The sequence below is a fragment of the Arachis hypogaea genome, chromosome 1 (assembly GCF_003086295.3).
Source record: "Arachis hypogaea cultivar Tifrunner chromosome 1, arahy.Tifrunner.gnm2.J5K5, whole genome shotgun sequence".
NCBI lineage: Eukaryota > Viridiplantae > Streptophyta > Magnoliopsida > Fabales > Fabaceae > Arachis > Arachis hypogaea.
Window position 1 is genome coordinate 106,437,175 of NC_092036.1, and position 72,089 is coordinate 106,509,263.

At 32.4% G+C, this 72,089-nt stretch overlaps 3 protein-coding genes across 6 annotated transcripts; 1 reads left to right on the forward strand and 2 right to left on the reverse strand.

Moving 5' to 3' along the window:
• Nucleotides 1–11,801: 11,801 nt before the first annotated feature.
• Nucleotides 11,802–12,176, reverse strand: LOC112768560 (uncharacterized). The gene has a single exon (XM_025813346.1). It carries the CDS (start codon nt 12,174–12,176, stop codon nt 11,802–11,804), a length of 375 nt encoding a protein of 124 aa, XP_025669131.1.
• Nucleotides 12,177–31,878: 19,702 nt separating this feature from the next.
• LOC112707561 (uncharacterized) lies at nt 31,879–35,442 on the reverse strand. Of its 3 annotated transcripts, XM_025759358.3 has the most exons (10): nt 34,769–35,252; nt 34,457–34,549; nt 34,084–34,188; nt 33,796–33,948; nt 33,624–33,722; nt 33,369–33,497; nt 33,073–33,252; nt 32,865–32,981; nt 32,622–32,753; nt 31,879–32,053 (listed from the first exon to the last, which is right to left on the reverse strand). In XM_025759358.3, the coding sequence occupies exons 1-10, from the start codon at nt 35,081–35,083 to the stop codon at nt 32,027–32,029; spliced, it is 1,350 nt and encodes a 449-aa protein (XP_025615143.1). In that variant the 5' UTR covers nt 35,084–35,252; the 3' UTR covers nt 31,879–32,026. The 3 variants fall into 3 exon arrangements, with proteins under 3 accessions (XP_025615143.1, XP_025615152.1, XP_025615134.1); XM_025759349.3 differs by lacking the exon at nt 31,879–32,053 and having other exon boundaries at nt 32,466–32,753; XM_025759367.3 differs by lacking the exons at nt 31,879–32,053; nt 33,624–33,722 and having other exon boundaries at nt 32,293–32,753; nt 34,769–35,442.
• Nucleotides 35,443–49,106: 13,664 nt separating this feature from the next.
• LOC112707578 (ethylene-responsive transcription factor WIN1) lies at nt 49,107–51,137 on the forward strand. 2 transcript variants are annotated; one of them, XM_025759378.3, is made up of 3 exons: nt 49,107–49,401; nt 49,604–49,739; nt 49,809–51,137. In XM_025759378.3, exons 2-3 carry the CDS (start codon nt 49,660–49,662, stop codon nt 50,452–50,454), a joined length of 726 nt encoding a protein of 241 aa, XP_025615163.1. In that variant the 5' UTR covers nt 49,107–49,401; nt 49,604–49,659; the 3' UTR covers nt 50,455–51,137. The 2 variants fall into 2 exon arrangements, with proteins under 2 accessions (XP_025615163.1, XP_072058225.1); XM_072202124.1 differs by lacking the exon at nt 49,107–49,401 and having other exon boundaries at nt 49,461–49,739; nt 49,809–50,638.
• The last annotated feature ends 20,952 nt before the right edge of the window (nt 51,138–72,089 follow it).

Genomic DNA, 72,089 nt, shown 5'->3' on the forward strand with positions numbered 1-72,089 from the left:
AGGGATTCATTTGCTGATCCAAAAATAATGTCATCAACATATATTTGGACTAAAATAAAAGAATCATTAGAATTCTTGATAAATAGAGTTGTATCAGTGGTGCCTCTTTGAAAACCATTTTTCAAAAGAAAGGAGCTAAGTCTCTCATACCAAGCTCTAGGAGCTTGTCTTAAACCATAGAGAGCTTTAGACAATTTAAAAACATGATTAGAATGCTCTTTATTTTCAAAACCGGGAGGCTGCTCCACATATACTTCTCTATCTATCACACCATTTAAAAATGCACATTTCACATCCATTTGGTATAATTTAAAACCACAAAATGCAGCATAGGCTAGGAGAAGTCTAATGGCTTCCATTCGGGCAACAGGGGCAAAGGATTCATCAAAGTCGATTCCTTCTTCTTGGTCATATCCTTGTGCCACAAGCCTTGCTTTGTTCCTTGCAATGCTACCATCTTCTCCCAACTTGTTTCGGAATATCCACTTGGTGCCGGTCACTTTCTTTCCACTTGGCCTTGGAACCAACGTCCACACTTGGTTCTTTTCAAACTCAAGAAGCTCATCCTCCATAGCCTTAATCCAAGATGGGTCACTAAGGGCTTCCTTGACGTTTTGAGGCTCCATTTGTGAAAGAAGGGCAATGTTTGAACCTTCATTTGCCTTTCTAGTGGAAGACCTAGTTTGCACTCCATGAGAGACGTCCCCAATGACAAATTCCTCAGGATAATTCTTTAAGAACCTCCATTCACGAGGTCTAGTGGACTTGGAGGCAGATTCGGTCACCAATGGAATCTGTATGCTGCTGTCTGCAGAATTTTCTTCAGGTTCATGAGACAAAATGGAATTGTCTCTTGACTTTTCAGCATTTGCTGTTTCTGGTTCAGCTTGTCCAGAATTTTCTTTTTCATAATTCTGAGCAGCTTCATCATCCTTTTGAGCTTGATTTCCTGCATCACCATCTTCCAAAATGCTTTGCACCAAGTTAGTATCACAAAATGTAACATGTATGGACTCTTCAATAATTCTAGCATCTTGATGATAAACCCTATATGCTTTACTAGTTGTGGAATATCCTACAAACAAGCACTCATAAGCCTTTGGATCAAATTTTCCCAAATTTTCTTTGTTATTTAAAACAAAACATTTGCATCCAAAAATGTGCAAGTAATCTAAGTTTGGTGGGTAGCCTTTCCAAAGTTCATAAGGGGTTTTCTTCAAAAGTTTCCTTATGATTGTTCTATTCAAAATGTGGCAAGCTGTGTTAACCGCTTCAGCCCAAAGGAATTTTGGAACATTACTCTCACAAAGCATGGCTCTTGTCATCTCTTGTATGCTTCTATTTCTTCTTTCCACAACACCATTTTGTTGTGGTGTTCTTGGACAAGAGAAGTTGTGAGATATTCCAAATTCCTCACAAAAGGATTCAAACAAATTGTTTTCAAATTCAATTCCATGATCGCTTCTTATAGAAGAGATTTTCAAATCCTTTTCATTTTGAATTTTCTTGCAAAAAGGTTCAAAGGCCGAAAAGGCTTCATTTTTGTGTGCAAGAAATAAAACCCAACCAAACCTAGTATAGTCATCCACAATTACTAAACCATAATGTTTACCACCTAGGCTTTGAGTTCTTGTTGGACCAAATAAATCAATGTGTAGCAACTCAAGTGGTCTTTTAGTAGAGATGTCTTCCTTTGGTTTAAAAGAACTTTTTGTTTGTTTTCCCATTTGGCAAGCATCACAAGTGATGTCTTTGTCAAACTTAATCAAAGGAAGACCTCTTACTAACTCTTTCTTTACAAGTTTGTTTATTTGAAACATACTTGCATGACCCAATCTCTTGTGCCACAACCACTTTTCAGATTCTTTAGAGTGAAGACAAGCTACATTTTGATCCTTTAGTTCATCAAGAGTAAGTCCATACATATTATTGAAACGCTTGGCAACAAACATGACTTCATTTGTTTTTTCACTAACAACACAGCATTCAAGTCTTTTGAAAACAACTAGATATCCTAAATCACACAGTTGGCTAATACTCAAAAGATTGTGCTTTAAACCACAAACTAGAAGCACATCATCAATGAAGGTAGATTGCTCATTACCTACTTTTCCAACAGCAATGATTTTACCTTTACCATCATCTCCAAAGGTCACAAAACCTCCATCATACTTATTTAGTTTGATGAAGTAGGTTGACCTTCCAGTCATATGCCTTGAACATCCACTATCCATGTACCACATGTCCTTTTTGTTCTTGGATGCTAGGCAAATCTGCATGATGAGTTTCAAGTAGCCTTAGGTATCCAAATTAATTTGGATCCTTTGAAGTTAATCCATCTTGGTTGCCCAAGTGCATTGAAATCACAAACAACATTGTAGACTTTGTTTCCTACAACTCTCTTCTCAATGAAGCATTGTACATATGAGTGACCAAATTTCTTGCAATTAACACAATGGTTTTCTTGAGTGCGTTGCTGAAACTGATGTGAGTTATATTGCTTGAAATGATTAAAGCTTTGAAATTTTCTGGTTTTTGGAGGAGATGCATTTCTTTTAACAAACTGATTTTTATTAAAGTTATTCCTCTTTGCAAAAGCATTTTCACCAGAATTTTTTTGAACATTATTACCTTTCGAATATGAGGTTTTGTTGTAAAATGGTGGTTTCTTGAAAACAACCTCATTTTTCGAAACATAGCCCAAACCTGGTCGGTTTGAACTCGGACCAGTTCTTGGTGAAATTTCAGTTTTATTTGTGTATTCTTCATTAGATTTTTCTTCACAAGTGGAAACATATCCGATACCTGATTTATTTGGTATGGATTTAGTATTTGATGAAGAGGCCACAAATTTTATAGAGGAAGTGTTGGAAACAGCATCTTCCTTGGCTATGTAGCCTAAACCAGATTTTTCAAACAATGGTCTTTGACTTGCAAGTAATTTGTCCAAGTTACTAGAACCTTGTGCAAATTTTGCCAAGTCACCATTCAGCCTTTTAATTTTGTCATTTAATCTTTCATTTTCAGCAATTAACTCATGTGAGGGATCCACAATGTGCTTTCCTTTTAATTTTTCAAGTTCAGATTTTAGAAATCTGTTTTCTTCAATGATGTCTAAAGCACATTCAGTTTCCTTCACTTTTTCTTTTAAAAACTCATTTTCAGCTCTTAACACATCTCTTTCAGATCTGCATTCATTGTATTTATCAAGCAGTTTTGAGGTGTTTGAGGTAAGATCATCAATAATAGCATGCAAGTCCTCAATGGTCAAATCATAATAGTTTACCTCATCGAGACTGTTGTTTCCAGCCATGAAACAATCCTTGTCATCTCCTTCAGATTCTTCTTCTTCATTTGAGTCATTCTCAAGATCCTCCCAAGCTGCCATGAGTACTCTCTTCCTTTCCTTCTTTCCTTTGTCCTCCTTTTTGAGCTTTGGACAGTTTGACTTTAAATGTCCAGCCTCCTTGCAATGATGACATGTCACCTTGCTCAAGTCTATCTTGTGCTCCTTTGAACTTGAGCCCTTGTATTTGCCTTTGCTCTTCAACATCCTTCTAAATCTCCTAGCAAAAAACAAAAGCTCGTCATCTGAAATACCATCACTTAACTCACTCTCTTTCGGTTCTATTTGTGACTTAAGGGCTATTCCTTTTTTCTTTGAGTCTGTGTTTGTGTGTGTGGCTTCATAGGCAAGGAGTTTTCCTCTCAGCTCATCATAGGTTATTGGACTTATGTTGTTACTTTCGGTTAGGACAGTGGCAGTGTTTTCCCACTCTTTTGTGAGGCTTCTAAGGAGTTTTCTCACTAAGGTTTGTTCTGCATAGTTTGTACCCATAGCATCAAGGTTGTTGATTATGATTGAGAATCTCTCAAATGCTTCATCAATGCTTTCTCCATCCTTCATGCTAAACATCTCGTACTCTTTTCGCAGCATATCAATCCTCGTTTCTTTGACTTGTTTGGTGCCTTCATGTGTAACCTGGAGTTTTTCCCAGATTTCTTTGGCTGTCTTGCATCTAGACACCTTCCGGTACTCTTCAAAGCTGATAGCACAGTGAAGAAGGTTGATTGCTTTCGCGTTCAGCTCTATCTTCTTCTTATCATCTTCATTCCATTCAGCTTCTTCTTTTGGAGTCACCACTCCATCAGCACTTGTTTTTGTTGGGATCTTTGGACCGCTCACAACGATCTTCCATAGGTTGTAGTCAATGGATTGGATGAAGATCCTTATCCTTCCAGTAGGAATAGTTCTTCCCGTTGAAGAAAGGTGGTCGGTTGTTTGACTGACCTTCAGTGAGGGTGTAGGCAACTGTGGTTGTGCCCAAGTTGTTCGCCATTGGATCTTTGCTCCAAGCGGTTAAGCTTGATTCTTGAGACCTTAGCTCTTGATACCAATTGAAGGTTGTAGTAGGCTTAGAGAAGGGGGGTTGAATATATGCCTACTTTTTTAGTTTCTGTTTTGACCTTTTTGAAGAAGTTACAAATTTGTTTCTGTTTGAACTCAGCAGCGGAAATTTATGAGACAATTTATTTTTGTCTCATGAATAACAGAAAACAGAACATGACAGAGAAGAAAAGGCTTACACCAGCATATATCCTGGTTCGGTTGCTTTGTGCTATGCAACCTACATCCAGTCTCCTCCACAAATATGGAAGAATTTCACTATAGTTAACAGTATTACATACACCAATTTCACACTCAAGTTCTAACCTAACTTGTCATTGGCTATGCTAACACCTAACTATTTACTCTTAGTGCTAACCCAACTAAGAAAGGGATACCAAACAGGAATAAGATACAAGACACTTAACCAACCTAAAGAAATCTAAAAATAACTCTAGGCTTTTCTCTCAAGTGTATCTCTCAGCCTTTTCACTCATGGCTTTTTCTTAAGCTTTCTCACTTTGCCTTTTCTCTCAAGAAATTACAGAAAGATAAGCTTAGAAAAGTACATTACAATCAGAAAAACATGAAGGAGATTGACTTCACCAACAGCCTCTGTGCTATGCGAAAAACCAGATTAGCAAGCCTCTGATTTAGTTCTTCATACTGGCGGAATGCACCTTTGATTAGGTTACACTGTCCAGTTAGTTGAACTTTTTCAAAGAGCTCTCTCAGAACAAACACCTCAAGTTTACTGGTTATCTCACCTTGTCTTGAATGAACAGCAAGCTCCTTTTTTATCTTTATGCACGTTCCTTGGTTCTTCATCCAAGGTCAACACCTTGAGCCTTGAGCTTCACCAACTCATAGATTCACTTTTTCATTTTTAACATCAAAGAGTAACCTTTGCTTCTGACTTTTCCAACTTGACCGAAAGTCATGAAGAAGTAACCGAACTTGTTTTCCAGTGGTCAACCAAATCTGAACCCTTGAATACCAACTTGGTCCCCAAGTCTTGATTAAGACCGTAGATACACAGCAGAATAGGGCAGAGAACAAATTTCCCTTCAAGGCCATTTTCGGATAGAGCAGAGAGTAGGAAAGAAAGGATGAAGATCTGATGCATGCAAGATGATATGATTCACCTTTCTTAAGCTTGATTTAGCTTGGGATTTCTGTTTTAGCTTCTGTGCTTCAAGCTTCAATTCTCTCTCTCTTGCTTCTTTGGTTATTAGTTTGGTGAAGAAGCTCTTTCTCTTTCTTACTTTTCTGAAGTCTTGATATGACTTGATTTGAGAGGAGAGGAACGTTGCCTTGGTTGGAGCAAGATGGGAGAAATTGAAAACAATTTCAAGCTTGGATCGGGTTCTTCTCTTTTTGGCCCGGTGTCTTGCTATGCTTCTTTGTTTGATATGAATGACTTGGGCTTGTCTTTATTCACACTTTCCATTCAGCCCATTAGCTTTGTTTTGTTATTCATTCAACTTGGGCTGCCAAAAATGAAGTGTGACCTGCAACATAGCATAAATAATTAGCAATGTGTACTTATTAATTTAACAACTCTAATTATTTATTTTGCCAAAAATAATGTTTGTCATCACTAATTATTTTGGTTAATTTCTTAACTCAACAATCTCCCCCTTGATGACAAACATGATTTAAGCAATAATCAAAAGGAAATAAGTTTGAGTTAGGTTTAGAAAACTCCCTTTGATTTTTGTCATTTGCTTTTATGTTGCTCCCCCTTTCTTTTTCAAGATTAGCTCCCCCTGGATTTATGCTTTCCTCTTTGTTCCTGTTTATGCATTGTACTTAAAGAAAGCACAATAAAGAGCTATACACATTTATCTTGTCTAAGAGATATCAAGTGAGCAACATCACATAATCAGCCCAACATTAATTAAATGTTAGCAGCAAAAGGATTCATCATGTGAGATCAATTTTTAGTGCAGCAATTAGACAAAAATTCGAGAGAACTACTAGTAGCTGCATCAACATCACAAATACCCATCATCAACATCACAAATACCCATCATTACTCCCCCTTTTGTCATCAAGGGTGGACAACTCAAAGGATCAACAAAAACATCAATGCAAATCCTGCAAGGAAATGTTAGATAGTAGTTCAAAAGTTCTAACTAAACCAACAAAAGTGCAGCAGTATTTAGAGTTATTACAGTCATCCAAAAAAAAGTTCAACAGATGCAGAATAAATAAAATTCATGAGACAAAACGAGAGCAGCAGTAGCAGTCTTCATGAGACAAATTTTAGGCATCAGAACCATCTTCCGAGGCATCACTCTCTTCAACATCAGTGGCAATGTCTTCATCATTGTTAAGGTTATCAATGAAGGTCATGAGCACAGCCACCCTATCCCTTGATTTCTTCAGAAAGTTCTCATGCTTGCTAGCTAGCTTCCTTTGTTCCTTGCTCATGGCAATCATGTGATTTGATTGAGATACAAACTCTTGAGCTACATCCTTGACCACATTCAGCAGAGTGGATTTCTTCCCAGTGGAAATGGAAGTACCCTCGGTGGAAGGAGCAGGAGAATCCTCAGGGACACAGTCCTCATCTTCATCATCTAGGACGACTCTTTCAGATCTAGTGGGTCCTTTGTTCTGTTTCACTGAACCACCCCCCTTTAGGTATGAATGTCTATTTTCATATTTCTCATTGGTCAAGTCAACACCAAAATGCTCAAATATGCAAGTTAGAAACATGCCATAAGGAAGTGCTTTATCTTTTGTACTTCGAACAGAATCAAACATGTATCTAGTCATCAAGTATGCAAAAGAGATTTCTGTTTTTGTAATAAGGGCATATAAAACAAGTGTGTCAGTGTAAGAAACCCTTTGATATGAACCACTTTGAGGAATCAAAATGTGGTTGACAATGCGGTGTAATTGAGCACGTTCATATCCTAGGGCTTTGTGAGTGGGTGTGATGCCATCAATTAAAGAAACATGTTCACAAATGTGAGCCAATGCATCAAGATAAGAAATTCCAACACCTTCATCCCACTTAACCGAAGTGTAAGCACAAGGCCCAACATCAGTATACTTCAATGCATCACTGACAGTTTCATTATTTAAATAGATGTCTCTGCCCTTAACATAAGAATGCACACTTCCTTCATGATAAGTCATGTTCGCATAAAATTCTTTGACCAACTGAGGATATACAGGTTTTTTGATGTCAAAAAGGTGATTCCAGTCTAAAAATTCCAAGTTTTCAACAAAAGGAAAACCTTTCTTTTTCAAATCAGGTAAATCAGCCAGAAAAGATGGACATAGAGTACGATACTTAATAACTCCCTCATAGAAATCGTGGTTCATGGCAGATTTGAAACGATGGGGGTTAAAGTCAGAGTGAGATGTCATATAGTGTGATTTGTGAGCAAAAGGATCAACTTCTGGTTCTCTAACAGATGAGAGAGGAACTCGAGCTTTACCTCTTTGAGAACGTGATGGAACAGACCTAGATTTTGGTTGTGTGGACTCAGGTGGATGTTCTGGTGCTGCAGGTCGCTTTCCTTTGGATGAACTCGGTTTCGATGAACCTGGCTTGGATGGTGTGACTTTCGGTGGTGGCGTTGGCTTGGCAGAGGCAGGGAACCTTGGAGTATTTTTGGTTCGAGCCATGGGGTCACAGCGAGGAGGAGAGGTAGGAGGAGAAGGAGAAGGGGTAAAGGTTCGGTCTTGAGAGCGAGTGGAAGGCTTTGTGGGTAGTTTGTAAATCTTCTCACGAGGAGCCCTTTTTGCAATGACTTTCTTTCTCATTTTGGTTAAAATGATGCTTTTGATGAAAGGGAGATAGTGGTGTGAGAGGGAAGAAACCGAAGGGTTGAGGAGAAGTTATGGAGGGAAGAGAGGGAGTGTTGGTAACCGTACCCAAAAGCAATTTTCCAAAACCATGCAACTGCATCATCATTTGAAAAGACTTGACAAGACATGACCTCATAAAAGAGAAGATCTTATTTGATTTTTAAAATTAAAACAGGAAATTAATTTTAAATTTTGAATGGCAATCAGAATTAAATTGAAATTCATTTTGGACCAAAGTCAAAAATTAAAACAAAACCTTTGTTCGGGCCATAAACAAACTTTTAATGAAAACTTTAACACACAAGTAAGAATGTAACATTCACATTGGGCCCAGATGTGGTTTGAATTAGTGAAACATATAGGACTACCCAGATCTGAATTGATGTTGGCCCAGATTGATTTTTCACTTGCTATGAGCCCAGAACACGCTATTTTGAAGGAAACATTCATCATCTGCCCAAAATTGTCTCATACCTGTTCATGAGACAAAATTCTCCAGCAAGCACATCAGCATTTTTCAAACAAAGAATTATAACTCAAAATTCCTAGACAAGTCCTAAGCATGCAGAATCTATCTTCAGCTAATGGTTTAGTAAAAATATCTGCTAATTGCTCTTCTGATTTAACAAATTGAATACAAATATCCCCTCTTTGGACATGTTCTCTTATTGAGTGAAATTTCACTTCAATATGCTTAGTCCTAGAGTGCAAAACTGGATTTTTAGAAATATTGATGGCACTCATATTATCACACATTAAAGGAATATTTTCAGCATTCAATTTGTAATCAGCAAGCTGTGTTTTTAACCATAAAAGCTGAGAACAGCACGAAGAAGCAGCTATATACTCAGCCTCTGCAGTGGATAAGGCCACTGTTGGTTGCTTCTTACTTGACCAAACATTTAAGGACTTTCCAAGGAAACAACATAAATCAGAAGTGCTCCTTCTATCAACTCTGTCACCAGCAAAATCTGCATCACAATAACCAACTGTAGAAAAATCATCAGTCTTAGGATACCAAAGACCAAAGTTGGATGTGCCATGAACATATCTAATGATCCTTTTAACCGCAGAAAGATGTGACTCCTTAGGTTTGGATTGGAACCTTGAACACAATCCAACACTTTGCACAATGTCGGGTCTAGAGGAGGTTAAGTACATAAGAGAACCGATCATCCCTCTATACCTAGTCTCATCAACATCTTTCTCATTTTCTCCCTTATCCAATTTAGAATTCGGGTGCATGGGAGTTCCCATGGTTTTGGCATTTTCAAGACCAAATTTCTTAACTAATTCCTTGGCATACTTTTCTTGATGAATGAAAATACCATTTTCAGTTTGTTTAATCTGTAGCCCAAGGAAAAAATTAAGTTCACCCATCATACTCATGTCAAATTCACTTGTCATGAGCTTTCCAAATTCAGTACAAAGGGATTCATTTGCTGATCCAAAAATAATGTCATCAACATATATTTGGACTAAAATAAAAGAATCATTAGAATTCTTGATAAATAGAGTTGTATCAGTGGTGCCTCTTTGAAAACCATTTTTCAAAAGAAAGGAGCTAAGTCTCTCATACCAAGCTCTAGGAGCTTGTCTTAAACCATAGAGAGCTTTAGACAATTTAAAAACATGATTAGAATGCTCTTTATTTTCAAAACCGGGAGGCTGCTCCACATATACTTCTCTATCTATCACACCATTTAAAAATGCACATTTCACATCCATTTGGTATAATTTAAAACCACAAAATGCAGCATAGGCTAGGAGAAGTCTAATGGCTTCCATTCGGGCAACAGGGGCAAAGGATTCATCAAAGTCGATTCCTTCTTCTTGGTCATATCCTTGTGCCACAAGCCTTGCTTTGTTCCTTGCAATGCTACCATCTTCTCCCAACTTGTTTCGGAATATCCACTTGGTGCCGGTCACTTTCTTTCCACTTGGCCTTGGAACCAACGTCCACACTTGGTTCTTTTCCAACTCAAGAAGCTCATCCTCCATAGCCTTAATCCAAGATGGGTCACTAAGGGCTTCCTTGACGTTTTGAGGCTCCATTTGTGAAAGAAGGGTAATGTTTGAACCTTCATTTGCCTTTCTAGTGGAAGACCTAGTTTGCACTCCATGAGAGACGTCCCCAATGACAAATTCCTCAGGATAATTCTTTAAGAACCTCCATTCACGAGGTCTAGTGGACTTGGAGGCAGATTCGGTCACCAATGGAATCTGTATGCTGCTGTCTGCAGAATTTTCTTCAGGTTCATGAGACAAAATGGAATTGTCTCTTGACTTTTCAGCATTTGCTGTTTCTGGTTCAGCTTGTCCAGAATTTTCTTTTTCATAATTCTGAGCAGCTTCATCATCCTTTTGAGCTTGATTTCCTGCATCACCATCTTCCAAAATGCTTTGCACCAAGTTAGTATCACAAAATGTAACATGTATGAACTCTTCAATAATTCTAGCATCTTGATGATAAACCCTATATGCTTTACTAGTTGTGGAATATCCTACAAACAAGCACTCATAAGCCTTTGGATCAAATTTTCCCAAATTTTCTTTGTTATTTAAAACAAAACATTTGCATCCAAAAATGTGCAAGTAATCTAAGTTTGGTGGGTAGCCTTTCCAAAGTTCATAAGGGGTTTTCTTCAAAAGTTTCCTTATGATTGTTCTATTCAAAATGTGGCAAGCTGTGTTAACCGCTTCAGCCCAAAGGAATTTTGGAACATTACTCTCACAAAGCATGGCTCTTGTCATCTCTTGTATGCTTCTATTTCTTCTTTCCACAACACCATTTTGTTGTGGTGTTCTTGGACAAGAGAAGTTGTGAGATATTCCAAATTCCTCACAAAAGGATTCAAACAAATTGTTTTCAAATTCAATTCCATGATCGCTTCTTATAGAAGAGATTTTCAAATCCTTTTCATTTTGAATTTTCTTGCAAAAAGGTTCAAAGGCCGAAAAGGCTTCATTTTTGTGTGCAAGAAATAAAACCCAACCAAACCTAGTATAGTCATCCACAATTACTAAACCATAATGTTTACCACCTAGGCTTTGAGTTCTTGTTGGACCAAATAAATCAATGTGTATGGCTTGATAGTTGGTGAGTCTTGGAGGTGGTGTTGGTGCATGAGGCTTGCTGATCTTGTTAGAATTAAGCTTTTGGTGTTTACGCATATTGGAAATTGGCCAAAGTATGGTTTCGGTCTCCTCTATGTAATATGTAATATCTCTGGATACTTAGACTAGTGGATCATAAGATAGGATTGAAATTGGATGTTGATGAATATGATGTATGATGACTTTGAGTATATGTAGCATGATGATGAATTATTGATGGTGTGCTGAGATAGGTGTTGGATGATTATTATGATGATGATTGGTGGTAAGTGATAGATCTATGTATGAGAAATTATTGATGTGTAATGTTGTTGTGAAATGTTTGGGAGCTTAATGATTTGATGATGAATGTTGAGAATTATTATAGTTGTTGAGAGTTGTTGGTATTATTGATGATTGATGATGAGTTGTGAAAATGTTATTGGGGAATGGGGAGAATTATGACTCTTTATGATGATTTTGGATGTTGTTAAAAATGATTATGATGTGTGATGATATATGTTGATGATGATTTTGGGATTTTGTCATTATCTGTGTTCTTTCCATTTTGTGCAATCGCCATTAACAGAGTATCTCCATACTTCCCATATAAATGAGTCCCATCGATAGAAATTAGTGGCTTGTAATACTTGAATGCCTTAACACACAGAGGAAACGTCCAAAATAATCGATGAAGGAAAACCTTCGTTCCATCTACCGTATTACCTGACCTCACTGGTGAAGTATGCAACACCACTATAGTGCCCGACATATACAACTGAACCCCGATGATCCACCTTGGTATCTGGTTGTAAGACTCCTCCCAGTCTCCATATATCTGAGCAATCGCCTTCTGCTTGGCCATCTACACCTTTCTATAGCTGGGCTTGAAACCAAACTTGGATGACACCTCATTCTGCAATACCTTTACAGAGACTGATGCATCCACCATGACCAATGACAAAATTGAAGCACATATGACATGATAATCAAGCTGCCTATGATCTATCAATATCTCTATTGCTAGACATGTGTGCGGAACATTGTACTTTCTAATTTCCAGTAGCTTTTTCTCTGTCGCATAGTCACACGTATCAGCCAGTTACATCTATTATCGAACTGCAAACACTTCCATGATACTTCAATTGGTCAAACTCAAACACTTTATACTCTACACACCCAACGAATATATTATAACTCTTGACTGTTAGTACAACTTCTTCTTTGGTTTTGAACCGTTGCCCGATTTTAAACTCGTCTGTGCCAATCATACTAGGCCTGTCTCTATGAATAGTAGGGTGTTGCTGATATAGAAATGCAGGTTGGTTCATTGCATCAAGGTCCAAAGTTGAAAAGTGTCGAGGGTACTGTTGTGTCTGACTACTTGCCTGGGTTTGTGCACCCCCGTCACGTGTGATGTCATCCTCGCCATCTCTTTCATCACCAATAATCGGTGGCTCCGAATCCGACCTATTATCGCCTATAGCCTCCGCAAATGGATCTCTCTCTCTTACCTCCATGAATGCTGATGCACCGTCTACTATAGGTGCTTCTCCCCATTGCAACTGTGAGCTCTCCAAAGGTACGCCGATCACCCAAGTCATATGCCTAAACGGGCAAATCAGCCGCAAATGATGGAGATGAAACAAACGGAGTCACTGGTTGCCCAGCTGGAATAGCGCTGGAACTCCCTTCTATGATGCCAGTTGGCGGATTCGGAGTGGATCTCCCAGATCTGCCCTTTACATCAACCATTCTGGCAAATAGCTCCATAGCGCCTAAATCAGGAAATCTTGCTTGGCTGTGAAATATAACTTGCATGTTGTCATCGCCAAATATCTCGTACTTTCCAAACTTAACATAACCTTGCCTAGGTGAGATAGGAATTCAAAAAAATAATTATTTCACATGTTTCTTTCCACACTTTCCCGCCTTCTATAATATACTATTCTATAATTCCATCAAAGTCATTGACAGACTTACAAATACACCAATATACTTTTTACTTGAAAACGTGACACCCTCATTTGTGTTTTCATCAATCTTTCTTCGGTGATGAACTAACAAAAATATAGTGTCACTCATCTCTCTCAAAACTCAATAAACTTCAAATGTGCTTCGTTTGACACTGCACTCGTATATTTATAGAGATTTTGTCATCATAAATCATTCTAGCCTTCTTAGAGTTACAAATTTGATAGTGAATCGTAACTGGGCTTTGAGGGTTACTAAATTGAGCATAAATCACTCTAGGGGGCTTATGGTTACGTTTTTCACGAAAATCATGCTACCCAGGAGTGTTTTAGGATGAAATCACGTGAAACCCACTAGGCTAGGATGATTTATAGTAATGTCTGCACCCTCTCTACCCTAGCACAATTTATGCCTTATTCCAATGGCCCATGGCCCATGCATGCATAAATCGTCCCTAGGTGGCATGATTAACATATTATATAACCCTCATGCCCCTAGGACGATTTATATAATAGTACGAAGAGGGTATTCACATTTCAAAATTTTATTTAAGAGAATCCAGTAAAATTGGCATAGGTTTGTTTTATTTATGTCAAAAACCTGTAGATTATGTTAATTAAATTTGTGTTTAATTGTGTTTCAATATATTAAATTTGGTTGAATTGTATTGGATTATATTATAATTTTAAATTATTTTTTTTTTAAATAAAAGTTAACATTTACGGATATTGTAGGTATCCACCTTTTCATGAAGAGAAATAAACAGGAACTTGCGATAAAGATAAAACAAAGATGGAAGATATTTTTCTTAAAAAAAAAAGATGAAGACGAGAAAGGAATACCCACCTTTAGAGATATCCATTACTATTTTTATTTGCAAGTCTAACACAGAGAGAATTTATTTTCAATAATCACATCCAAATAAAAAAATGAAAAAGAAGAAGTGGAAAAAGAGTTTAAACATTTTTTTCATATGTGAAAAATAGAGAAAGAGTTTAATTTACAAAAAATTAAATAAAGTACTCGTTGCTCCCGTTTTTATTTTTAAAATTAATAAAAAATTAAATAATTCAAAACCTAAAATAGTTAAATCACTTTTTTTAAAATTTAAATAAATAAAATTATTATTGATGATTTGTATATAATTTTTTATTTTAAATGTATGAAATTGTCATTCGTAATTTTTTTTTCATGTTATATATATATATTGTAATAGCAGGCACGCACACACATCATTTTTTCCTCTTATGAAACTTGATTATTTCATGTTTATTAAAATTTGATTTCATTATTTCCAACCATGTGTTTATAATAATTAATTAATGAGTGATTATACATATTTAAATATTTTTGACGATTAAATTCAATTAAATTGGTTTAAATCTAACAAAAATTAGTTTTATTGTTAGCGCATGTGAACACGTTATTTTTCTATATCCTGCGTTTTTTTTTGCGTTTTTTTTTTGTATTTTTCTTTTTCTTCGTGTTCTTTCTTCTTCTTTATATATTTTCTTGTTATCGTCGTTTTTTATTACTTTGATATTGCTGTAATTTTTTTTCTTTTCTTCTTCTTCTTTTTGGTGATTTTTGTAGCATTATATATGTCTCCTTCTTATTTGTTTATTTTTTTTCTTTTTTTCTTATTTTTATTCTTGTTACGAAGATAAAACAAAAGAATTATGAGAAATTGAAAAGAAAAGAAGAAGAAGAAGGGGAGGGAACGTTTTGAGTTATGCAGAATTTATCATAAAATAACATCAAAATATTTTACTGTGACACAATTTTTTTGAATTACAATTATTGAATTGAATTCTTGTCATAAACAAAAATAGCACTGAAATTTCATAATTTTAACATCGAAATTTTGTTACAAAATACATAAATTTCTTTTTTAATACTACATTTTTTCTTATTTTTCTTTCTTTTTTTTTGCTCTTACATCTTCTCTTTTAGAAGTATTGTTTCTCATATTAGACTTGAATGAACATGTATTTCAATCTTATTTTGTTAAATGAATGTAGATTCATACTTATTGGATTGATCTTGCTAGAAACAAAAATAACACCAAAATTTTGTTTAAAGTGACACTTTAATTTCGGTGTCAAAACTAAGATATCTATATGTTATTGTTTAGAAATTTTGATATTATTTTTTTGATAAATTTTACATAATTCAAAATTTTTTCTCTTCTTCTTCTTTATCTTTTGTTACTGTTTCTTCTTTTTCATCTTTTTCTTTTTTTTGTTTTTATTTTATTTTTTTATAATTATTTTTTTCACTCTCTAACGATAACGATAATAATGATAATAATGATGATGACGACGACGACGACGGAAGAGGAGAAAAGAAAAAAAAGAAAAAAAGAGGAGAAAAAATTCAAATAAAATGATGAGTTAATTATAATTTATTATTTTATTTAAAAAAATTATTTTTTTAAAAATAAATAAATTAAATTTTATAAGACTTTAAATTTAAAATTTATTAAGATTTTTAAATAATTTTTATTATGATCACCATCACCGAATCATAAAAATAAAAAGAAGAGAGGAAGGAAATAACGTGGCTTGGTATACATATATACATTGTTACACATGTTCCTTTAACCAATAACCATGACACCTAATCTCCCATCATATTAATCACCATCATCACTAATAATATTTTTTCCCCTCATGCTTCACCGAATTAAAACAGAATAGAGAAGTGACCGTGTGGGCGTGAGAGAAAGATTTCCATGGACCTCCAACCTTCGGCATTCGATTTTTTGCTATCCGTAATTTTAATAAAAAATGTAATTCGATAAAAAATGTCTGTATTTTTTTTATGTGTTAGTATTATTTTTGTTTGATGAAAATTGACAGTGACGTAATTCCTCTTTTCCTTAAGTTCAGTCAACTAAAATTTTAGGAGGTATAAACAATTTCTGATATTTTTTTCTTCAGCAGCCGATCAAAAAGCTTTTCTAAAATTTCTATTATTTTGATTTCGTATGGAAGTAGGATTTGACAACTATATAATAATTAAATATGAATTTGATAAGTGAGTGTTGATTTAGTTAATTATTGTTTGAGTTTGAACGAGTTTATGTTGAATAATTGTTGTTGCTTGTGATTTGTTGGTTTAGCTATAAAGAACAGCTTAATTGTGGTTGTTTTAATAGTTTTTGGACTGTTGTGATGTGATATTTTGAGGAAATTAAAGAGATTTGGTAGTAGAAAGATTAAATTAAAAATTGAGAAAAATCAGTAATCGAAGAACTCGAAAATGGATTAAAATATAAATAATAGTTTGAAAGCGAAGGAGTAAGAGTTTCGGTTTTGGTATAAGAGGACTATTAGTAATTAAATTTTATTTTTGAAGAGTAACATTGTATTTGTATATAAAAATCGAGGTACTATTTGTAATTATATAAGTTTTTAGGTATTTTGGGTAATAAATAAAATACAGGGAGTAAAAATGAGTATTTTATAAAAGTTTAAGGTTATTTTTATAAATATAAAAATAAGTGATGGTTAAAATATAATTTTATAAAATATTGAGGTTAAGAATAGAATATTAAAGAGTTTGTGATTTATAAAGTAATTAGTAAATATTTAAAAATAAGGTTTTGTAAAATGAATTTTAAAAAGAAAATTATAAATATTATTTTAAATACTTCTTTAAAATTACTCATTTATATTAAAATAAATCATTATTATAATTAGTATTTATCAAAAATATTATTTTGTAAGAATATTATAATGTGTAATATTAATGAGAAAACAAGTAAGCAGAGTAATTTTAAAAGTTTTAGAGAACGCAGACTTAATTAAAGAACTTTATAATTCTTTTTCATAAGACACTTAGGGAAAGGCGAGGGAATAATGCGAACACAATTTATATTGTAGAATGATAAAAACGAAAAGAAAAAAAAGAAAGAATGAAAAGAAAATAAAATAAGCACGGATATGGTGGTGAGTCCACTGAGCTTTCCAGAGATACATCGGCCAATCCAGGGGATGGTCGCACCTGTAAGATAGAGATTGCTTACAAAGGTTATATCTGCATACATCGGCTCAAGAGAGTCGCACTTATAAGATGGAGGTTGCTTACAGAGGTTATGCCACTGAAAGCCAAACTCAAACAAATGTTGCTGAGTTAACTGAAAATATAATTCAATAAAGAACAAAGAACGAAAGAATTAAAAGACCAAAAGATTTCAATGAACGTCAGCCGCAATAGAGCAGATAGAAAAGAAGGTATTAATTAATGGGAGCTCTACCGCAGTAGAGTAGAGAGCAAAGATTTAAAAGAAATTGAATGCTGTTTGGGCCTTAGTGCCAAGTGTCTAGTGGGGACGGCGATACGTAACGCTCACTTGATACTATAAGGACGGCTCAGTGAGGACGGCGAAACGTAACACTCACGGAAGACCAGAAGGAAGGTTCCCCCATGAGGACGGCGATGCGTAACGCTCATGGAGGGGACGTTGGCTGAGATAAGGACAGCGGTATGAAACGCTTATCTCAGGACTAGTGTCGGGAATCGGGCAACAAACCGACACATGAGCTCATGGCCTGTATAAGACTAAACATGCATCATACTTGTTTGCGCATATTTGTTGTGATTATGTTTTCATAATTGTGTGTGCTTGTGATTAGATTCTATGTTCTGTAATTACTCTTTGATTTATGTTTGTCTTGCATTATTTGTGCCTATGATTAATTCTGTTTTGTGATTGAGTTTTGATGGTGATTCGTGTTGAATTGGGCCAAAGGCCGAGTTGGTTTAATTTGGTCCAGAGTAGACCAAGTTGATTTGATTTGGGTCAAAGGCCGTGATTGAAAGGACCAGCGATAAGATTTGGTTAAAATGATTTCTTAATAAGCGGTGAAATATATGAAATGTCATTTTGCGTGAAATTTTTATAGGAAAAATATGAGTTTCAAATTTGGATAATGAACTTAACTTCTAACCCCGACCCTACTAAGAACTCTCTAATTCTTACCCCCTATTTCTATCCCTTTCAGCTACAGGTGCGAAGGTTTAGTGCAGAGTTTCAAGAGCATAGAAGATTATACTCACAAGTTAAGTTCTTAGATTTTATTTTCCCCTCGTCTTTTATTGTTTTTAGTTTTTAGAGGGGATAGGACTTGTATTTGAGAATCTTGAAATAAGTCTATGTATATAATGCTATGTGAATATATATATATATATATATATATATATATATATATATATATATATATATATATATATATATATATATATATATATATATATATATATATATCTTTGTGATTAAGTGACTAACAGTAAAACCTTTCCGTTTTCTTAATTAAACTTTCAGTTCATACTCGCGAAAGCTCAATATTAAATAAACATAGTATATAATTAAAGGAATAGAGGTAAGTAGCGCTCGGACTTTTAGTGCGATCATGAGATGCTAAAAGTTAGAGTGTTACATTATGGTATCAAAGCTGTCGTTCTTGTTAGAGCTTTGAGAATGGACTGACTATGCTTCACTGCATACTCTGAGTGTCTGTCATGCAATAGGACTTGTCTTAATGACAAGAGTTTGAGTTTCACATGCATGACTGTCGCTGTTAGTCGACCGTTGCATTTCTCATGGTATTAGGTCTGGCCAACTTAATACTAATGAATTGTGTATACGGGAATACTAATAGATTATCGTAGACGAGATAGAAATAATAGGTTATGTGAATCACAGGGTTTGAGAACGTTAGAAGTTGCATTTTAAGGATTCATTTCGACGTATTCTCTTTATTCGTGCTACACGAATTGGTGCCATCTCTTTTTTTATTATCTTCCTTAGAATTTTTACCTTGAATTTTCTCAGAATGTGATATGATTATTTTTCAACCAAATCTTATTGTTCCAATGTATCTTTGTTTGCTTGTAGACCTAATTGCCTATCTGACATCTTTCAAACATTATCTTTGTAATTTAGTGATTAACAGTAAAATCTTTCTGTTTCTTTAATTAAACTTTTAGTTTGTACTCGCGAAGGCTCAATATTAAATAAATATAATATATAATTAAAGGAATAGAAGTAAGTAGTACTCGGACTTTTAGTGTGATCATGAGGTACTTAAAATTAGGGTGTTACAACAGCAGCAGTAGTGGTGATAGTGACAACAACAACGATCACAAAAGAAAAAGATGAGAAAAAAAAAGAAAGAAGAAGCTGCGATGTACGAAATAAAAAAAAAAATGTACGTGAATATAGAAAACAATTCTACAACTTAGTTGGATTTAATTGGATAAGTTACTTTGTTGTAGAGTATTTTGTTAATAAATATTCATGTCATTATATTTTTTGACATCTAACATGATAATTTGTCATAATTATAACTAGATGGTGGGAAAATTAGGAAAAATACTACGACATGCATAACCTGAATTATTGTCATAATTTAATTGAATATAAATTTAATTTCGATGCATTTAATATATATATATATATATATATATATATATATATAAGAGTTTAATTTTAATATATTTATAGTATAAATACATATTTAAAAATGAATTACTTTTAATGATACAATAATACACAATTAAATATATATAATTTTTTAATATTATGAGTTCATCAAAATTAAATTTATATATATTATTGGTGTATTAAAAATTAAATTTAATTTTGACATATTGACAATATAAAATTTTTTTTACATAAATAATTAGTTGTGTATTATCAAATAAACACAAATGATTAATTTTTTTAAATTTATTTATTAAAAAATATTTAAATATATAAATTTAATTGAATAATTATATAAAACTTTTGATATATATATATATATATATATATATATATATATATATATATATAATCAATACATCTTGGGTTTGGAAACTATAACCCATGTTAAAATGATAAATAAATTGAAGATTCATCATGAAGCTTCTTTAAAAAAAATATATTACAAAAGCTAAGAGACGTAGTGAAGATTGAAGAAGAGAGGAATTTGGCAGACCCTACACCAGTAATGACCCACATCTCTTATTCTAGTTATTCCACATATAGTTTAATTAGAAGGATTAACACAATAATGGTGCACGAGCTCATCATCTTTTCAAACTTTTTACCCTTGGAAGATAAATAAAATATATGATAACTACTCTAGTAATAGGTTAATTAATAATAGGGAATTCTTCCAAGGTTCAGTGTAATTATATTCGATAAATTTATACTGATAAAACTTCTCTTAAATTTTAAGAATTTATACAATTAAAAAATTATCCATGATATAAACCTTTACTGTCGCAAGTTGGCAACTGTATGACCTGAAATGAAACGAAGCATGCTCATGTCGCTACATATTCTGAATCATTCACTTGAATGCACGTCTCCAATCAATGAGTCGTGTCATTGTAAAGTTAGTTCCAACTTTTCACCAAAGTGGACCCTATATCAAAGATGATAATGAGCATCCGTCAAAAACGCGAAAAAGAAGGACATAACTCGTGGTTCTGTGGTTCAAAATTAGGAGTGACAATGGTAGGATATGATAGATTTTGGAGTCCATTCTAATCTTATTCATGGATTATTGAGATTTTTATATAAATTTAACCCCATTCTAATTCTACTCGCTCTTAACCGGCGGATACTCAACCATATTCACGGATTAAAAAAAGATGTAATATTATTATATAACTTTATGATAATTTAAAATAGAATTGATTTTTTTATGTAAAAAAAATTATTAAATTATTAATTAATGATCTTTTTTAATAATTAAAGATCTTTTACATTTAGTGAAAGATCTTTGGTTCAACATCCACTTGAAATATATTTTTATATAAGTATATAACACATGCATATATAGGGTGCGGGTTAGTCGGTAGGGTTGAATCTCAACTCGCACCCTATCTGACTCGCACGAGAACCCTACTCGCACCCTACCCTACCTGCTGCGGATCGGGTTGATACCCCTACTCGATCGGGTGGGATCGAGTTGGATACCTGCGAATAGGTACATGTTGTCACCCCTATTCAAAAAAATAAAATAAAATAAAAAATAAAACATAAAAAGCTAATGGTGAGATTACGTGTAAATATTTACCCTGTATAAATGATTAAATTAATCTTTAAAAAATTATTATTTTTAAATATTTTAAGTTAGTAATGTTAGTATTTTTGTTATTTAATGATATTAGAATTTGTTGATGTGATTCGTTAAGAGACATTATAAATTACCATACATATTCAGTAGTCTTTATTGGTAACTAACATGATAAATTTATAAAATAATATCAAATATTTTTAAAATTAAGGGATTCTAATACTTTAAATCATCTTTAATAAAGTTTAAAGTTGATCTAATTTTATAAAGTTATCGTATTAATAACTAATTAAAATTTTTAAGTATGTATTGTAATATTATTTAACGTGTCACGTTAATAAACAATAAATTTTGACTCTGTCAACAAAAAATAACAAAAAGACTAGTGTTATTTAACAAACAGTAAATTTTGATTCTGTTAACAAAAAATAACGAAAAGACTAGTGTTATTAAGTTAAAATATTTGAAGAATAAATTTAATTAAAAAAATACCTTAAAAACTAATTAAAAAAATTATTAACTAAAAAAATGGATTTGACAATTTATTCTATTTAGTATTTATCCTTTCATTTTTATTCGTCTGTGACTTTAGTATCAGTAGTGTTAGTGTTAAGTTTGCTGTTGAGTGTATTCTTATCCTCTTGATTTTGTTTAGTGACTTATCTTGCTGATTTAGAAGTATTGGTAGTCATGTACGGTATGAAAATTTTTTTTTAATGGATATTATAAAGTATAATTTTATATTATACAAATTTTAGATGAGATTAAGAAAAGAATGTGTGAGAAAAATATTACATTTAGGGTGTTATTCCGATCTGTCATATACAACCCGGTGATATTCCCTCCCCCCAAAACTACAAATGCAATTGTGTGCCAAGAATCCTATGAGTATTGGGAATAGTATTAAAAATGGATAAAATAAAATAAAATTTAGATTCTATCTTAGTTTTATTTGTATTTTAATTTTAATTTTAACTTTAATTCTATTTACACTTTAAAATTTTACACATGACTCTATTTAATCTAATTTGCATCGATTTTTTTTCGTTCAAACACAATATTTATTTATTTTATAGTTTATAAATATACTAATTAATAGAAAATATAAAATTAAGTCTATATTAAATTTAAAACAACAAACTCATAATAAACTCTATATTAAAATTAAAAAAAGAGGATAAAAATTTGGTCTCCATTAATTTTATTATATATATAAAATAATTTTTAATTACATATAATAATATATCTAGAATTCGAATAGATTGAATAGAATTAGTCTAAATCCAAATTTAATCTTACCTACAATTTAACTAGTTCTTCTCTCCATTCGACTTGTTATTGGTCAAATTGCTAACCCTATTCGATTGAATTAGATCAAATTGAATATCCGTAATAAATTTAGTATTGTCAATCCTACTTAAAAATTAACTATTTATTTATCAAGATTACTTTATTTTTTAAAAATTTTATTTTTGACTTACATTAACATTTACATGAATATCCAAAATCATATTTTAAAAGAACAAAAAACATTTAAAAGTAAAATAGAATATTCAAAATTAGTTTTGTTGAAAAACACGAGAGAGATAGATAATATATGTTAGACATGAAGTTAAATTTTGATAACTGAATGAAAAAAATATCAATAAAAAAAGTAATTTAAAAAAATAATATAAAAAAATTGATCCTCTACACTTTCTCATAATATATATATAAAAAATATTCTCTAAAAGTAAATAAATCATTTATTTAATATCATTTAATATTTGACATATCAATAAATTAAATGCATTATTTTTGTTTTGAATTAAATTCTTTAGATTGTGCCTAATTTTTTTTGTAACAATTTTAAAAGATTTTAACTTAAAATAAAAGAAAAATTTTATTATTGACATATCCAACAATAAAAAATATCATATAAATAACTTAATTTATTTTTAGAATAAAAAAATTTTACGTATAGTATAAAAAAATTTAAATGCATCAAATACATTACTGTTCTAATAATTTTAAATATTGATTTTAATTATAAAAAATATATATAATATATATTAATTAAAATTAACCGTTAAAATTATTAAAATACTGATATTTTAAGTGCATTTAAAAACTTTCCTACAGTATAAACAGCATATGCGAAAAACATATATATATGACTAAAACCTTTGTGATTGATTGGTTAATACTTAATATATTGTCTTGTCACGCGTAAGATTCACAGAAAATTCGAGATTATGATTCTGTCGGCTTCATCGTTTTCTTGTTACATGGCTGGCCTCATCATTTGTCTTAAGAAGACATTCTAGAAGCTCATCCATACATAAGAAGGGTTATATTTCGAGTTTTTTTTTTTTTTAACTATTCCAGAAGACGTTAAAAAAATTTAATTATTAAAAAAAATTATTTTTATCAAAATTATTAAAAAAATAATTAATTAAACATTAAAAAAACCCAAATATTTTTATTAAAAAGATAAATATATTTTTAATTTATTCTTTTGAAAACATATTTTTATTTTAATTGAATTTTTCATTTTTTAATTATGTTTTTATATATCAAATCAATTTTTGAGTCTTATTTTATTTTTATTTAAATTTTATTATAAATAAATTTGTCATCTTATTTCATATCTTCATTTTAATTTACATGGTCAAATCTAACACAACAACAACACAATAAGAACTAAAAGAGTGAATATATATATATATATATATATATATATATATATATATATATATATATATTATTTTTTAATAATTATAAAAAAATTCAATTCAATTATAATACACCAATTCTATAAAATTTTTATATTGATCATCATTGTTAGATCCTATAATCAAATTATTTTTTACAAGATTAATAATGAAGAGAAAACTCACACTATCTAAGAACAATATCAAAATGAACTACAAAAAAAACGACAAAATCAACTTGAAAATATGTATAAATAATTATAACAATGAAGAAATAATAATAATAATAATAATAATAATAATAATAATAATAATAATATATTTTATGTTCATAATAAAGTGAGGTATGTTTATATATGTGTTTTGAGTTTTAAAAAAAATTAAAAAATATTTTTTTCTCTCCATTATTCTCATGTTGGATTTCGGGAGTGCAGTGAAATAATAAAGTTATTTACTAATAATGAATTAGTGGTCTATAACAATCCATTTTTGTTATGGATAAAAATATATTATAAAGATTTGAATATAATAGACAACTAAAAAAAGTATATTTATAAAAAAGAAATAAATAAAAATAATTTAAAGATATATATTTGCCTTTTTTTTAAAATTTGGTCTTTCTTTTTAAATATTATAAAAATTAATCTTTATTAATAATTTTAATATTAAAATTTTTTTGAATCATTAAATCTTTTTAATGGTCTTTTAAAATAATTTTTTTTGAAAAAATAATAAAATCAACTAATTTATTTTATTTTATTATTTAATTAAATTTAGAAAATCAAAATATTTAAAATTAGTTGGTTTCAATTTTTAATTATTTACTAAAATGAAGTTTTATAAAATATAGAAGATAAAAAAAATTTCAACTTATTAATTTAGATGGATTAAGTTTTATAAAATATAGGACAAAAATTTATTTTAGCTCATTAATATAGATATTTGTTAGTATTAATATATTTTTATAAAGTCATAGTTATTAAATTTTAAATAAATTATAATGTCTTATGAGTCGAGCAAAGATATATTGCGTACCAGATGATGGTTAAATGGGTTTATGAAATATATATTTTACAAATATTTAAATGGATGATGTTTATATCTTGACTCACAATTCAAAACCAGGCACAAAATGACTAAAGTACTAAAGTTTACTCTACGGAAGCCAAATTCAAACTCACCTTATTAACATGCCCAACTTCATTGGTCTGATTTAGTATGGAAAATCTTAATTGTTCGTATTAAAATGTCTATATATTTAAATATGATATCTTAACAACATTAAGATAAAAGAAGAAGATAACTACCCACCAAAAGAGAAGGGAAGGTTACAAGAGTGGATACTAAACCATCATTCCAACTATAAATACCTTTTTACTCATGTATTTTATCAACCCATAACTCATAAACCTACATTAAATCTTTACTGACTTATACATTAGAATTTCTTACAGATATCACCCTCATCATCACTTAAAGACATCAGACGGCTTCACTGCTCCAAGGAAGACATTGGACACGACAATACAAAGAGTTTGGACCTCACGTTCAGGTCCAAATAATTCGTTTCAGGTAAGTCTTGAAATATTGGTACCGTTGTAGAGAGCCTAGAGTTCAACACCCAACCATGGCGGATAATTATTCGAATGATGAAAAAAAACAAATTAATGATGATCGAGCAGTTGTTATCCCTCCACTACCAAGAGATAGAGAAACTAATCGAGACAACCCTAAAAAACGAAGACTAGGATCTGAGATCCAAAGACTTGGAACATCAAGAGACAGAGATGCAATAGAATTATCGGGTCTGGTCTATGGACACCAAGGTCGGCTGGAGCAGCTCGAGTTGGAGTGACAACGTGAGTCTAAACGAGTTCTACGAAGAGAAATATGATGACGGAGGGAGTTAGAAGAAAAATTAGAGAGATTGGAGTCTGATCTGGGTAGGAAACCCCGAGTTGATTGAGAAACTACACCTTTGGAGAGTAAAGATCCATCTGCAGAAGAAATCATTCGGACTAAAGGTCCTAGAAACTTTAAAAGCCGAGACATGAACATCTATGATGGTACGACTAACCCGAGAGACCACCTAAGCAATTTCAAAAGTCGCATGTATCTGGCCGACGCCTCTAATGCAACTCGGTGCAAAGCCTTCAGAAGGACAAAGCTAAGCATGTTCCAAGTCTATCGGGTGTCAAACAAGAGGTCAGAGAATCCCTTAGCTCATACATGAAAAGATTGAACAAAGTATGTTTGGAGATTCAGAACTTGTCCACTGAAGCAGCTATCATGGGGTTCGTTAATAACCTTAGAGAGGGTCCCTTCTCATAGTCCATATAAAAATGACACCTAACTTGATTGTCTGAAGTGCAAGAAAGGGATGAAAAGTACATCAATCTTGAAGAGACCTTCCAAATCATGAAACCTTAGCAAAGGTCGAAAAAATAACTACTAACTCACATACAAAGAAAAAGACCACAAAAGAATATGGGAGTGCGAAGATTGAAAAAGATTGTCAGATCCCACAAGTGTAAAACCCGCAAAATCAGTAAATAATTAGCGAATAAATTAATTATTAATTAAAGCAATTATAAAAATAGAATTTTATAGTTTAATGAGGTAGAATTAATTAAAATATGAATATTGACACTAATTTAAAGAATTCGGCCCAAGATTAGGCTGAACGGGCTATACCAGACAAACCGGGCCCAATGCCCATATATAAAAAGCCAACTCAGCCACTTAACCTCATTCATCATGCTCCAAGCTGAATGAGAGAGTGAGGGATGGTGATTTGAGAAGGGGAAACCCCAAACCCTTGTCTTGATTTTAAAAAAATCGTAACTTTTAATCCAGAGCTCCGATTGACAAGCCGTCAACGGCCACACGTTCGCCTCGGAATTCTCTACAAAGCTATTGACCAATTTGGTAAGAATCTATCAATTCCTTTCTCAGCCACTCTTCCCTAATTTCAAAATTTTAATATTTTGATTTTCAGAGATTATGTGGTTTTGATGTTCTAGGATCAAATTAGCTCGTGGATAGTGTTGGACTTTGCCCAATTGGCTCGTGAGTAACTGAAAGGAAGCCCTAGCCCTTGTCAAATTATTGAATTTGTGAACCCTAAGGTAATTCTAGTGTTATTGTATGAAAATTTAGATTGAATATGTACTTGAAAATAATTTAGTGATATTAGAGACAAAATTGGCAAAGTTGGGAGCTTGAGCTTGAAATTTGGGGCTGTGAATTTTTGTTGATGGTGAATACTTGAGATATTCCGTGCGTTAGGAAGAATCGGCCAAGGTATGATTTCGATTTATCGTAATTAAAATATTAATGTGTCGTGAAAACTTAGACTAGAGGACTTAGGATACGAGAATTGTATGCTGGTGCATATTTGATGGTTTTGGTTATTTGTGATATGTGTTGAATTAGATGGAGTCTTGAATGAAGTTGATTGATATTGTAACAATGAAGTTGATTGATGTTGTGATGATATTAATGATGTATGAATTAGTATTGTTGGTACGTTGAGGAATAAGGTTGTAATGGGTGAAATTGTTGGTGTTGGTACGCGAGTTGAAAAAATTTACACTTCCGTGAATGCGAGACAGTGCATGCGTATGCGAGACCCTATTTTTCAGCAACTTAAGTTTTGTGATTTAAACATGATTTTGAACCTCTAAACCTCTATTTTTGCTCTCTAAAACCCTAAAACTTAGTTTTAATTATAGTGAGGGAGTTGAACTTTGAGAGGATAATAACTTGAAAGTGAAGAAAGATTGTGAAGGAGTGATTTAAGTTGAAAAGTGCAGAAATGATGGTTTGTAAATGAATGCGACTGTGACCCCAGGTAGTAGGCAGTGACGATGTTCACTTGCTCCGGGTATGAGATTAGGAAGGAGAAATATGAAAAACTGAGTTATTTATAGAATTTCAAATGAATATGATACATGAGAATGATTGATGATGAAATGTTGATGAATTATAATTAATGATTGACTTGAGATTGAATGAATTCTTGAATGAGATACGTGGGCAGTAGCAAGGATTGTGGTTCGTCCCGCTTGCTCCAGGTCAGTGATTGTGATACCTGGACAGTAGCAAGGATTGTGGTTCATCCCGCTTGCTCCAAGTCAGTGTTTGTGATGCCTAGGTAGTAACAGCAGTAGTGGATTATTTCACTTGCTCCAGGTTGAGCTTTTAAACACCCGCTTGGGTAGTAGCCGCAGTAGTGGTTATTCCACTGGCTCTAAGTTAAGCGGATAGTAGCATGGGGGTTGTAGCTCAAACCCATTTGCTCCGCAATGGGTGTTTCTGTCTATGGTTAGCTACCAGGACATGTTGGGTTGGCTATATAACCGACATATGATATCATCAGCTATAGGACAGACATTCATCATGTGCATTTATTTATGTTGTTTGAGTTTGCATTATTTGAGTTTGCCTATTTGAATTACTATGTCTACTTGCCAAATTTGCTACCTGCTGTAATTGTATTCTACTTGTGTCTGCTTTGTTTGTTTTTGCTTGTCTGTGCTTTGAATTTCTGGAAGAACGGAGGAAGGTGAGAAGCTAAAGGATCAAGTTAAGTTTGAGTTAGAATTTTAAGACCCTTAGCTAACTTATCTTAATTATGGCTTATTTATGGTTGAAAAGTATAGTTGTAAGTTTTATAATCTGAGTATCGGAGTTCTAGGATCGCCTCTGGCCTTTCTGGGACATTATATATTAGTTATGTGGACACCGTTACCATGCTAAGAACCTCTGGTTCTCACCCTATACAATATTTGTGGTTTTTCAGATGCAGGACGTAAGGCACCTTGCTGAGGCATTCTGGAAGTTTCTGAACCGAAGAACTCTTGCCTTATGGGTTTTTATTTTTTTTATTTTTTGATATATATATATATATACACGTTATATCTCCATTGTATATATTATGTTATGTCCCTCTTAGAGGTTGATTTGGAGAAACAGATTCTGTAAGTTGTCTTTTAGGCCTTTTGGGTTTATCTTGTATATACTTATGTAAATATTCCCCAGCCAACCTTGGGTCACATGTATGTATATATTACGTTTCTTCGTATGCAAGTTTTCTGTTGACGTAAGCGTTACGACTTTTGTTTTAGACTTTCCTTCAAAGGCTCCTCGTTATAAAATTTCTTTCAACTATTATTATATATTTTTTTACTTTTAGAGGTTGTAATACCTTGCCACCTCAGTTTTATGACTTAAGCGTAAGACTCTATGTGATAGGGTGTTACAATAAGCACCCCAGATCGACATGTCGACATCATCACGATAGAATTTGCTAAAGGCAAAACAACTAAGTTGTCTCAAAAAAGATATCTCAAATAATTCTACAAGTCGAAAAAAACTGTACAAAACCCGACCTTTACACTATAGCCTTTGCACTAGAACATATTAAAGGCAGATCTCCCAACCATGATGATCCCCTAGTGATAAAAATAGTCCTATCCAATGCCAACCTCCACGAAATATTGGTGGACCTAAAGATTTTGTAGACATCCTCTCTTCAAATCAGCCTTCAGCGAGCTCCAATTAGAAGAAAAGGACTTAAAGACATGCAACTATTCGAATTAGGAGAAACACCAAACTTACTTCTTAGGTACATAAGCCTTTATACCACATTCAGCAAAAGTCCTAGAGCTTGCACTATCAGTGTTTACTACATTAAGGTAGATACCCCATCTACCAACAATGCATTAAGAGGTCGAACAACACTAAATTGACTAATTATGATAGTATCCACTCCTCATCTATGTATAAGGTTTCTAACAAATGAGGCGATAACTACCATTTATTGAGATCAACAGTCAGAAAAAAAATGCTACAATAAAAGTTTTAACTTTAAAAGCATCCATAGAAGCAAAGGAGTTAACATATTAGAGCTCGGACAAAGGCCGCAGGCACATCTAACAACTCCTCAGTCCACAAATGAAGAACCATCTTACCTACCTGCCCATGACATTGAATCAATAATCCCAACATGGGCAAACAAAGAAAGCTTAAGAATCAGACTCTATAATGAGGTTGAAAACCTCCAAGCTTACAGAGAAAAATCCAAATTCTTTCCTAAGGTACTATCTCAAGATGGAGCTTCCAAACCAAAAATGGCTATGAAATACACTAAGAAGGTGATATATAAAAGCTTATCAACTGGCGATCTCATCCTAATCCGAAAATGACATCGGGCCAAAATTGGGCAAAGAAAAGCTAAAAAAATGGAAGATCCTAACAAAGTCACTTAAGACTTGGGAAAAAGCTACCACAAAATATGTGACTTGCTCAAAAACAATCTACTACCTAGATCATACTATGTCTACAATTTAAGAGATACTACAGCTAGAAAGCGAACCTCACTCTCTGATGCACACTTTTTCCAAGTTTAAGATTTTACTGAAGGAGTTTTTAGCGACGCATCAAAGTAAGGACCAAGAGTTTTACTTGTAAAAATTTCTTAGTTGCAATTAGCCATCTATTGTAATTGCTTTTAAAAGATTAATAAAGCAAGTAATCAGGATTTCTATAAGTCCTCGTTAAATCCGAATTACATGACTTAAACTCATGTCCGAAAAAGTGCAAAAATAGCTACACTAACTTTGAAAGTCGGGGCTATGAAGCGACGAGAACCAAGTTCGACGATGAATTGTATAAACGGATTGAAGTGAAATCGAAATCATCAAAACAACCATATAATCCACAACTTGTATAAAAAACGATTTAGGAGAATGTTGAAAATGGCAAGTAAAAATCGTGTAGGTTGAAACATGCGTCGTAAGAGCTGATAAAGCCCTAAAAAGAGGTAAAAGCAAAAATGACAACGAAATGTACAAGTTGGAAAGCAAAGAAAGAATTGTAAAAACAATTCGAACAAAATCAAAACGTAAAAACAATCCTCCAACCAAACAACTTGTATAAAAACGAGTTAGAAAGAAAAGAAACGATTGTAAAAACGATTCGTACGAAATCAAAACATAAAAGCAATCCTCTAATTAAAATAACTCATACCAAACGAGATAATAAAGTCGGAAATGACGAATTAAAAAACATGCAGTAAAAAAAAAACAAATTATGAGGTCGTCCTCAAGCTACATATTAACATCAAAACCCGAAAGAAAGGAGATGAAGTGAAAACACGCTTAATGAAATCTTAAGAAGCAATGACAATGAAGATGAAGGAGTAAAGAATGTCAAAACGAAGGCGATGAAGAGTGAGAAGAAAAAGGCTATAAATAGTTTGCAGGGGGAAAAGTGTCATCTCACTCTTATTTGAATGATGGACACAATTAACAAAGCAACTAAAAAGCGCACAAACAGTTACGAAGAAGTGTAACATCACATTATTTCAAAATCACGTCGAGTCGGCCGACTTGTGCCTACAGAGCACATCGAAAAGCCGACTTGTGCGAGCGACAATAGTAAGATTGAAGAATGACTTGGTTGAATGCTCGAGCCAGACTTACAAGAATTCGGTCTTGAGCAGGGACGCTATTCATACCTTAACCCACAACTCAAAACTAGGCCTAAAATGACTAAAGCCTACTCTACAGAATCCAAACTCACCTCATCAATATGTCCAATCTCATTGGTCTGACTTAACATACAGAATCTTAATTGATCCTACTAAAATGCTCATATATTTAAATACGAGATCTTAACAACCCCAAGACAAAAAGAGAAGATAACTACCCACAAAAAAAAGTTGAGATTACAAGAGTGAACACTAAGCCACCATTCCAACTATAAATACCCCTCAGGCTGAGGTATTTCTCAACTCATAACTCAAAGCTTACATTAAACCTTTACAGACATAGGCATTAGAGTTTCTTTCAAGTACCATCTCCCCATTCTCACTTAAAGACGTTAGACGACTTCATTACTCCAAGGAAGGCATCAAACACAACAGCAGAAAGAGTCTTAATCTCACGTTCAGGCCCGAATCATTCGTTTTAGATAATTTTCGGAGCAAATGTTATCTATAAAATTTGTATTGCAATAACAATAATAATATAAAACACTGAAAATAAAAATAAATTATATAAATGCAAACTAAGCATACTTTAATTATTCATTAAAGTTATAGAGTACCAAAAATCAGTGATTTCATTAGTTTCTGGGGTAAGAAAAACTATATAGTAGCAAAATCCTATAAGAAATCGGCTGAATTTGAAATGTTTCATGAAAGAAAATTACTATCACTTTCACAAATGTCTAATTTTGTTGTACTTAATTAATTTTAATAACATATATCTTGTAAAATTTACTTGAAATCAATATTTAGATACGCTTATATACAAACTATTACTTTGCACTTTTGTCACTTATAGAAAAATAAATCTCACCACTCAAGTTCATGATGCTTTTTGCTTAAGAATTCTTATATTGATATTTATGACAGAAATTTTCTTCCTCTATTAGGTATTCAACTAACATTGAGTTTACAAAACATGATAATGCAATTATACAAAAAGGAGTTGGATATGTATAAATCTATCAAAGGGATAAGCAATAAGAAGAAGTGTCAGGACTAATGTCCTGGGCTACCTGGAGAAGGTATTCTAAGTTGATATCCTCAGGATAGTGTTGTAAAAGCTTCAAATTAGCCACAAAATCCCCACCCAAGAGTTTGCTTTTCACGCAAAGTTGCATTGCACAACAGACACGAAGAAGCATATCCTATATAACACAATAGATAATAACAAGTATGAGAAGTTCTAAACACATACATGAAATTAAGTATTAATTTTCTTCTAAACGACAACTTCATTCGGAGTTCAATTGAGGAACCTGAACACCAAAAGGATTACTCAGAAGTGTATCCCATATTCTCAGGATAGACTCAAATTTGAACTCTTGTGTGAGTAGCAGTGTAATCCATCGGAATGCATAGAATTGTGGTTTAACCTGTTCATCACCAGGCTTCAAAGCATCAAGTCCAAATAGAATTAAATTGAACAACTTGAATTAAAAATACAAAAAAGTTGGATGTGGTAACCTTTGTTGTAAACTCAAGATGATGCCACAATTGCTCATCATTTACTTTCAGTAAATCTGACAAACGAGAAAGAGTAGAAAGGATGCCACTTGAACTATTATCCAATTGCTGACAGAAATGATCCACTGAGTCCCCTAAGACTCGAACAAAACAAAAAAAACTATCTGCTTCTGCACTCACCTAATTGAAACAAAACAAGATATATATGTATAAAAAAATAAGCGTACAATTATGTATACCTAACCAAAGAAAGTGCTGACCAAAAAAAAAAAAAAAAAAACAAAGAAAGTGCTTACAGCATTTTGCTTGTGAGTGTCAATAGTAAATACATAGTATATTGGTGCCAAGACTTCGTTCATGCCTTGCACATAACAAATTACAGGATTTAGTTTTGCAAACAGGAGAAGGATATTCTTCATTGCTTCCTATGGTCAAAGAAAAAATGAAAAACTTCAATCAGTTACGAACACCCTAACACTAAAAAGTATTACTTCACAGTGAAACCGAATTATAAAGAGAACTTCTAGCATTCTATTTTGAGATTAAATTACCCTATTTTTAAGACTAAATGATGACTCCCCCGAAAAGAATGGTATATCTGGATGTGTCCTCTGCAGATCTCTATTAATCTGTTCTATTGTCTCTGTGTACTAGAATATATGAACTTACAGTAATTAGAATATTGACTTCTCTATCCAAAAATTTTGAAATGGAGAAAATTACCTTAAAATACCGACTCCAAAGACTAGCCTTGCCCAGGCTCAAAGGGTGATCTTCCTGAGAAATTTCATGTCGCCGTAACAGGCCATCACTGTCACCTTCCTTGTGCTGGTTCTCAGAACTTAATTCTTTGCCTTCCCTCCAGATATGTTCTGACTGTCTTAGATTCAACAATAAAACAATCAATGAAAAGACAAGAGCTAAAATACATATCACATTTCCCAGTAAAACTAAAAGTTAATATGAATATAAACTGCTTATGTTAAGAATTACAAATTTGAAGCATCTTACTGGATTCAGGAGAAGTTCCTCTTTCAGATTAGAATACTTTTGTATATTCTCTTTCAATTCCTTCTCCCACAGGTCCTGAGATGAAGGTAAGTAACCCAAGAGAAGCTGGATATGTTGAATCATAGCAGGACAATTAGCTCTGCTTGTATGCCAAAGCATATACAGATAAAATTTTCACCCTAGACTGGTGTTACTTATCTAAATATTAAAATTAAAGCATTTGATATTCTCATTTAACATACAAATTTAGCGTAACAGTGTTAAAAATTCGTATCAGCTAAAAATTGACAAGATAAATTCTAAGATTTAGGTTTGCGTGAAAATCAAAGCTACTGGCCTACTATACTTGCATCAAGCAAATACGCTGAATTACCTTCCACGCTGTTGCACGCAAACCTCCTCCATCAGGAATACCAGTGCTAGCAATTCTTTGCAACTTCTCCAAATTAATCTCCCTTTGAGAAAGCTACATAACAAAGAATTCAAATAATTGAACAACGATTGATGAACATTTAACACTTATTAATAGCAAAAGGATTCGAAAATTGAAAATGATTAGGTTTTAACAACTTAAATCATGCATCGAAAATAATTTCACATTTAATTTTCAAATATTTCTCCGTTCGTGACCTAATAATTTCATAAATTAAACCCACAAAAAAAAAAGTTGAAAATCACGTGTGACCTCATGTTCTAAATCAGATCTTTTCTCTTCCTCTGAAGTGGACTTCAAAACCGAAACCCGATTAATGGTGTCCTTACTCAGCCTCTGCCGGGTTTTATGGTCCATGCCATTACCACCACCACCACCTTCATCATCGTTATCTATAGCTTCCTCAGCATCATCACTCTCTCTGTGCAACCGTAATGCGGCTGGATGAATCGGTTCCAGCTCTTCGCCAAACTCGAACTCTTCGGATTCTGATCCTCCAGCAATCAAGCTGCCAAGCTGGTCGGGAATTGGAAGTGGACGTGGAAGCTTGAGCTTGCCTTTGAGCATGGCGGATGCGTTGCAGTGAGAAAGGGAGAGTGCATTGTGGTTCTTCTGTTTCCGACTCAGTTAGTTTTAGTCAGAAGAAGAAGAAGAATGGTAGTTACTCGTAAGGTTTGAATGGCAGTTAGGCGCCACTGATTTTTTTTTTTTATCGTTGTCATGGGCTAGGCACCTGCCCAACTCACAACACAGAGGAACAGCTGGACACAAGGAAAAAAAGGAAAAGGAGAAACGACAATAACAAACATATTTCGAGCTTCCACTTCAACCCCCTGTGCTGCCTCCATGACTGCTGCAATTTCTTCATCTTCAAAGGGTTGACGCAAAGGATGAGACCGTAAATATCCACCATTGCCTCCAAACACGTCGAGCTTTCTAGAATTTTGTTTTTGAGCAATGAGCTTTATAGATTTGAATCCGCTAAGTCCATATTAGACTGGGCCTCATGTTGGGCTTAACAACACTATGTCCTTTATTTTGGACACATGTAGATATTATTTTCTGTTTTGGGCTTTGGCCTGTTCCAGTACCAAAAGAAAAATCATACTTCACGTGTAGTTTAGTGTTCGGCCTCAATTTTTTTTTGTTTTTAGAGTAAATGAACAAAAGTATATGTTTCCGGAGTTACCTAAAACGATGATTTAGGCCTAAATGTGAGTTTCAGACTTTTTCTGAGACAGCGTCTGACTTATGCTAGTGTCGAGATGTCGCCGTCTGAGTTCCTTGTGAGGAGGTGGAGGATAATACCTGCAAGAGACTCTGATATTTAAGTTAGCAAGGGATTTAAGTAAGTTTTTAGTAGATTGGGACTTGAATATACCTGAAAAGTGTCAGTGTATTTATAGTAAAATAGATAACTACCTTTTTGAAGTAATCCCACCTTTGTTAGTGGATAACCGTTCCCTCTATCTTAGAGATGTGTTGAGATCTATCTTCTACATGAGGTAGAGATAGTAGAAGAGATTTAAGGAGGTAGTTACTTATTCAAATAAGTGGGACTAGACCTCCCTTATTGTACTCGACCTCTTGATAGGTCGGGCAAGTAGAAGTGGTTACCCTTTTTGGGTGGGCCTTTTTTCTTATTGGGCCTGGCTTTATGTTTTTGGTGCCAGGGTATGAACAACGCTTCTACTAGAGTCCGAGCTTTCATAAAGTCAGGCTTGAGCATTTGTGTCTCCAGTTTCCTTCGTCGAGTACACCGCCTTCCAGAAGTCGGGTACTCGACGTGTTTCAAAATTTTTGAAATGTTGCTTCCCTTAATGACGTGGTGTATGTTACGCGACAGTTTCCTGGAGATCCGTGCATGACTTTTAAAGAAGGGTGCGTAAATGTCCTTTGTGTTCCTTGTGTATTATAAATTCTTCACTTTTTCTCTCTTCCTTTTTTTTCCGTTTCTAAAATGTTTGCTTTCTCTCTTTCTTTCACTTTCTTTGAACTTCTTTCGTACATCCATTCCTAGTTCAAGATTCCTTCATCTCGAAGCTTTACAAGATTTGGTTTTGCATTTTTCGAGAGGACCACCGTTTGCATTTTGGCCATTCAATCTGCCTTTCGCATTTTTGATTTTGTAATTGTGTTTGCCCCTAAATGGGGTTACTTTAAAGTGGTTGGGAGTGACACCATTTCTGTATTTGAAAGTATGTTATGGTATTTTGTGTGTAAGAAATTTTTGATTTCATACTGAAAGTTGTAGAAGGCTTAGAGAAGGGGGGGTTGAATCTATGACCTTCTTTTATATTATTGAAATAACCCTTTAAATCAAACTTTCAATTCTGATTCTACTTGAACTCATCAGTGAAAAATTTATGAGACAATTTATTTTTGTCTCATGAATATTAGAAAACAGAACACAGTAGGGAAGAGAGAAGCTGACACCATCATGTATCCTGGTTCAGTTGCCTTGTGCAATGCAACCTACATCCAGTCTCCACCACAACAGTGGTGGAATTTTCACTATAGTTAAAGTATTACATACACCAATTCCACAGGATTGACACAATCCTTTCACTCTCAAGTTCTAACCTAACTTAACTTGGTTATGCTAATACCTAACTATTTACTCTTAGTACTCACCCAACTAAGAAAGGGATACCTCACAGGTACAAGATACAAGACACGGACTTTACCTAAAGAAATCTGAAATAACTCTAGGCTTTTCTCTCAAGTGTATTACTCAGCCTCTTTCCACTCATTGGCTTTTACTTGAGCTCTCTCATTATGCCTTTTCACTCAAGAAATTACAGAAAGATAAACATTAAAAAGAAAATTACAATATGTAAATCATGAAGAAGATTAATTCTTCAACAGCCTCTTTGCTATGTGATAAACCAGATTTGCTAGCCTCTGATTCAGTTCTTCATTCTGGTAGAATGCTCCTTTGACTAGGAAGCACTGTCCAAGTGGATGAACTTCTTTAGAGAGCTCTTCTCGAAACATACACCTCAAGAACACTGGTTATCTCTCCTTGGCTTCTGAATGGTGAACCAACTTCTTTTGTATCTCCTTGCATGTTGCTGAGTTGCTCTCTCACCTAGGTTAACTCTCGAGCTTTGTGCTTCACCAACCCACCATGTCACTTTTTTCCATTAATCGTCAAAATAGAAACTTTATTTCTGACCTTCCCTTGTTGACCGAAAGCCATAAAACAGCAGAAACAAATATCTTTAATGGTAAATCCAGATCTTGGCCATTAAAAAATAACTTGGTCCCCAAGACACACTTGTGACCGTAGATGCACAGCAGTGTGAGTAGTGATCATCTTTCCCATGTTTCTCAGAATAGATAGGCAGAACATTGAAGATGAAGAGAAAAAGATATGATGCATGTATAAAGAATTGAAATCACCTTTTAGCTTCTGACTTCTTGATGCAGTTTGATGTGGGTGATTAGACTTTAGCCTTTCTGCTTAACCTTCTCTTTCTTGCTTCTTTTGTGAACAACTTAGGGACTAAGCATTCTCTCTCTCTCTCTGATTTCTGACCAAGATGAAAAAGTGAACGTTGCTTTTGGTGTGAGAGCAAATTAGAGAGATCAGCTTGGAGTGATGGATACGAACTTGGATTGGTTTTGATTCATGCAACCCGTTTGATTTCCTTGGCCCATCTAACTTCATTTCTTTGATTCCTTTGGGATGTTGTTGTTTTTGTAGCCTACCAGCCTTGTTTATATTTTCCATTCAATTAGGCTACTGCTTTGTATTGATTTTTTGGCTTGCATCACTCAATCAAAATAATCAACACTAATTGGGTAGTTAGTCCAATAATCTAATGTTTGTCATCATCAATTATATTAGTTAATTTCTTAACTTCACAATCTCCCCCTTGATGACAAATATAATTAATCATTAACCAAAAGGAATTGAATCTGAATTGAGTTGAGAAACTTCCCTTTGATTGTTGTTACTTGCTTTTGTGTTGCTCCCCCTTTTCCTTTCAAGAGTAGCTCCCCCTTGATTTATGCTCTTTTCTTCCTTCCTGTTTATTATTCTTATAGAAAATATAAAAAGAGCTACATATAATTCTATTTGACTAAGAGAGTTTATACAACGAGAAACACAGATCCAGCCTAATGCTGAATATATCATGTCAGCATCAAAACAGGCTTCAAGTTTAACAGGGTTAAACTAGCAACATATGAAAGTAAGTTCCAGTTCTCATGTCAATACATTCATTACAGCAGCATAGTTTGCAAATCAAATTTTTATGCCAAAAAACTAACAGCAGCAGTAATCAATCAAAATTCACAATTAAAAACACAAAAAATTCAATAGCTACAATTAAATTTAGCACAGCTATTACTGCCCCTTTTGTCATCAAGGGTGGAGCATAGTCAACATCAAGTAACGTCTGCACCTTGAAACCTGCAAGAAAGTGTTAATGCATAGTCTAAAAATACCAAACTAATTTAAAGTAAATGCAGCAGTTGTTAAGGTATTACAGTCATCCGAAAAATCAAAGTAGTTCAAAAATATAAAAAAAATAGTTTTTATGAGACAAAAAAGAGCAGAAAACAGCAGCTTCATGAGACAAATCTAGGCATCTGAACCAATTCCCTCCGAATCAGCTTCCTCATCAACATCAGTGGCAGGATCTTCATCTTGTTGAAGATTATCAATGAACTTCATAAATACAGCAACTCTATCCCTTGATTTCTGAAGAAAATTATGCTTGCTTGCTAGATTCCTTTGTTCCTTACTCATGGCAATCATGTGATTAGATTGGGAGACAAACTTCTGGACTACGTCTTTGACAACATTGAGCAGAGCAAATTTTTTATCTAGTAGAGATGGAAGTACCCTCGGTAGAAGGAGGAGGAGATTCCTCAGGAATGAACTCATCATCTTCATTATCTAGAACCACTCTCTCAGATCGAGTAGGTCCTTTTTGCTGTTTTACTGCACCACCTCCCTTTAGATATGAATGTCTATTTTCATAATCCTCATTGGCCAAGTCAACACCAAAATGCTCAAATATACAAGTTAGAAACATGCCATAAGGAAGGGCTTTGTCTTTCTCACTTCTAACAGAGTCAAATATGTTTCTAACCATCAAATAAGAAAAAGAAATTTCTGTTTTTGTGAGTAGAGCATATAAAACAAAAGTGTCAGTATAAGAAACCCTTTGATATGAACCACATTGAGGAAGAATGATGTGGTTGACAATTCGGTGCAACTGAGCACGTTCATATCCTAGGACTTTGTGAGTGGGTGTAATGCCATCAATCAAGAAAACATGTTCACAAATATGAGTCAAAGCATCATTGTAAGAAATACCAACTCCTTCATCCCACTTAACAGAGGTATAAGCACAAACCCCAACATCAGTATATTTCAGACAATCACTGATTGTTTCTTTATTTAAAACAATTTTCTCGACCCTTGATATAAGAATGCTCACTGTCTTCATGATATGCCATGTTAGCATAAAACTCTTTGACCAAAAGAGGATACACATGCTTTTTTATGTTAAAAAGGTGATTCCAGTCCAAAAATTTTAAATTTTCAACATATTGAAAACCTTTCTTTTTCAGGTTTGGCAAATCAGCAAGAAAAAAGGGACACAGGATACGGTACTTAATAACTCCTTCATAAAAGTCATTATTCATGGCAGACCTAAATCTATAAGGATTATAGTTGGAGTGGGATGTCATGAAGTGAGATTTATGAACAAAAAGATCAATGTCTGGTTCTCTAACAAATTTGAGAGGGAGACAAAATTTACCTCTTTGAGAGCGCAAGAGAACAGACCTTGTCTTAGGTTGTGTGGGCTCAGAAGTAGGTCCAGGCGCTGCTAGTCGTTTTCCTTTTGGGTAGGCCTTTTTTCTTATTGGCCTAACTTTATGTTTTTGGGTTAGGATATGAACAATACACTTACAATATTTTAGGATGGACAAATGTACACCCAATCATTCATAATACTCAATAATACACATAAAAAATTGATAACAATGGACAAAAATAATACACCGTTAGTGGGACTCCCTTTCTGTCAAGTTTGATACGTACGTGGTTATGTAGCATGACAAGGCGGATTCTTATAAGCTAATTTTTAAGAAATTGAAAAAGAAAATTAAAAATCCTAAATAGTATTGGGTTCCTAATTTTCGAAGAAACTCTATCTCTTACCCTCCCTCCAATTGTAGTGGCTTGCAAAATCGAGGGATGAGAAGTGAAATTCAGTCCAGGTCTGAGGGTAAATTGAGTTATATAACTTAAATCATAATACATCACTTTAACAAGTTATACAAGTTTATCAAAACCAACATCCTCACACCAATGTACAAACCAATTATCAATGTTCTTAGGTTTACTAATTTCTTAATTCACCCTAACAATCAACTTCAACATCACTTTTGCATTGGAGTCATTTTTGTCTTTTCTTTTTCTGATATTTGCATCGTTTTCTCATTGTTGTAACTGGTATAATAAGCCCCATAAAAAATGATCTTCTTCTCTTTGCATTTATCTTTAAGTTCATCAACCCAAATAAAATAGTCACATTTCATTTTTTATTTCTACTCCACACAAGATTGGAGGAAGAAAGAATAAATCAGCATCAACCAAAATTTCTACTAATAGTGGAGGCACAACAGTTAGTGTACTCATATCTTATAATGTGGGCACCGTAAGAACCAATTATTTGAGTTCTCCACCGTTTGTAACTTTAACAACACAATATCCACGCTATAGTAGCATGTGCCACAATTAAAATGGTGTTTCTTTTTGTTTCTCTTTGTCACACCTCCAACGAAAGACTCGCCAGTATTACTAAAGTTATTCTCCTAGCATGATAGTCTCGATTTACTCTTAGATCTTGACTGAACTTCACCTCTCATTCTTTGATTTTGCAAACCACTGTAATTGAGGATATGAGATAGAGTTCCTTCAAAATTAGGGCATTCAATATTTTTTAAGATTTCTGATGTTCTTTTACAATTTTTTTAAATTAGCTTATTTTCACTTAAATCTCACTAAAAAATTTACTTTGTCACACTACATAGTCACGTAGGCACTAAATTTAATGGAACAGAATCTTCACTATCACTTTTGTCTATCATCATCAATCTTTTGTATATATATTGAGTATTTCGAATGGTTGGGATGTATATTTTTCAACTCTAAAATATTATATGTATTTTTATCTATTTACTCAATTTTTTAATATATTTTAAAATAACCTACTCCATCGCTGCTTACTATACTTAATCAATGGAATTTTACTAGCTAATACAGGAGATAAATACACTCCGTTACTCTTGATTGTACTATAGCTCATGATTCATCAACCTTCCTTTGATTATTTATTTGCCCAATTGAAGAACTTATCATGAACAATACCCCCGTTATATTGCTAATAATTTTGCGAAAGACTAATTAGTTGCTGAAAAATTTTAACTGGAAAACAAGCGTTTTTTTTTCAGATTACTAACGTTGCACATGTCTTTCCATCAATCTTACTGTCAATTCTATATTTCTATATTTAGTTGATTACCATGCAAATGCAAATGGAATAAACCTTTTAGCAGGTCCCCTTAAAATACTTATTAATAAACTCCATAATAAATAATCAGTTCTGCCAGAAAATTCTCTTTTTTTTTTTAATTAACAATCATTTAATAAAATAATAGATTAATAAGCATTAAAGAAAGGCAAAGAAAAGTTAAAATAAAAATATATATTATCTGAAAAAAAATTCATAAATAAATTACATAAATAAGTGCTATGATAGTAGTAGGGAAACTCGAGACAAAAAAGGGCAGCAGCTAAGCTACTTTACGATGGCTACACGGCTACCCCACAGGTTTTAGCTCTTCATCTTAAGGGTTTTTTACTTATTTAAACTAAAAATAATTAGTTAATAAAAATTCTTTTCTAATACAAAATTATTTACATAAATGTCCTGTTTTAATTATTAGTAAATCATTAGTTATATAATTTTGACTTTTTACAGAGTTAATCGCAACGAAATTTTACGAGAATAAATCGCACTAGATTTATGGAAAATCAAATCGAAAAAGAGAAACCAGCACAAATCGGAGCGATTTAAGTTCCTTCAAGTTCAAACTTTTTTCACATCAGTGCACACGTAAATTGTAGTGAGTTGCTGGGATTTACAAGTTTTCCAACAAAAAGATGAAAGCCCCATCGATTTACCCGCAGATAAAGAAAAAATAAAATAAAAAAAACATTGCGATTTAGCTTTTGTACTTGAAGAATGTTAGGGACCAGTAAAATTTGTGATATGTAGATATTAATTAGCCATCATCAATAATTTTAACGGTGTGAGATAACATTTAATAATGTATAATTACTCATTTTTTTTCAATGATTAAATATTAATTAAATTTTAATAAAAATACTTGCTTAGACTTTCTCTCTGTATGTACAATAACAAAGTCCCATGCTATTTACTTAGGAAGGTAAACCTAAAAAGTAGATGCCACTCTTGTTCTCCACCATTCTCGTCTTCTTCTCCCTCGTGCCATCTTTGTCGGCAATGAGCCTCGTTGCTGGCTCTGACTTGAGATAGTAGCGGCGACGATTTGAAGTAGTGGTGGTGGCGTTATTGTGAGCACTGTGAGTGGCAGTAGGTGAGGCGTCTCCGGCACAAGGCTAGTTGCTGGATATCGCGGAGGGAGTGGTTGGCAGAGGTGGCGGAAGAAGGCGGCAGCGAGCGGGTGCAGCACTACCTGGATCGCAGTGTTAATGTTGCAAGTGTGAGGAGTGTTGAAGTTAGTCCCACGTTAAAGAAAGCATGGAAGAGTGAGGAGTTTATAAGATGAGAGACCCATTAACTTGACATTTTTAAATTTTGAGTTGGATGTGGTGTCTTCTCATCTTATGTTCTCTCACTTGATTCCTCCCCAAAGTCTCCCCAATGGTGGAGAGCTCTCCGCGGATAAAATTTCTTAAGGATAAGTGCCATTTACTAGCGATTTAAAATGGATTAACTCTCTTTTCTTTGTTGCGATTTACATTTTATTTATTAAAAATAACTTAGTCATTGCGATTTATTAATAATAAAAATTGAATATTTATGTAAATAATATTGTATTAAGAGAAACACATTATTAACAAATATCAGTTGGTACTAATAATGGTTTTATAAAGAAGAAAGAAAAAAAAAAGGTACTAAACCATGTATTAGGCGGGGTCCTAACTACTCTCAAGTGTCTTCTTTGCATTAAAAACTTGAGGGGAGAGGTTACTATTTCAATATCAACTATAAAACCATGAAGCAGTATCCCAAGTAATATAGTTGTAATGTAATAAAATCTAACCATAAGTTAGCAAAGGAAGAGTTGTAGTCTTATTATTACATTTAATGACGATGAGACTTCCAAGGCTTCCATCACCATACCGAAATATATGTAAAAAAGGCTTCAACTTCTTAGTGAAGAAGAAGTATGCACTATCTTTAAGGCTACGTGACCAATGGACCACTACTCTTTAGGACCATTCAACCTTTAGTAGAAAAAATATAAAGCAAAGAAAACCACCTATGGCGAACTACGTACTATTCCATAATTAAGGATTCACTCATATCTGAACAAATTATTCTACTGATTCTACATAGTTTCCCACCATGATACTTTCTCAGTTAGTGTTTGGACTTTGGAAGTGTTTTTTGTCAATGAAAAAATTCATGGTTAGGTTAACGAGTTCAACCAGGGATTACTATTTTTCAACAAGCAATAGCACTAACATTTTTAAAATTATTTTTTTATTTTAAATTTTAAATTTTAAACTTTAAATAATAATTTTAAACCCTAAATCTTTTCAAAAAGTAAAGGTTAAAAAAGTAATTTTACGATAATTTTTTTAATATTAATTAATTAAAAATTAATTCTCTGTATTTATTATAAATTACTAAACAGTTTCATTAAGAAGCTAACCCTTTTTTTAACCAATAATTAACTAATAAAATAATGGATAAACAAATATTAAAAGTAAAAAAAGAAATTTCAAGGAAAAAACATTGGCTAATTATCGACCGGTTCTTAATCTTTGTCCTTAATATTCGAAAATGGTATTGATTATAATTGATATTTGGATGAAGAAAATTATTTAAACTGAATAAATACTTTTCCTATTGAAGTATAAATTGAAAATATAAAATAATGAAATTGAATTTATCTACCACTGGTGGAAAGCAGGCTAATTTTTTTTATATTGGTTAAATACATGTGTAATACATTGATATTGGAAGATTATGTGTATTTTTTTATATGGTGTTTTATTCAAATCGGACTGTCCGATTTGTTTGAAAAAAAAAATAAACTACAAATCGGAGGATCCGATTTATCTGAAGAAGAAAATAAACACCAAATCGGAGGATTCGATTTGTATTTTTTATTTTTTTAATTTATTAAAATAAAAATCAGACGATCTGATTTCAACATTAAAATTTTTTTATTTTCAAAATTACAAATCGAATCTTTGGATTAAAATTTTTAACTTTTTTATTTTTTTCCAAACTCAAAACGGACCAACGGAGGATCCGTTTTCTGTTGACACCATATATATAAAAAATATCTCTCTTCTCTATGATATTGTATTACTACATTCTCTCTTCGTATCAAAAATAAAAAGCGTGGAAAGCACACCTTGATTTATGTTGAGACTTGAGAAGCTAATAAGGTCAACGTTATTAGTTGAATATATAGATTAATCTCATCATACGCCATACATCTTTTATATATCATCTCTGATCTGCCTTTTTTTTTTTCGGACAGGTCTCTGATCTGTTTTGAATCATAGTATCAAATTCCAATTTACTGTCATTTGTTTTTGGTGGGCCACATTGTATGTACATTTTTAGTATCTACCATCATTATTTACTTTCCAAGAATGCACTATGTCAGTCACATATTTTCAAGTACCGTATGTCTGTATCTTCTCATGTTAAGCACCTGTAGTCAAAACCTGCTTCACATGTTGTAAAATAATGCAAGAGATCGAATTCTATTATTTGAACATCAAATAAAAAATTCAGAAGAGAGAAGAAAAAATTTACAATAATGTGTGCCCTTCTTAATGTCTATTACAAATCATATATAGTATGTGATGATGATATCTAATATATAAATCAGTAAATGGAATATAAAATTACAACAATAAACACAAACAGAAAAATACTAAAATTCAAATTCAATTATGTCTAAATTCTCATCATCAAAATCACATGATTCATGCAAAAAAATTTAGAAAAAAAAAACACAACATCCATTAACACAAAATCATAAAGAGAACAAAAATAGAGAAAGAAAAGGATAAGGAAGAACGAAAAAATATAACAGAGTGGAGGAAAAGAAACATAGAGAGAAGACGGAGAAAAGGAGCCATCACAACGTTGTCGTTGTTGTTGTCGCTGAGAACAAGAGTCATGGAAGGAGGTGAAAGACAGAGGCCCGTTGCTGCCATCACAATGTTGTTGCTGTTGTTGTCCACTGCTATCATTGTCGTCTCGGTTTTGCTCAGCAAATGCTCTTCCTCTTCTTTATACCTTTTACTAATTGTTGTTGATGTCGTCCGAGGGGATTAGTGAGAAGAGGGGTATGTGATACAGAAAATACAGAAAAATAAGAGCAGGAGTGGAGCTAAAAATTTTTTTGAGAGGAACCAACATAAAAAATATAAATTAAAAAAAAATAAAAATTAAAAGAGAGTTAAACTAAAAAATTAAAAATTTATATATACAAATTATTAATTTGGGAGGGACCATTTCTCCCCTTCCTTATAATGTAGCGGATTGAATAAGAGATTGCTACGAAACATTGAGATAATCGTATGAGACATATTGATTTTAAAGTGTCTGAAAATTTTGATTTGAAAGAAAAAATTAAATCTAAAGAGATTATGAAAGAATAGATTTAAATTAGAGAGAAATAAAAATAAAAAGAGAGAAAAGAAGCGAGAGGAGTTCATAATTATTAGAAATTAATTTTTTTAATTTTAAAACATTAATAATGCCAATTATTTTTTAGTTTGCCATGTCACTATATTTATTTGTTACTTCAGCATTTTTTGTTAATAGAAATAAGAAAAATTGACATCTAATTATTTGTGTCAAATTTAAAATGTTTTAAAAACTATTTTATTGTTAACATTTTTTAAAATCTTTCTTCTCAACACCTAAATCTTTTGATCAGCAATGTAGTACCTCTTCTTATTTACTATGCTTAGCTACAAGCTAAGTAGTACGCTCATTTAGTAATGCATGCATAATGCATTATAATACTAGCAATGCGCACATTTCTGTCTCTATTGGTGAGATGTCAATTTACAAAAGATCAGGAAGGAAGATATGATCCAATTGAAATTTGTGAAGGATGATGAGGCTATATGAATACGTTGTTGCACTGTTTCCCTTTGATAGCTGACCCTTGCTTACTGTAATTAAGCCAAACCAAGATATATCTCACTCATTGGCCCCCAATAATTTCAACATGTTCCGTCCTCACTATATTGTTGTTGCTATTTTTAACTATATAAGAAAATAAACTATTAAAATGATATTCGAAAAATTTTGATACTGATAAAAAAATTTTAAAAAATGTGAAAAACAAAATAATTCTTAAAAAATTTTAAAATTTGACAAAAAAAATTAAATATAAAAACATGATGTCTCGATAAATAAAAAACGCTGACCTGACAACTAAAAATACTAAAAAAATAAAGAACTTAGTATATATTTTTATATTTTAATATATATTATATATAAATAATTATTTTTTAGCGTGTAAGTAGTTATATATAAGATTTTAATTCCATAATTATTAAAGATATAAACTTTATATATATATATATATATTTTATTAGTTTAAATTTTTTATGAAATTAATTGTTTTATAAGATTATATTATAATTTTTACGATTATTTTTATATAAAAAAATGTGTTAAATATATAATTATTATTTATATATTTATTTATTTATTTAAATTTTTATTTAAAGTTTTGAGAGAAATGATAAAGTACAAATATGAGAATTATATTTACAACTAAAAACACTCTGTTCACGCAAACTTTAATTTTAGTTCATCCACGTCATGTTCATCCCTTTGTCTTTATTATTTCCTCTATTGCTAGCTATTATATTATTGTACACACACTCATTACTTTAGCAAGGGACCAAAAAAAATAAAAATCAAAGCCCGCATTTATATCTCAATAATACAAAAGGTGTTATCTTAAACCGTGATTTCGGAGGGTTTATTATGAATTACCATACACTTAATTAGCTTCATCAACCATTTTGAATTATAGTCTCCCCAAGGAGCCAAAGCTAACCAACCGAGTAATGATATCCAATTGGGGAGTGTATGTCTAGGGTGCGAGTCCACATAATAATGGCAAGTAATAGAATCCAAGTGTGTGGGTCACCTTCATCCCTTAGCATCTCCGATCCACCAATAATAATTTATTTCAAATTCAAAACCATTTCTTTAGAAAATATTTTCACTCTCACAATTTAATTGTCTCTTCTTTTTATTCACTAAAAAATTGTCTAAATACACTTATTTTTATAAAATAGACTAAAAAATCCTTTAAATTTGTTAGATGTATAATTATTTATTTATCTTGTTTGATCTATTTAAGTTGAGAAATGCTACACGTATACTAAAATCAGTCACTAAAATCAGCTATCAGTATAAAATATATGTTAGAATATAAATACACATTAAAAATAAATTAAACTACACATATATTTATATATAAATATCATGGTGACTGATTTGAGTGACTAATTTTAGTGTACAAATAATAATTTTTATTTAGATTTTTGAAACAAATGATGTCAAGACAAATAGGATCACAATTCTTGTGGTCTAAAAATTTAGAGTTCAATTATTATTATTTTCAAAAAAATTTAAGCACAAGATTAAAAAAAAGATGTCTTATGGTAAACTCTCATAGAGATATAATCATATATATAACTATTTATATATATTTTTTATCAACTTAAATTTTTGAGAGACATAATTTTATGATATGATATCAGAATTTTATGATTAAAATATCTAAAAATCAATTTTTGTTATTTTTAAAAGAGAAAAAAATAATGGAAGATAAATAAAAAGAAAAAAAAGTCTATACAAAAAAATTAAACAAACCTAAAAAATATTTTTATTTAAAAAATATATTAAAAATATAATTATTTATGTATTTTTTATCAATTTAATTTTTTTTAAAAATAATTGACAAATTTATGCTAGGCATGTGTTAAAAACATAATTATTTATGTACTAACTTCTTAGCTTGCATCAGTTTAAGTTTAGAATAAATAATTGTATGAAATCAGATATATAACTTTAAAAGTATGAATTTTTTTAACTAAAGATAGAAAGACTCGAATTTGGAATCTCTTGTATAAGTATAGGGAGATTATGTCATTTGAGCTATAATTTATTGTCAAATACGATATTGTTGATATCTCTATAGTTTTCTACTTAATGATATACGATTTTGGGATAAAGAATAAAGCCATATAATTCATATATATACAAGTGCTTATATTTGATATCTCATTAAAGAAAAATAAGTTGCTTAGCTTGTTTGAAATTTGGACCGCTAGGAAGTAGCAAGCTATAATACCTTAACTAACGTTGATACAATATGTTGTGATGTAAACACATCGTATGGCATAGAAAAAGATGGATGATGATGAGAAAGAAGAAAAGATTAAAGAAGGGGAGTGTAATGGAATAGGGGTTGGGAATTGAAAGAAAAAAAGAAAGAAAGGACAAGAACTCCAGCGACTGCGCAACCAAGTCAAGCACAAACATTTATTGTTGAGAAGGTTACTGTAGAACCCAAGGATTTAGGTGAGTATCTTTAATTCATCACTCTCTATACCTTTTAGTTCGCCGACACTCTTTGCTGTGGCATGCCCCTCTTTCCCGGATTTAATTAATTTCAATTATTATTATATTTTTATTTATTTATTTATATTCTCTCTATCTATCTCCCTCTATATTTATCTTTGGCAACTCTGCACCTTTTGTACTTGTACTTGTAATCTCACAGTTCCAAAAAGATACTCTCTCTCTCTCTCTCTCACATCATCCCCAACGTTGTTAGTGATGGTGCAATCAAGGAAGTTCAGAGGTGTCAGGCAGCGTCATTGGGGTTCTTGGGTTTCCGAGATTCGTCACCCACTCTTGTAAGTTCTTATTAAATTCTCTCCCTTTTAGAACCACCTCAATTATTCATTACTCTTATTGTGTTGTAGGAAGAGGAGGGTGTGGTTAGGGACATTTGAAACTGCGGAAGAAGCCGCAAGAGCCTATGATCAAGCTGCAATTTTGATGAGTGGCCGGAATGCCAAGACCAATTTCCCCATCATACACACACCGGACGGTGATCCAAAGGTTGTCAGCTCCACCGAGGAATCGGCGGCGCATTCTTCCTCCGCCTCCAATAAGGATCTAGAGGAGATTCTACACGCCAAGCTTCGAAAATGCGGGAAAGTTCCTTCACCTTCCATGACATGCTTGAGGCTCGACACGGAGAATTCACACATTGGTGTGTGGCAGAAGCGCGCTGGCCAGCGTTCTGATTCCAATTGGGTCATGAGGGTTCAGCTCGGTGCTGGAAACAACAAAACTAGTGGTGTTGCCATGAATTCCATGGTTGCTTCTTCTTCTTCGTCTTCGTCTTCGTCTTCTTCTTGTGATCTTCTTCAGTCCCCGTCGTCAACCGTGTCCGGTGGTGATCTGGTTAGGGGAGAGATGGATGAGGAAGAGAGAATCGCATTGCAGATGATTGAAGAGCTTCTCAACAGAAATTGTCCAAGTCCATCGTCCTTCAACAACAACAACTTGGATGAAACGGGTGTTCACCATGACCATAATAATAATGCTACCTTCTTTCTTTGATAATTTTCAAAAATGTTTATAACCATTTATTTTTTTTATTTATAATACTTTTAAGTTATAAAGAAAAATAAATGGTTATAAATAACCGAAGATGACAACCAAAAAATTGTTCCTAGTAACATAAGTATTTTTTTTTCTAGAATTATGGTATTCACGTGCTGATGTCACATCGATCTTCACAAAAGTTCATTTGCTGGGAGGGAAAGCTTTTTATTAGTTGGGTGGTTTTATATCCTATCATTGTATGTTTATGATTAATGCTATTTAGGGGTAAGAAATTGTATAAGAATGGAAATTCATAAATAGAGAAAGGCATATATATATATATATATATATATATATATATATATATATATATATATATATATATATATATATATATATTACAAAATCTTTCTCTCTTTTTGTGAATATCTGTTCTTATATATATATTCTTTTACAGCTAAATAACATTACTTTTTCTTTTTTTGGTCTAAAGTGTTTTTTTTTCTGGGTTTCTTAATTAGAAATGTAGATATCTATATATATATATTCATGCGCCGAGCCCAAAGAATTAGAGGACCTTTGGGATTTGAAGGGGAATGAAATAAAGGGGCATGCATATTGTATATGAATATTATATATTATTGTATGTGACTAGTTCCACAGAAAATACTAGTGCTGGTATTATTATTGTTTGATAAGATTTCTGGATTAATTTTCGTTCCTTATTCAAAGTAATGCATTGGATTATGATAAGTAGTATGAACATTTCTATATATTGTTCTTTGCTTTCACGAGCGAGGGGGCTACATCAGGAGTCCTTATTATTCAGAACAACATGTGTGTTCGTGAAAGACTGAAAGCTATGGATGTTGAAATATGTATATATTGTCTCGTTATAATTAACGTCATTTTCCCTGTTCCGTATATCATTCTTTGTCTGATTAACCTACTAACCTAGTATATAAAACTATGACGTCGAGTATTTTGTTGTTCATTATTAATCTGCAACTAATTAAACAAACCTTTCTTTTTCATAATAAACTATTCTTTTTGTACAAACACCAAAAGAAAATTATTCTTTTTATATACAGTTCAATCTATGGATATAATGTTTTTATTTTAATTTGCTTAAATTGAAAACCCCTATTTTTAATAATATCACGCTTCACATGATTATTTTTTTTACTGTATTTTATATGAATTTAAAAAAAATATTATTATCAAAATAAAATAGTATTATCATTTTTTGTTAAATTTTATTTATTGATTCTTTTTTAATGAAGATAATCTATATTGATAGAGAAATAAAATAATATTTAATTCCTTTTTGACAAAGATAATTCGTTGATAGAAAAATGAAATTGTTCTATATTAGACCCAAGTCCATAAAATCAAGGACACAATTAACGTTGATTCCATATAATTCATTCAAAATAGAATCACCTTTGTAGACAAAATCATGAAAAATGTATAATAAATGTTATGTAACGTCTTAACGTCTAAATGGCTAACCAATATATATTGATTGATGGTAAAAACCTAATTAAATAGAGCAAACTGTTAGTTGTAGAACTAACAACATAAGAAAAAGCTAAAAAAGACTATAAGGGTATGCTTTTCCTTTCAAATATCCTTTCACTCTGTTTAATCTATTACTAGTGTCATTGCAGATACAAACTCACGTTTACGAATGTGCGTGGTCACGAGGTCTCGAGTTCTTTTAAAGGTACGGACAACTTTTTTTTATCAGAAATACAGAGATGATCACTTGGGTCAATATATAACACTAATTAAATAGAGTGAAATTCTCCAACAAATTGAACAAACAAAACTACCGATACATTGATTCTTAATTTTTGAGAGAAGAACGTTACTAACCGAGAATCAGTTCCACCAAAAGTAGCCGTGTCCTGATCAATAAATCATGATCGGGAGTAGATTCGAAAGCTAAGTCATTTCTTAGTACATCAATTTTATTTTATTACATTTAAAAAAAATTAAAGTTGAATTAGAATTGGAAGTGATTTGGGTTGATTTGATTTTTTGTTCTTTATTAAATATTTGAAATAATGTAAAAGAGTTAAGTAACTTCATATTTACTTTCCAAAAAAAGAAAACTTCAGATTTTACGAAATTTCATGAATCATTATATTTCTGTGTAAAACTACTGCAGTTATAAAATTGAGGTATTTAATCAAGCTTGTACTAATGTTTACATAAGGCTCCAGATATAAGAACCATTAAAAATTTGATTAATTGATTAAGCTATTTTATGTAGTGCTTTATATGTATTTTATTGGTATATCAGTGGCATGTAGTAAGAGTTGAAATATATGAAAGAGTGTTGTAGTTATTAGTCATGAATTTTGTATTTCAATCTTGTTATAGCTCTTTGATGACATTGTCAAATGAGATAGATTAAATCATTAAATATATTTTTATTTTGCTCTCTTCAATAAGTCGAATTATAACAAAAGATCTAAAGAAAGGTACACTCTTATTTACATCTAAAGTACAGAAAAAAAAGGGAATAAAAAGTAGAAATAAAAAAAGTTTGAATTTATATAGAAAGCCAAGAAATAATGAATGCAACCTAATAATCTGGTTAGAAATCATTAACACATATGCAATTTGATTTTGAGGCATATATTATCCTAAAATCAAATCAGTCTTCATTTTCACCATTTGGAACTTTACCCAAATTGAGCCCGCAGGTACGAGACATTAAAATTGCCATTCTTCTTGCCTTCGATAAATTTGTCCCCATGAATAAAGATCAGACACCTATGGTACTTATTAGGTTATAATTAAATTAGTTACATGTAAAAGTATCATATGGATTAACGAATGGTCTACGTTATTTTGGAAAAGAGAAAGACAGGGACTGAGTATATTATAAGCAACTCATCTAATTCCTCTGTAATTTTCAATTTTTCTTTTAAAAAATTAACATAAAAATTGTCCTAATTTCAATTTCACTTTCATTCGCAGCACAAAATCACAAATCCTAATTTTTATCTGTCAATAATCAACACTGTGCCTCCCTCCCCACAACGTCCCACGTTGTCGCGGTTTCATCGTGGCGTTTCCACCACGCCGCCACAGCACCAACTAGAGTTTTTGCACTCTCATCGCCGTTGCATACCGCCGCAAGCTCCATTCACGCTGCACGCCTCACGACGCAAGCAACACGCCATAGCACCACCGCTTCATCGTTGCACCATTGCTTCATCGTCCAGGGATCAGTGGCCTCTCCTAAGCTCCGTCATGAAACCCGCCACCCCCACGATGTTCACGAGCGCACGCCCATGCCCCCGTGTTCGTGTCCTCCCTCACGTCACACCCTCCGTTACTGTCGGTCTTTTGCCCCCATCGCTGTTCACAAACTCACGCTAGCGCTCCCGCCCTCACGTCTTCTTCGCGTCACCGTCTTCTATTGCGTCGCACCCTCTGCCACCGTTAGTTATTCTTCTTCTTCTTTCGATGTGATTTAGATTTTTTTGATGTAATTTAGATATTTTTCATGTAATTTGGATATTTTTTGTATAATTTGAATTTTTTGTATATTGTGGATGTTTTTATCAATATAAAGTGGATGTTTTTTAATATAATTTGGATGCGTTTCGACATAATTTGGATAATTTTTTGATATATTGTGGATGTTTTTTCATTTCATAACCAATTGAGAATAAATTCTTTTCCAATGTGATTTGGATTTTTTTCGATATAATTTAGATTTTTTTGGTGCATTGTGGATGTTTTTTCCTTCATGGGTGGGGTGTAGTCCAAATAGGAGTTGGCTGAAATGGGCTGCGCTCCTTATTGGTTACCTAGTCATGTAAACTAAACAGATGTCATAATTATAAACGCCTAGTAGTAAATAGTAATGTATACACAAACCTTTACATCACTACAAGAAAGAAGTCTTGTCACCACGCTTATGAGAGTGGTGATTGATTAGTGATTTGGCCACGTTTTAGATGTTGATTACTAATTTGGCCACGTTTTAGATGTCACACTTATCAAAGCGGGACTATAGAGAGAAACAGGCACGCTTTTAAAGTGTAGCTAGTTTATTTTACTACGGCCACGTTTTCGAAGCGTGCCTATATCCTCTAATTATTTGAGCATCCCAAAAAAATGTTGCAACAAAGTTCCCATTAAAAATTTATATTTTCCCCTAATTTTTTCTCCAATACACTTTTAATTCTTTTTCACTAAGGAAAACCGTGAAAAAACCTAAGAGAAAAATACCCACAACACATCATTCATTTAACATGGGCCTCTTCATCGCTAAAAAGAGAAGAAACCTTTCTCGCAATCCTCTCATGCAACCATCCATCGGTGCTACCTCCGTCGGCGCACTTTCCATCAGCGCTCGCTCTCATTTGCAAGGCCTCCTTCGGCGCTCACTCTCTCTCGCTCCTCCCTTAATAACCCATAACCTGTCACTGCTTCTCCCTCAATCGTCACTCCTCCCTCTAAGGCTCCTCCCTCATTTGTCTCTCGTAACCTATATTAGCGCTCAATCCTCACTATAACACAAGAAGGCACTCCTTTTTTTTCTTTATTTCTCTGTTTTAATGTATGCAAGTTTGTTTGTTGTGTTACAATCTGGTTCTCAAAATTTTGCAAAAATCGATATACTAAAATTAATTAGTCCATGAAATTGCAACATTGCTATTAAGAGATAATCTATTTAACCAAATAAACATGTGAGGTCATTCATCTTTATCAGTTTCAAGCATTGAGGCATAATTTAGGGTCCTGTCTTTTCTTAGTGTAACTAACAAAGTAAAATTTGAGTTAGGGAAAGAAGTAGAATCTTGAATATAATATCCCAAGACAAACATCAAATATATCAAAGATGAAGTCAATTTTTAGGTATCTGCATCAACAGAAACAATAAACTATACAACTTGATTTTAGATAAACTAGAGAGAAAATTAGTGTTCTGTTTGATATTTTGTTCAATACCTTAATTTTGTGAATAATTTATTACCCCTTATTTAACTGATTTTAACCAAATTTTCAATTCAATTGCTGAACTGGAGAGCACCTAATGTTCACAATCTAGTCATTGTTCAAATGGACCACATCCCATGGTGGTACGCAATAATAAGATAATTAAGCATTAATAATCATAACAATAATAAGATAATTCATCAATTTAACCCTTTACTTGTTTTAACAATTGCTGTTACTTCAACAATATTTCTCTCACTCACTTGTATCCAAGCTTCATCAAGAACAAAATGAAGTTATATATTGGTTATTAACATTTATTTAAATCTAAGTTTATTTTATTTTAGGCTTTTGGTAGTTATCTTTTTGTTGTTACTATCGTTGCCACCTCTCTTGTTCTGCTTTCATTGTGGTGTTGGTGTTGGTGTTGCTGCTGCTGTAGTATGGATTTATTTTTTGCCATACTGCTTTTGTGCTGCTGAATTTATTTTCTATTTTTAGTTGAATGCACTTTTATTTCTTAATATTTTAAGTTTTCTGTTTCGATTGGACAACCTAAGAACTATAAAGTAATTAAGTTTCTCTTCACTTGTTATATAAAGATGCATTTTATATTTGGTATTTTAGACAAAATACAAATGTAGTTCATATTTGTATGTTGAACTGACAAATCAGTGAGTGAGGGAGGTTGCTGAAAAATTTTTGAAGTTATATATTAGTTATTAGTATTTTTTTAAGTTTAAGTTTATTTTATTTTAGGATTTTGGAAGCTCTCTATTCGCTATCGCTGTGATCTCTGTTATGCTGATGTTCACGTGGTATTGCTATATGCTGCTAATGTGGTATTAATTATCTACTGCTAGATTAGTATTTACTATCGCTGCTATACCTTTCTTGCTCTTCTTCTACTGCGGTGTTGTTGCTGTGGTAAGAATTTATTTTTTGTTGCTGAATTGGTTAATAGTTCAAGCATGAATTAAATACCAATGATATGGAACTTTTGACTTGAATGCAAAATTTGTTGATAGTGTCATTTTATATATTAGATAATGTAAAATCTGCTGCCAGCTTCCATCATTTTGTCACTTTCTGCTTTCTCTTCAATATATGCTCTCACTCATTTTTTGGTAAAATATATAAGATAGACTAACACAATAATGACACTGGTAAAAATAATGGAGTTCACTCTGGATGATCACATTAATCATGAAGTTTGATATTTTGTAATGAAATATGTAAAGGCAAAGTAGATATGTGATAGTTGTTAGAATTGTAATTTATGTATTAGGAATTCATGAATAGTTGTTATGACTTTAATTTTTGCATTAGTACTTTATTAGAATGTTATACTATGATCAAAATCTTTTTTTTTGTGACAAATTTATATATGTTTGATTAGTTAATTTAAAATTATATACATAATTTTTTTATTATTTGAATTACTCTTTCAAACTATGATTTAAAATTATATATGAATTTTGCAAAGTTTTATTAAAAAGATTAATGAAAAAGAAGAACACTAGGTTTTCTGAGCTATATGCCACTATATTGTACAATAGTCATCGACAGCCACGCTCGATAAAGGTTGCCATAACCAAACAATTGGCATGCTTCAAAGCGTAGCCATATCTTCAACTATTGGAACGCTTTTAAGCATGGCTATATGTCTAATAGAGAGTATACTTAGAAAACGTAGCTATAAGGTTATACATTGTAACAACCTTGTTTTTGAGTACACAAGATCTTTTCTGAAGATACAGAGTTTTTCGAAAGATCAGTGAAAAAAACATCTCTACTGTATCATCAAATATATTAATCCTTGTTATCATTATGTCATCTCTAAGTCAGAACCTTTTCTGAGGCAAGTTCGACGATGCAGTCGCGAAGTACCTAGTTTTGAGTCGTATTGGTTAGGAGTTTTTTATTCTGGTTGCCGTAATTAGTCTCAGTTTGACGAATTGGACTCGATTAATGAGAGAAGAGAAATAGTAATATAATATTATTATTTTATTAATATTAGGGCTGCTTGAATAATATTTTAATATTACCTGATCTACTTTAGTTAAAAACAGGAGATCGGTTTGACCGGGTTCACAGTCTTCTGGTGCGGTTAATTAACACCAGCACTCTCTGATGACTTAAGCAATGCTAATGCCACATTATATACCTTCTATTCTCATGTTAATCATGTTACTAGTGTCATCTATACTAGTATCTCAGATATTAATCTCTAGATGAGCTATTACGTGTATGTTCTAATACATCTAGTTTTAGTAATTATACACTCGAGATATTTTTCAACCACCTCCCTAACTAGCCAATCATTATCAAGCACGAATTTCCTCACCTCCCCCAAGACCTCCAAGGCTGTTTCATTTCCCCTTTGTTTTCGAAAATTTGAAGGAGAGAAAAGAAAAAAAAGTTATTGGTTCCTAATCTTCAAAACTTGATTTCTTGTGATCTAAAACCCAAATCAAAATTCTAATCCGACAAAAATGATCATCTCTTCTTTCTCTACATAACCATGTAACATATCAAGGCTGAAAATAAGATGAGATGGCTGTTCCTTTTCCCTTTGACTTCGGTTTTCAAGAACGCATGCATAAACATGTGTTTTCTTGATGTTCCTCCTTAGATCTCTTGCTTAGTTTGACTTGTGAGTCAAGAATATTCCATTCCCAGCACTTTTAAGGTGAGAAATCTCTTCCTAACATGTTGATTAAAGTTTGTTCAGTTGAAGCTTTATGGATTAAAAGTTGTTCTTGATATGTTTTAGGAGGAAAAAGTGCTTAAAGAACACCTAGAAGCATAATCAAATTTGAGGCAGAAAATCAAGGTAGGTTTTGATGAAATTAATCTTGATTAATTGTATGATTATGATATGTTTTGGTTATGCTTGAAATTGATTGTTTATATGGGTGATTCTTGTTGAAATTTTGGTAAAAATTTGATGAAATTCAAACTATGAATTTTGTTCTTAAGGGCTACTGGAATTTCGAACCCTAACCCTTAAATTGGGGTTGATTTTGTGGTGAAGAATAATGAAGAACACCTTTTTGATCCATAAAAAGGTAAGGAAGTAAATATTTTGGTGTTTAGGGAGTTATTTTGTAATTTTCAAAAGTTAAGGTGGTTAATGTAAAAATATTAAAAGTTACGGGTGATAAAAAGTGAATTTATAAAGTGAAAGGTAAAAAGAAAGTAATTTTAAAAAATTTAATAATAAAATAATAAATAATAATAAAATATTAAATAATATTATTTAATTAAAAATAATAAAATAATACAAAAAAGACAATTTTTCATAAAAACTTTAAAAAGACAACTTTAAGTTCAGAAATCTGATATATATATATATATATATATATATATATATTAATTTTTTGTATATAAATAATATTTTTGTGAGTGAAAATATCAGCTCATAGATTATTAAATGAGATTGTTATCAAGTGATTGACGTAATATGTTGAAGATGATAATAATAATTAAAAAAATTATGCTCTCAAGTCCCAACAATAAAGTTTTCGGTTTGGCTTTTTGAATTAAACCAAACTAGTTACTGATAAGCTTATCTTGCTTATATTACAGATTTACAGCAACCATGAAAGAATTAACAGGTCCACATTATACGTATGGATAGTTTTTCCTTTTAATATCACCAAAAAGAAAAAGTCTAGAATTAGTATTTTTTATTAAAATTTGGTCAGTATTTAACTAATAAAAAAAATGAGTATTTTTATATTATAGATAAAATTTTACACTATTAAAAATATCAATAATAATTAATTGATGGCTACAAATCATAAAATTTGCCGACTCTCTAGTATTTTTCTTATCAAAATTGTCCTCATCATCGTTCTGATCAGTTATTATTAATTAGTGCTACAAAAATGATTAGGATACAATTTTGGTACGATATTAATGGCATAGTAGTACTATAAACTATAAATTATACACAGTATATATACATGCACGCTAAGGTAGCGAATAAATCAAACAACAGTATGTATATATAACAAGAGTTGGTTGTTGATCATCAATGTCTTGTTGAGTTGTTGTTTCACTTTCATTGGATTTAACCGTTTGTCTTCTATTTTCAAAGTTATTCCACTACTCTAGACGTCGAAGTCAAAATGGATTCATATCTTGGAGCGAGTCCTTAATTAATTTCATTAACCATGAAAGGGATACATGTACCTGTGATCATAAATTCATAATAATAGCAAATGTATGTGTGACGTTGTGGACTTGTGGTGATATTTTTAGGGACATTACCTTAACAATGAGAGCCACAAACGTCGTCCCTAAACAAACACTTAAACAGCCATTAGTCCACACAAAGATTAAAACACTTCAAATAAATCATATATATTTATGCACCCTCGAATTAAATTCCTAATCTAAAAGAACCAAGACACATAGAGCTAATCTAAACTCAAGATCGTCTCCGAAATTAATTGTGTATAAAAATAGTTTATAAAATTTTAAGTGAATCAATTATGTTCATAAAATTGGCAAAAAAAAATGTCAGATTAATTAATTCTTATATATGTAGAGGCGGATTTAAAATCTTATATGCTATTACAATGAATGTGTTGGGCAAAAAGTATTGTTACTTACAGAAAATTGTTTAAGCAAATAAATATAAAATAATATTATTGTCAATTTATGTTATATTAATTTTAAAATATCAATTTTAATTTATTAAGAAAAAATTTTAATTGACACAAGCAAAAGACTAGTTTATTAGTTTTAACTAAGTTGGAAACTCACCTACAGTTGACTTTACATAAAGTTATTTTTGAATGGATGACATGTATTACCATTTGATTTAAAAAAAATCGGTTTATTTTATACAAATAATTTAATTAAAAAAATAATTGATATAGCTATGATCTTAAATTTTTTATCTATTTTATTTTAAAAACAAAATGACTAATTTAAATTGAGAAATTGTAGTTAATTGTTTATTATATAAATTTTAACCAAAATTATAATTAAAAATCATTAAAAAAATAAAATTATCTAATATATTAGACCAGCTCAATGTTAATCAGATTTTTTATTTCTATTATAAAATATAAAAAAATTTATTCTAAAAAAATCATGTTTTTTTAGGATTTAAATTTTTTTTATTATGTTTTCATAAAGTTTGCACAAAATTCACCTATCACATTGACTAAACTTATTTATTTATGTAAAGTTTGTTTATGGACTCAGCAAACTTGTTTACGTTTTAATACGATTTGAATTGTAATAGTATATTTTTGTTTTTAAATCAATTTAATTTTATTTAAATAATTAGAATTTTAAATTATTGTAAAATTTGTATTAGTTTGTAATTTAAAATTTAAATGGATATAATTTAAATTAGGTAAATTTTACTCTATCCTTTTTAAAATAAAGGGTAAATTACCCCTTGTGACATATACAATAATTATTTATAAATTATTCTTCTACCAGAGCTTCAAGATTTACGTTATCTTCTGTTTTCTTTTCAATTGACGCGATATTTCTCTTGAAACTTAATAGTAGTGTCATTTTCATAATTCCCACCAAATACACCTCTTCTTCTCCAATTTTAAAACCATAATTCTTCTCAAATCCAATCACCATTTCCAATGAATTAGGTTAGGATTTTGAACTTGTTCATATGCTTTCAATCTCCCATTTCAACAAGCACATCTATTAATTTTTCAGCTCTCTCCTTCCTAAGATTTTCTTCCTAGTATTTTTCTTAAAATTCAGTAGGATCAACAATGATACTCCTCTTCAGATAACCAACCCTCACAGCCTTGTATAACTATATAACAAACACAAAGCAAAATATTAGTTAGTCATAAAAACAATGAGTCAATAATTACCATTTTAGGATTTTTATTATCTGAACAATGATTGAAAAATAATTTAAGAACAATTAAAGAAAAAAAATAAAAAATAAAATACCTTGGTGTCTTCTTTCACGCACCAATTACCATTATTTTTAATTAATATATCACAAATTTCTATCAGTTTTTTAGCTTTCTAGTTTTCAGGATTTTCTAGCGATCGTATTAGAGATAACAATTAGATTTGACGATCTTATTCGAACTTTGGAACTCTGGTTGAAAGATAATTTATCAATAATCACTGTATATGCTACAAGGGGTAATTTACCTTTTATTTTAGAGAGGGCATGATAGAGTTCACCAATTAGGTGAATTAATGATTTATATAATTGTATATATTTGTATTATTCTGCTCATATGATTAATTATATTTATTCGATTTTTTTAAAAAATAACGGTTGTTAAACTTAGAATTAAAACTATTAGCATGTCAGTGTAAAAATTTTATAGGATTAAGAATTTTATAAAATTGACATTCAAAGGTTAACATATGAAAAAAAGACCTCACAAGTTAAGATTATAGTACTTCTAAAGTTAAAAAAAATTGTGTCAATTAACAATATCAATTAGAACAATAAAAAAACATGTGTCAAAAGATTAAGATAAAGGTCAATTGACACATTTAATATTCCAAAATTTAGAATAGATACTATTTGACATATTTACAAGCTTCATTTACAGAAAAATAAATCCCATTAACAGTTAGGTATTCAATTATCAATATAAAAATTTTATAGACCTAAAAATTAGTTCTATCAAGTGGATATGTGGCCAAGGTATCAACTTAAAGGCATTTTAATTTATCAAAAGTTAATATGAAAATTAATGAGAGCAGTTAATAAACAACTAAGTTTTCTCACTTTCAATCATTACATGTTTTTTAATGAGAAATTTTGAAAGCATGTTGGGCAAAAAATATTATTAGTTAGAAAAAAAAAGAAAAAAATAGTTGTTTAAGTAAATAAATATAAGATAATATTATTGTTAATTTGTGTTATATAAATTTTAAAATATCAGTTTTGATATATTAGAAAAAGTTTATTTCAATTGACACAGCAAAGCAAAGGAGTAATTTTAACCAAAATTTAAATTAGGCCTGAATTATAAAATACATTGTGTCAAAGATATAATTATTAATCATAACACAATAGACCTGTTAAAGTAAAAAATGTGGGAACAGTTATCAATGATAGCAATAAAGCATTCAGTAGCAACAAGTGTGGGAGCGATTGCCAAGTGAAATACGAAAATTGGCAAAGATATTATAAGACTAACTATCAATTGATATTAGGTTAGTCTATAAATAGAATTTTAGACAAATATTTTAATAAGTTCAGTTCTTCTAGAAAAAAAACTTAAAAATTCAAAAATACTCTCAACATCCCTGACATTATAGAGTATAATTAGAAATTTTGAGTGATTCCTTTGAAATATGAATTTAAACTTGTATTCTATTTTATTTTTAATTAAAGTTATTTACTTTTATTTGTTCTTCTTTGTCTTCTTCTTCCTTTCTTTTTTTAATTTCTGCATTTTACTTTGTCTGTGGCACTTTGCATTTTTTTTTATATTTAATTTTATTTTCGAAACTACAATTGAGACTTTGAGACACCCACAAAAGGAGTCATTTCTGCTCTTTGAATTAAGATTGTGAAATAAAATTCAAAAACTATTAATTTATTTGTTATTAACAATGGAACGAAAAATTGAGTAAAACAGAATGTTATGCATAGAGTGAAGTTTTAGTAAAATAGGTTGGCATGTGCATGTATATATTAGGATTCAAATATTTATTTGAGTAATACCCCAAATCAGTCCCTAAGGAATTTTAGGCCGGACACTTTAGTTCCTAAGGAATAAAAATACCCAAATCGATCCCCAACGTTAAACGCGATTAATCATTGCAGTCCTCGTCCGTTAAAAGGTAACGTCCACTGTTGAGGTGTAGCGTTAAGTTTTTCACGTGGTCGTTAAGTGCCAGGTGAAGCGAAGAGGACAGTTCAGTCCCTGTAGACATAAACAAAACGATGCCATTTTAGAGGCCTGGAACGCTGCGTTTTGAATGGAATTACGGTTTGTCTCTTCGTTACCCTCCACTCCTTCACAAGGCTTGACACAAAAAGACTTGAGACCCCAAACCCTCATCTTCTTTTTACAGAGAATTGCCCTAACCCTTTCCACCGTCATCTCCCACCTCATATCCTACATCACCCTCAACACACTCTCTAATCCATTTATTCTTCGTCATTACTCTTTCATCCATGAACATAACATCTATTTGTTGCACTGTAACCGCCAAAGCATAGGAGCAAAATAGTAGGAAGGCTCGATTATTGATCAAGCCTTAGTTGCGTTGACCAAGGTAACCCCGTGAAACCAAGAATATAGTGCTTACTGCAAATATTGAAGGTGTTTATTATACTACATGCTTAATCAATTTTTGAGTACATATTAATATGTTTTCGTTGATAATAGCAGAGCATCTTGATAAACCACTATTTTATGGTTTATCTTGTGCTCAATTGAGTGGTTTTTATCAACTCTTTACCCACTTATTCATATGATTTGCATGTTTTACATTCTCTTTCCTGATTTTGTGCTATGAGTGAAAACATGCTTCTTTGGTCTTAATTTGGCTAATATTAATCCTCTCTTATTACCATTCGATGCCTTAATATGTGTGTTAAGTGATTTCAGGGATTACATCTTCAGCATAGTGTGCTCTTATTATATGATTATATGGTTCTTATGTTTCATTGCATTGTATCTTTGTAGCTCGTGATTATACCTGATTATGTATGGTGCTTATTTAGAATAGTTAAATAGAGTAATTTATGAAATTGAAAATTAATCTTCTTTTACATTTTCTGGGTTTGTAGTGTATGTAATTTATGAAGTTAATATTTTTTCCACCATATATTGCAGATGGAAGATATAGGAACTGAGTTGGCACCTACACAGCAAAAGCGGCTTGATGACATCATAAAGGATGTAAGGTACTGGTTTCCAGTTTGGGTCGGTGATGATGAACGCAAGGTCTTTGAAGTTCAGCGAGGAAACAAGAAGCTCTCCGTGGACCTAGGCCATAACAAATGCACATGCAATGCTTGGCAGTTGACAGGTTAAGTGGTCATAGTATAATAATAACTACCTACATTTAACTACTCTTTCTGGTGATGATGTTGTTGTAATTGTAGGTTTACCGTGTGTTCATGCACTAGCTACATTTGCTAGAAGAGGAGATAGAGATGAGAGCTATGTGCATCCATTGCTTAAGCTTGGAGCGGCTAGAGCCACCTACCAACATTGTCTCCAGCCAGTTAATAGCGAACCCTATGTGGCTCCAATTCCACCTCGTATTAAAAGGCCAATTGGCCGCCCTGTGCAGAAGAGGAAGAAAGACCAATCTAAAAAGTTGCAGTCAAGTGAAACCAAAGCGAGAAGGACTTTTAGAGTCACATGTAGCAAATGTGGAGAGCCCGGTCATAACCACAAGACATGTAAAGGTCCACTTGCTCCAAACAAAAGAGCTTCTCCAAGGAACAATCCAAGAGCTAGTGGTGCAACAATTAACCAAGCGGCAGAAGAGACTCATGTGTCTCAATCAGCTCCACAAGAACAGGTCACGTGACTATTTTATATTCATCAGGATGCTATTCGAGAGGATCTTATTGGTAACTAACCAAATTTTTTAGGGATTGCTTTGGTTATTTTAAAAACAGTTAGGGATTGAACTGTCTCATTTTGAGTAGGGACTAACTTTGGATAATCATTAGTTTCAGGCTGGTGCTTTTGGAATTGCTCAACCCCAAGTACCTTCAACCTTTCATGGACCATCAGCAACAAACATGGTTAGTGATCTCTAACAAAATCTTTACAATTGTTTGCATTTGGTTAGTGAGTTTCAACTTATCATTCATTTCTTGTTTGGCAATCTGTAGACCACTGGAACAATGCCACAAACCATTTGGAATGGCCTTAATGCTCAAGCCTCTTCACGAGCAAAGCAGCCTATTATCAGACCACCTCACATAGTGAATCCACCAATTCCGTCAAGCACCCCACCACCAATTCAACCACATCAAACCGTTCAGGGCATCTCACATGAAACAATGTCTGCTGCAAGTGAAGGAACTGCTTCAAGGATGTTCTAGTTCATACCCAATCCTGGTTTCAAGGCTCCGAGGAAGAAATGAACCAACATATATCAAGACCTACTCTTAAATGTTGTTTAGGGAATTTTAAAATATAATCATGTGGTCTGAAATACCTTTTAAGTAGTATTTTGGTTGAATTAGGATAAACTTGATCCTTTGTTTTGGTTCATGCATGAGTATTTTGGTTGAATCAGGATAAACTTGTTCCTTTGTTTTGGTGAGGGCATAAGCTAGTGCATGCATGTATTTGGAACACATTTTGATGGAATTATCATTGCCAAGAATAGGCTTCTTGAGATAATTACACTTATTAGCACAAGGTTTTACATGTATTACTTAGATACTTTAATCTATGATAGTTGCTGTTTGTTTTCATTTCTTACTTAAATATCTTAATACATGGTAAGTCACTCATCATTGATTGTTGAAGTAGAATAAATTCATCGTACAAATAGATTTGCACTCTCTGTAAACAAATTATTGCTTTTTTCATTCATCAGGAATTTAGCAAAGAAATATACAACTCAGTCAATTCACATCCAAGCCTAAACTACTAACATTTTCCAGAATGCTTGATTAAACAAAGCCAACTTATCATCCATAAACCTATAAAAAATACAACAACATTAAACGTTTTGCTTTTCCAATCAATTTTTGACACTGAATTACGAGGTTTCTCTAGTGCCCCTATCCTGTTTTCAAGCTCCAAAAATCTCTCTTCAACCCATCCATCATCACCACTTATGCCATGAAGATCAATCATCTTTTCCACACCAACTTTCTTGTAATCAAAGTCAAAAACTGATTCAAACCATACGAAGAAATTGCAGTGGATTTGTTTTTCCTGCTTAAAAAAATAATCATCTTTCTACTTAGAACCAGTTCACAAACAAATGCATCAACAATGATTTTCCCAACCACTATCTAATTAAAATCTAACCTTGTATTTTGGGCAATCAAAGAACAGTCTCCCCGGATTATCAGGAGTCCTTGACTTCGATACGATTGCATACAATCCACATCCACATTTTGGGTGCTGTCCTTTGGGGATTTCGCATGTTTCCATGCCTGGGTTATCAGCTCCGGCGTGGGTCGCTCTCCGTCGACGACTACTTGATGCCAAGGTGCTTCCTACACTGTGTGACATTATAACTGTGATGTATTTTCTAGAGGAATTAACTTAGGGTTTCAAATTCATGCAGGATTTAAAGAAGAAAATGAAAGAAGACCTCTACACCTTCATATACAAAACGCAGCGTCGTGGTCTCCCCAAAATTGACGTTACTAGGGTTGTGTCTACAGGGACTGAACTGTCCTCTTCGCTTCACCTGGCACTTAGTGGCCACGTGGAAAACTTAACGCTGCAACTCAGCAGTAGACGTTACCTTTTAACGGACGAGGACTGCAACGACTAACGGCGTTTAACGTTGGGGATCGATCTGGGTATTTTGATTCCTTGGGGACTAAAGTGTCCGGTCTAAAATTTCTTAGGGTCTGATTTGGGGTATTACTTTATTTATTTAGGATCGAATCCACAGTCAAATGGAATAGGATCACGAATTTTATATTTATATTCGCATATTCGGTTTGCAAATCCGTAAAATAAATAATTATAAATAAAAAATATATAGCTCGTTTAACACTCAAAAACCCTAATCCCCTCACTCCATTAACCCTTTGGTTGTGCTCTGCTACACTCCTTACTCACCTCTCTCTCTTCACACCCCTGTCCTCATTGTTGCCACCCAATCGTCCATAATTGCCGTCATCACTACAAGAAAATGCTGAGTACCGTCGGATTTAGCATCGCATATTACCATCAGTTTTACCGACAGATTTATGGACTGGTTTGAGCTGGAATTTGTTTGGTCAAATCATTACTGACGGATTCTCATTTTTAACGATAAATTTGCTGGTAATACTTGGAGGAAAAATGGGAGAAATAGGTGCAAATTTTTACATAGAATTTGCTGTCGAAGCAATCCGCCGGTAAACCCATTTTAGTGAAATTCTGCATTTTTGTTACCCGTAATGAGTTATCGTCGGATTTATCTGGGTAATGAACCGTAAAATTTAAAGCGCAAATCCTCTCCCTATTAGATTCGAAATCTACTCTCTCTCTCTCTCTCTCTCTCTCTCTCTCTCTCTCTCCCCATAACCTCTCTTCTCTCTTTCTCTCTCTAGCCGCCTCCTCTATCCACCGCGCCGTCAGCCTCGCCACCGCCTACCCCTCCTGTCGCCACCTCCACTCCCCTTTACCGAAACCAGTCGTTCCTCCTCTCCTTTCTATCAGCCGTGACTCCCACTTTTTTCTGTTCGTTTGCCGCTATCACCATCTAGCACTGCCACCATCGTCGTACAACACCAACATGACTTCCACTTTCTCTCTGTTTGCCCTTCAGGTTCCATATTCCTTCTTTTTTCTTGTTTAAGTTAATTTAGGATTTAGATATATGTTAATTTAGGATTTAAGGTTTGATTATTATATGCTAATTTAGGGTTTGGGGTTAAATTAATTTAGGACTTAGGATTTGGTATCATATGCTAATTTAGGATTTAGGATGAAGTTAATTTAGGATTTAGGAATTAGGATGAAGTGCTAAGTTAGGATTTATGATTTGATTATTATATGCTAATTTAGGATTTAGAGTTAAAGTTAATTTAGTTTTTATCATTTGGTTAGCATATGCTAATTTAGGATTCAGGATGAAGTTAATATAGGAAGTTGGAATTAGTTATATGTTAATTTAGGATCTAAGAAGAAGTGCAAGATGCTTGAATTTTGAAATAGAAAATATACCAAAAAAATATTATAAGCCTTAAGTTGATATAATATAGTTAGTTATATATGCATTGTTTAATACTAGCAATAGTTAATTCTAAAGCCTGTAAAATTTGTAAATTAAGTCTCTTTTTGCTTCTTAATCAATCTCAAGAACTAATTAACCTTACTAACTAGATATTTTTGTTTTTCTTGAGGTAGATTTATGTAAACATGTTTTTATGTGTATAGTATAATGATGTCTACTATTTCCTCTTAAAGTTTATGCTTATTTCTTAAAGATTAACTAGTTTAGAAATATTTATATTTTAGCCTAATTTTTCAATTAGATTTTTATTATTTAAAATTTTTTAGTTGATTAAACTCTTTAATTGAATTGAATAAATTGTTATGTTTGACATTGTAACATTATATATAGTATGAATTCAAGTATGAAAACAAGTTAATATATTTTGTTAGAAATATTATAAATTTAATTGTGTTTTGACTGATGTTGTGGATTGAGGTTAGTTGGATTTGTGAAAACAGTAAATGTGGATATATGTCTAATTTTAAAGGAGGTTATGTCAATTTTTTTTTTAAATAATCTAAATGTTGAATTATAGTATATAAACTTATTAGTGTTAATAATATATTTTCTTTACTGATATGACAATAGGTAGCAGAGGTAGATTGAGTGGGTCTCATGGTCGTGGTAAAGGGAAGATTTCCACCGAATTACCAGGAACTACTCAGTCATCACCCTCTAACCTGACTACCTGATCGACTCTTGTGTGTCACAAGCGGGTCCAACGGACCAGGAATTCATCATGGTTCTGAATCCCAACTGCGTGCCTCCTTCTGCTACGTCCTTTACAGATCTAAGGACAGTGTCCACGGTGGGTGATTCCTCTAATGCATCCTAACAGGATGTCCCTCTACCACCACCCATCATCCGGCTAAGAATTTGGCCTGATGGCTTCCATGTGTGAGTACATAGTATTTTAGTGTCTTTTATCTACAATATATTTTGAGTCTGTTAAGGTTTATGTGTTTCTATGTGTTTGTTAATCTTAAGTTTTTTCATTGATAGGTTTGCACCAAACAACAATACATATACACAAGAGATCTCCAAGGTGATTAAGTCTACGTAAGACTACCCATGGCCGAGGTACATGAAGATTCCTGTTGAGACCAGAGACCGATGGTTTTAGAAATGTGCAGTAAAAACCTACTATTGTTGAATTAACTGTATTTGAATTGTATTTTATTTTAACTAACTAATGTTGTTGAATTACTTTGTGAAGTTGAAATTCATATGGGATATAGAACATAATCTCATGATTAGGAAGATCTATGTCCACTGGACATCTAAACGACTTCAACAGATGATGAGCGACTTTCGTCAAGGGCGCGACCACCTAACGATCTAGATCCATCGATCTATTAAGAAGGATTTGAAATCCCATTTTAGAAATGATAAGGGGTTCAAGCGTCATCGTTTGATGAACATTGCCAATAGGGCTTTGTCGAGGTCGTCGAAGTATACAGGTGGTTCAGTGACTTTCATGAAGACGAAGAGCAAACTGGTAAGTAGTTTGGTAATATTTGTTAATAGTTACTTGAATTAGTTGTTTATTGATTTATTTTATTGGTTGATTTGAATATGTGTAGTCTAAGCCATTGGATCGTGAGGCAACACTGGTGGAGACCTTTTAAGTATACCCATACCTTGAAGGCCAATAAGATGAGATTTGCTGACGAACGGTGTACGGTCTATTATGTGAGTTTCAATTAATTCTAAATTTTAAATTTATTTAATTTAAAGTCAATTAACTATTATCTTAATCACAACGTGTGTGTGTGACACATATGGAACATTACACGCAGAGATTGGAGGTCGCGACCCAGCAATCTCAGTCGCCGAGTGAGAACGACGAAGCTGGCTCTGAGACCTCAGTGGTAGATCTTGAGAGAATTTGGCGCGAGACCACCTCTGAACCCCACAAGAATTGTTGCTTCGGATTGGGGCCATTCTTCACGAATGGCCTCCACTCCTCTGCATTGGCGGCTTCCTCTGCCTGTTCTTTTGCCACCAATCCTGCCGATCCCTAGGAAGTTATGTCGACTTGAGGAAGGAGGTGCAAAAGCTGGCACAGGAGCTTCTCCAACAAACGGAGTAGTTTGAGCAAAGGTACAACGATCTTCTTGCATGATTGGGAGGAGCTGTTGCCATCAGCTCGGACATGACAGAGAAGTTAGAGCAGCTAGATCGTTTGCGAGAGCAGATGGAAGTGTACAACTAGTAGATGTGCACTGGAGACAGCGACGCTGTTGATACCAGCAAGAGAAAGAGGACGACGACGATGACGATTACCGGAATTTGTAGGGTTTAGGAATTTAGATTTTTTTGTCTATTTCATTGTATTCTACTTCTGTGACATTTTATTATATTCAAACAATTTATTTTTAATAAAATAATATATTGATTTCTAGAAATTTAAAATTTTTGCCCTAATTTTGTTGACAAGAGTTTTAATTTGACTACTAATTGTGGCTTAATTGTGCCAAAAAAATTATCGTAGGATTTATCAGCGCATTATTCCGACGGTAACTTGGCACTAAAACACGTGATAGGGTGCCAAAGTTACCGTTGTAATAATCCAACGGTTATCAGCAACTCAGTCTTGACAAATTTATTAAAAAAATAGATAGAAATACTGCCGGTAATTAACGTCGAACGAAATAATTCACCGGTAAATAATTTCCGACCCCATTTGTACTGTCAACTTCAGAACGACGATAAATTTAACGGTAAACTTATTATTGACAGATTTATTTGATGAATTCGACGATACTCGATGTATTTTTTATAGTGCATCCTCTGCGCCTCCACGCCAAAGACAGGACAACTCACCTTACCTCACTTCTTTGCACCGCCAGCTCATTGTTGTCATCTACTCTTCTCTTCCTTAGTCCATCACCGTCGCCTCCCTACCTCTATTCCAACATTCCTCGAGGTTTGTTGCAGTTGTTTTGCATCTAGTTGCTGCTTCTGGTTTTACTTCTTCTTCTTTTGAGGCTTTGAGACTCTAATTTTTAATAAATAAATATCAATAATTTATTTAACTTCTGGTCTTCTGGTTTGATTTTTATTTCAAATTTAGATATTAAGTATTAAATTTCTTTGGGTATTACTATTAGAAAATTCTAGTTCTTCTCTAATGATCGTTGTTGTTTGGAATTTGGCACTACTATTAGTTATGAAATTTTCTATTCTTCTGTGCTGTAGTTTGAATTTTGGTTCTGGTTCCGGTTTTTGGTATAAAAATTTTTTTTTTTTAATTTTCCAATTTTTAGAGATATTCTTTTTTAATTGGATATAGTCGATATTTGGTTCGATCCGATTTTTAAATTTGTGAATCGGATTTGATCCAATAATTTTAGTGCAGATCGAATCGGATTTTGATGATATTTAATTTAATTTAATTTGCGTACACCCTTATATATCTCTATTCATGCATTTGTATTATTTCTTTATGTTTTTAAGATGCTAGAGAGTCATCAAAATTTATTGTTTTTGACCATTAATTAACCATCAATATTTAAAAGTATAGGATAAAATATGTTGTTGGATTATTAGACTAAAAAAATTTAGTGGATAACTAAGTAATAGCTAAAATACAATAATTTCTGATGCACTCCTAATATTTTTTTTTTTGTTTTATTTGGTTTAGATTTTCTTTTCTTTTTTACATTTTATTTTTTAATTAATTTTTAAATATCATATAAAATGTACTTCAACATCTATAATACTAATTTTAAAATTTTATTTTATAGTTTCTTTTCATTTTAAATATTTTATCTCTTAAATTT

Coding starts and splice junctions, on each gene's coding strand:
- LOC112768560 (XM_025813346.1), bottom strand. CDS start 12,176: ATGGCCAAGCAGAAGGCGATTGCTCAGATATATGGAGACTGGGAGGAG.
- LOC112707561 (XM_025759349.3), bottom strand. CDS start 35,083: ATGCTCAAAGGCAAGCTCAAGCTTCCACGTCCACTTCCAATTCCCGAC. Junction 33,949..34,083: donor AGGAACTTCTCCTGAATCCA/GTAAGATGCTTC, acceptor AATCTAAGACAG/TCAGAACATATCTGGAGGGA. Junction 33,723..33,795: donor TTTGGAGTCGGTATTTTAAG/GTAATTTTCTCC, acceptor CATATATTCTAG/TACACAGAGACAATAGAACA.
- LOC112707578 (XM_025759378.3), top strand. CDS start 49,660: ATGGTGCAATCAAGGAAGTTCAGAGGTGTCAGGCAGCGTCATTGGGGT. Junction 49,740..49,808: donor GAGATTCGTCACCCACTCTT/GTAAGTTCTTAT, acceptor ATTGTGTTGTAG/GAAGAGGAGGGTGTGGTTAG.